The sequence below is a fragment of the Benincasa hispida genome, chromosome 3, assembly GCF_009727055.1.
Source record: "Benincasa hispida cultivar B227 chromosome 3, ASM972705v1, whole genome shotgun sequence".
Classification (NCBI taxonomy): domain Eukaryota; kingdom Viridiplantae; phylum Streptophyta; class Magnoliopsida; order Cucurbitales; family Cucurbitaceae; genus Benincasa; species Benincasa hispida.
Genome location: NC_052351.1, coordinates 13,902,857 through 13,974,945, shown reverse-complemented (window position 1 = coordinate 13,974,945; position 72,089 = coordinate 13,902,857). Strand labels below are relative to the sequence as shown.

The following is a 72,089-nucleotide window of genomic DNA, read 5'->3' as shown; positions in this document are numbered from 1 at the left end:
AGTCTTTAGCTACACAATCGCATGGTATGCGCTACTCAAAGCACGTTGCACGATCGCGTGGACTTTCATGCTCATCGCATAGTCCAAAGCTACAAGATCGTTTATACTCGATGCTTGTTGCTCGATGATCATGAGATTTGCTACATGGTCAAGCTGCAAGGCTTCAAGGCAAGCGGTTCAAAACCCGGTTCACTTGTTCCGAATAGGAGGACTCAACTTTTGTAATAGTTTAACCTTTTCTTTTCTGGTTTTGAGATTTACTATCTCGGTCCATCAACTTTAATTAAATATGCATGTGATGTATGTTTATAATATGCCATAATGTATGTCATATAGTTTTAAAACCCACTATAGGTTATGCATTTATTTTCATGCATCATGTTATATTATAAGTGTTATAATATATTAGTATGCATGATTAAATTACATAAAGCATGCTCACACATCATATAATTTAAGAGTTATCATATATGCATGCGTTATAGCATATCCATGCATCATTTATATTATAAATGTTATAATATAAGGTTGTATGTATCTATGAAATGTATGCTATATTTTAATTTATTACTTGTTTATATAAAAGTTATATATTATTAATGAATGAATATTGCATGAAACATGACACTACCTTAGGTTAATTTATAATTGTTATAAATAACTTATGTACGTCTAGCTTGCAATGTTCATTGGTTTTAATTGTTTCATTTCTTATAAATGTTATAATAGATGAAATTAGAATTAAAATCAATAATAAAAAGCATGAAAACCTTAGGCTTTAATCATTTTTTAAAAGTGTTTTAAAATTTGATTAAGATAGACCTAAGATCACATTTCTAATATGATTATAAATCTAAATTTAATCTTTTAAATCGGTTTAATAAGATTAAATCGATTCCTAATAAAAGATTAAATATGTAACAAATGTATCTATAAGGGACCTTTTGTCTAAGGCTAGTTCTGGCTAGGCTAGGGTACTTAAGTTGATGGAAATGTCACACTCCTACCTGGGTGAAGGAACTCTAATTAACAAAGACCGATGAGCGGTGAACCGTCCAAACTCCATTGTGAAAGAACTCATACATTTACAGTCATACTAAACAGATTATGCATTAAATCATAAATTACAACATGCTTTTGAATTAAATACAAAGGATAGAGAGACAATACCTTTGAAGAACACTTTCTTCAAGTATATCCCTCGATCAGTCATGAACGCGACGAGCAAGAACTCGATCTGCCTCGAACACCAGTAATGAGTATAAAATCGATCCTTGAAAGGATTCGGACACTACCACTAGATTACCTTGGTATTCTCGGTGTGAGAATCTGGGAACGGTGGGCTCTGGCTTATTTTGGTTAGAGGGAAGGAAAAAGACGATCGAGTAAAAGGCAACACTATCGTGTAGAAGATGAAGTCTATCGCATAGACTGGATACTCGATCGTTTAGATGAGAGCACTATCGTATAGTAAACTCGATGCTATCATGTATTCACTCGATAGTTAATCTGAGTCGTGTGAGATTTCTTGAAATCAAATTTCATTTTATCCCACAATTGCCATATAACCATGTAACCACCCACTAAGTTCGATTAATGAGAAAAAGAATTTTTAATTATCATATAATTAATAAATTATAAATAAATACAACAACTAACTTATCATATTATATTTATAACCTTAGTTTTAATATTGCATCATATACAATAGATAAACCATAGTTCTTTTTCTCTTTTATAGCATTTAATATAAATCATTTTTATATTAATTTAATAACTATGAATCTTATTCATAGAATTCATATTTGAATCATATTCAAATACTAGTTCCTTCAATCAAACAATAATGTATCAAATACATTATATCAATTATATCATATATAATTGAATTAATTTAATTATATCATATATAATTAAATTCCCTCTTGTTAATTTGAACATTTCAAACTAACCAAAAAACTGATTCTCAACTTGAACATTGAGCTATCAAGGGGATCTTATGGACCTGTGGCTTGAAGCTCCAATGGTATGTGAATAACTGATTAACTCTTTAATCACATTATCCACCATCCGTTAACTACTGGACAATCCACTAGAGACTGATAGCTACACTCTTCGTATTATAAATATATTTCTGTGTCTATTAGATATAACTAATTAACAAGTACAATGACCCTTCATAAATCGCTTGTAAGTACAATTGGGCCAAATTACCATTTTGCCCCTATAGTTCCATCTAACTCTTTAAGTACCACTGATTCCTCTAATGAACAATAGATCATAGTCCCACTATGACTAAACCCCTCTTGGGCCAAGAAGGGTGTGGCGCCACATTGTTCAAGTCCCAGAATCAGCCCTTAAGGGAGCAATTTATCTACTTACCCCTACTTCGGCGAAGGAGTGAATTCCATCTTGTGTAGTTGAGTTCCTAGCTCCCCAATTGGACGAATCCCCAAAATGCTAGGCTTGTTGAGTCGGCGATCTAGCCACTTTCATCCAAGCAAATTAAATGACCGCTCTCATAGACAAGAGTTCACAACTCACTCAAGATTAAGGTCGTGTTAACTATGGTTATCCTAGTGAAATGAAAGTCTCAATTATGAACGACGTTATATAACGAGACTAAACATTTCGTGGTCTGGTCTTATACAAACTCCTTTGTATAGAATATCCCCACTCGCATGCCTAATACACGAATGATCAGGATCAGATCATTTGTAGCACTTTACAATATTTGTAACACCTACAAAGCAGACTATACTCGTAGTGTCACCAGGATAAGGTATTCCTCCTTATCCATACACTACAGACCATTTAGGTTATCACTTAAAACACGATCCACTTGTATGTCTCCACATACATGTTTAAGTTACAACGACAACCATGGATCTTAGTTTATAGGTTTGTGGTTGATGCAACTAAAATATCAAATATTTCATAGATTGAAGTGAATAAAATATCATATATTATAAATCACAAAAAGTTTGTTCATACAAGTGTTTACAAACTACAGAACCCTAGGAGATTTAGGGCATCAACCCCAACAATCTCCCACTTGTTCTAAAGCTAGTGGGGTGTACAAGGTAATCATATTACAAGTACACAAAACAATAAACTAAGGCATAAATGCCCAATACAAGATCTCCCACTTGCCCTAGTCCATCAGTGGTCTGTCCCATAAACCCATACTCTGCAGGTGACCTTCAAACACTGTAGCCGTGAGGGCCTTCGTAAACGAATCAACAATTTTGTTCTTCGAAGCTATCTTCATGAGAATCACATCCCCTTGATGTACAATCTCTCGAATGAGATGGTATTCCGTTCTATGTGCTTGCCGTGCTTATGACTGAGGCTCACGAAAATTCGCCATAACACCACTATTATCACAATAAAGGGTGATGGGTCTAGACATGTCTAGAACAACTTCTAGATCCGTTGGGAACCAAACGGCCTCCTTAGAACTTCACAAGCTGCTACATACTCAGCCTCCATGGTGGAGTCCATGATGCACCCCTGCTTGGTGCTTCGCCATACTACAACCCCTTCATTAAGAGTGAACACTGATTCTGAAGTGAATTTTTGAGAATTCTCATCAATCTGAAAATCAGAGTCCGTGTATCCTGTAAGGATCAAATCCTTAGAACCATACACAAGCATGTAGTCCCTCGTTCTCTAAAGATACTTGAGGATGTTCTTGACGGCTATCCAATGACCAGATCCTAGATTAGACTGATATCTACTGACTATCCCCACTGCCTAGCAGATGTCAAGTCTAGTACATAACATCGCATACTCAAACTGCCAACAACAGACGCATAGGGGACCCGTCTAATTTCCTCAACCTACTGAGGTATCTTAGGACACTGTTCCCTAGACAATGTAACTCCGTGCCTGAAAGGCAATCTCTTAGAGTTTTGCATCGAGTACTTGATCAACATCTTGTCAATGTACAATGCTTGAAATAGTGCTAGCATTTTATTCTTTCGATCTCGAAAGATCTTGATCCAAACAAACTGAGCCTCTCCCAAATCTTTCATTTGAAATTAGGTCACTAGCCAATTGTTAACTGAAGTCAGCAAGCCTACGTCATTCTCAATGAGTGGGATATCGTCTACATATAACACAAGGAAAACTACTGAACTTTTGATGATTTTCTTGTAGACACAAGACTCATCAACGTTTTTCTAAAATCCATAAGATTTGATTGCAGTATCAAACCTTATGTTCCAAGATCGAGATGTCTATTTTCGTCCATAAATGGACCGATTCAGCTTGCAAACCTTTTGCTCTTGAACTTGGTCTATGAATCCCTTGGGTTGCACCATTTCCTCAAGATTGCCATTCAGAAAAGCAGTCTTGATGTCCATTTGTCATATCTCATAGTCATAATATGAGGCAATGGATAGGATGATGCGGATAGACTTCAGCATAGCAACAGGCGAGAAAGTCTACTCATACTCGACACTGTCTACTTGGGTATAACCCTTTGCCACAAGTCTAGCCTTGAAGGTTTGCACCTTCCCATCAGCACCCCGTTTCCTCTTATGATCCATTTACAACGTATAGGTTTAATCCTATCAGGTTGATATACAAGATCCCAAATCGAGTTAAAGTACATAGATTCCATCTCGAGATCCATGACTTTGACCCATTCATCTCTATCAACATCCTCCATTGACTTCTTGTAAGACAACAAATTCTCAACCTCGCCATCAGCTACCATAACCAGGATTTCAGTTAAACCTATATAGCAAATAGGTGGGTTCGTAACCCTCCCACTACATCGAAGTTCCCTTAACACTTGAGATGGATTTGACCTACTAGATGAACCCACATCAACAACTCTCGTTGAGATAGTAAGCTCTTTAACAACTCTTGTTGAAGTTTTCAGTAGTTTCTTTGGAAAGCTCATTCAACACGAATTTTCTTCTAGGACTGTCTCCCTTATATTATCCTCCTCAAGAAAAGTAGTGTTTGTTGATACAAACACTTTGTTTTCCTTAGGATCATAAAAATAACCCCCTCGTGTGCCTTTGAGGTAGCCTACAAATAGGCACAACCTCAAACATGGTTCCAATTTCTTAGGATTAGCCTCAAACACATATGTTGAGCAACCGTAGATGCAACAATGACGTAAAATAGCTTTATGACCATTCCACAACTCCAAAGGTGTTCTGACAACACTCTTGGAGGGAACGTAGTTCAAGATATAAGCTACAGTCTCTACTGCAAAACCCTAAAACAAGTCAGGTGAAGAAGCGTAACTCATCATCGATCGAACCATGTTCAATAGTGTTCGATTTCTCCTCTTCGACAAACCATTCTACTGAGGTGTACCACGTGCTGAGAGTTGGAAAACAACTCCATATTCTATTATATAGTTATGGAACTCAGAATCCAAATACTCTCTACCTCGATCAGATCAAAGCATTTTAATCGTTTTACTTAAAGCATTTTCAACTTCAGCCTTGAACTCTTTGAACTTTTCAAAGGACTCAGACTTATTTTTCATTAAATAAATGTACCCATACCTTGAATAATCATCAGTAAAAATGATGAAGTATTCATAACCTCCCCTGGCTCGCATATTCATTGAACCACAAAGGTTTAAATGCACTAACTCTAGAGGCTCTTTGGCCCTATAACCTTTTCCAATAAAAGGTCTTTTTAGTCATTGTGTCTTCAAGGCATGACTCGGACACAAATAAAGAATTTTCTTCAAACTGGTTTAAAAGTCCATTCTTCACCAACCTCTCAATCCTATTGAGATTAATGTGCCCCAAACGTAGGTGCCAAAGTTGGACATTTTCTTGAGGAGAAACTTTAAGTCGTTTGTTTTAAGTTACGACAGTTTTAAACATCGCTATGTTATGGAAGGATTTTTTTGCTAACGGCCTTAGCACATACAAATTATTTTCCAGTTGAGCCAAACATATAACACATTTTTCATAATAAACACTTTATTAATAGAAAAATTAAGTGTATAATTACATTCGAGCAAAGAATTTACAGAAATTAAGTTCCTTTTTAACTCGGGAGCTACATAAACATCATTCAAAATGATAAACCTATTATGTAAAGTCAACCCGAGACCTCCCACTGCCACAGTTGAGACGACGTGCCCGATTTTAACTCGCATCGTTATCTCACTAGCACTAAGCAGCCGCCAGGAACTAATTTCCTAAAATGAAGAACAAACATGGTTAGTGGCCCCAAAGTCAATAATCCAGGAGAAATCATCATTCTCCACTAAACAAGTCCCAAAAACTAGTAAATCGTATTTACCTTATTTGGCCTTCTTCTTCTTAGCCAAATAACGAGGAAAGTTTCGCTTCTAGTGCCCATCCTGGTTGCAACGGAAACATTTTCCCTTATCAACCTGCACTGGTTGCCTACCCCATGCAACAGGTTGTGGGTTGCTAGGCGCCTTCCCGTTACGACCCTTCTTTTTCTTCCACTTGCTGGTGCCGGAAGAAGAAGGCGTAAACTTAGTTCCAGAGGTCGAACCTTTATGGAACTTTCTAGATGATGAAGTAACATTTGCTTCACCTGAAGGAAATCGGATGCGTGATTTCCATGAGCAGCAGAAGAACAATTATTCCAAATTACAATCATGAATAAACAATGCATTTACAGTCGACTTTAAAGAAATGATTATACAATTCATACAGAAATTATAGCATGAACAACAAATGAACAAGGAAAGCTCTACGAACATTTTTCACCTCATCTCCACTCTCCTTGCTCATGAACGCTTGAACAATAGCAACCTCGAACGCTCGATCTACACAACCGCAACATAACAACGAACACTACATGAACACTTCGCGCTCATCCTTAGCAATCTCCTCGGTCACGAACTCCTCCGCAACAGCACGAATGACCTCCATAAAACCTCGACGATGTCGAGTTGAGTTTGACACCACCAACAAGGCTACCTTGGTATTTTCGGTGTGAGAATCCAAAGGGTGGGCTCTGTTTGGACTTGATATGAGGTAGACGAAGAAGGAAACACCGATCGTGTACACGACTAGGCAAGTGGGAGATGGCGGAGACCTATTGTATAGGTCGATGCCCAATCGTTTAGATAAAGCGAAACGATTGTCTAGCAAAAGCTATGCGATCTTTTAGCTCATCATTTAGCTCGGCCTGTCGCTTACAGACTCTACATGGTCGTTTACTTAGGCAAGCAATTGTCTAGCAAATTTATGTGATCTTTTAGTAAATATTATACGGTCCTTTAGCTCGCCACTGCACAATCGTTTAGCTCGCCCAACAGTCGTTTAGTAAATCCGTATTTAATTGACGACTACCGTGAGATCCCTTTTTTCCGAGAGAAATCTCAAAAACTTTTATCAACCTTTTGAAAAAAAAAACTTCTTTTCAAAATAGGAAAACTATTTTCCTTTTAAACTCACGGTTACTATGAATTCAATAACCACCCACTCACTTGGTTATTAAAGAAAAGGAATTAATTATCCAATAATTAATATTATTATAAATATAAATGATAACCAACTTATCATACTATATTTATAACCTATAGTTTTAATATTTCATCTCATGAAACATATAAACCATAGTTCTTTTTCTATTCCATGGTACTTAATGTAAATCTCATTTACATCAATCCTCTACTAGATGTATCTCATACATCATACCGATTATATCATATATAATCAAATTACCTGCTTCGAGAAAGGAGTGAATTCCATATAGTGGATTGAGTTCCCAGCTCCCAGATCAAACAAGTCCCCAAAAAGGTAGGCATGTTGAGTTGACAATCTGGCCACTCTCACCCATACTAATCAAAGGACCGCTCTCAAAGGTAGAAGTTCCCAAAACACTCAGGATTGAGGTCGTGTCACCTATGGTCATTTAGGTGAGATGTAAGTCTCTAGTATCAACGATGTTATATACAGAATCTAGTCATCTCATGGTTCAGATTTTATACAAACTCTTTGTATAGGACACCCCCACTCGCATGTCTCCACATGAATGGTTAGGATCTACCATCTGTAGTAGTTTACAACACTTGCAAACTTCTACAAAGTAGGCCATATTCGTAGTGTCACCAAGATCAAGTATCCCATCTTAATCCTTATACTACGGACCTATTTAGGTTATCACTTAAGGCATGATCCACTTGTATATCATATATATATGCTTAAGTTCACATAAGATAACCAATGAGCTTTGTTTATTGGATATGAGTAAATGCCAGAATTAAATAACACTTATTTTATTCAACAAACAATGTGTATCTCTACAAAACAACGAGATTCCGAGAGAATTAGGACACCAATCCCAACATCACCAACCTTCTTTTCCTTGCTTTTCAACAAAGATTGGAAAGTCTGCAACTCATTGAGTAGAGTTGTCAGGTTGTAATCAACCCTGTTTAGAACCGCGTTGCTTACGAAGTGAAGGAAGCTTTCTGATAACAACTCCAGAATAATGCTAACCTGGCTGGCCTCATCGATGCTCGACCCTTTCATCTCTGCCACTTGGAAGTGGACCATCATGTTCACGAACAGATATTCCCTCCTTCATCTTGAAGTTGAAGATGAACTTAAGAGCGTCATGCCTGAGCTGTGTAGATGGTTATCCGAACATTCCCCTTAAGGACTCCATGATCTTGCATGCAGTGATCATGGGCTCATGCTTCTTTGCCAAAACATCATTAAGGCTGGCTAAGATGTACGCTCTGGCCTTTTTTTTTGCCCGTTTCCAACATTCGTACGCCTCTTAAAGATTTTAAGTAGTGTTGGAAGGTGGAATAGGAGGACACTCCTTCATAAGGACGAACCTCAAGTCATCGATGATAAGTATCGTGTTAATGGTATTCTTCCAACTGGCGTAATTCTTGTCAGCCAGTTTATCGACGACTAAAAGCGATAAAGTTTTTTATGCCATAATTATAAAACTTCTGAAAAAAAAATCAAACTTAATAAGTCTACTTGCAGTAAACCACTTTTAACACCAATTAAGTTTTAGCAAAATAGTTCTATTGTACCCTAAGTGACATCTATTTTGCAATGAGGCTCTAGCGAGGTAAGACAAAAGTCACCGTAGGGTGATCAAGTGCCCCTTCACTGGAATGAGACAATCTCAACCATTAGAAAGAAACAACTCATTATAACTGAATCTAACAATCACCATTGTGAAGGAACTCTTATTCAAGAGCACTTACTTATGGAAGCGAATCTTTCCAATTCATTGTGACAGAATTACCACATATACATTCAAACATATTTTCATAATGCTAAAGAGATCAAGAAATCATACCAGATGAAGATTTCTCCTTCACAGCGAGTCTGAAACCCAACCGTCTACCTAAAAAAATCACAATTCGGATAGAAGGAAACGGATAAGACAACATCACTTAGAGCCCTTAGTATTCTTAGAGTGAGAATCCAAAGTATGGTCTTTATTCAGATTTGGTAGAGTGAAGAAGGAAGAGAGATCGTACACAACGATCAAGTAGTGGGAGAAGAGGTCGTTTATCACATAGAAAAGATGCTTGATCATTTAGGTGAAGTATACGATTATGTAGGAAAAGTAAGTGATCGTCTAAATGATCGTGTAGGAAAAGGTAAACAATCGTTTAAATGATCGTGTAAGAAAAAGGTGAGCGATCGTCCAAACGATCGCATAGAAAAAACTAAGCAATCGTCTATACGATCGTTTAGTAAATATCGGGAGCTAAATGATCGCTTAGGAAAAAGGTAAACGATCGTTTAGATAATAGCACACGACAGTGTATTCGATATGCGATCGCTTAGCAATATCATATATGTAAGTGATCGTGTAGTCACTATCGTATGGGCACTGATTTTCTAAATGATGACACTATCTTTTTCACAATGTTTGAGCACACTGTTCTCAACACACCATCAGTTATTTATAATGCACTCATCTGTTATTTAGAACAGAAGAGGCACCTTTCCATTTCCTTTATAACCGTTCAATGAATGAGATTTTATCATATTCATAACATATAATTAATATCATACATTAATTATAATATTTTCCTCTACTAGATATAAATCATATTTATATCCAATTTCCTCTAAATTAATGTATCTCATACATAAAGTTAACTATATCATATTTAATTAACTCATTCAATTATATATAATTGAACTCCCTCTTGTCAATTTGAACATTTTAAATTGACCCAAAAACTGATTCTCAACTGGTATCTAAACTACCAAGGGGACCTTATGAACCTATGGCTCGAAGCTCCAACGGTATGTGAATAGCTGACTAAACTCTTTAGTCACGATATCCACCATCCACGAACTGCCAGGCACTCCATTAAAGACTAACAATTGAACTCTTCTTGCCATAGATATATTTCTATGTCCATTGGATATAACCAATCATTAGTACGATGACCCTTTACAGATGCTCGTAATTATAGTAGGCCAATTTATCGTTTTGCCCTTATAATTACATCTTCCTCCTTAAGTACCACTGATCCCTCTAATGAACAATACAACATAGTCCTACTATGTGTGAACACCTCTCAGGCCATGAGAAGGTGTGTGGCACCACATCGTTCAAGCCCCGGAATCAGCCCTTAAGAGAGCAATCTATCTACTTACCCCTGCCTCGAAGAAGGAGTGAATTCCATCATGTGTAGCTGAGTTCCTAGCTCCCAAATCAGACAATCCCCAAAATGGTAGGTTTGAGTCAGTGTTCTGGCCACTCACACCCATGCAAATCAAAAGACCGCCCTCAATGGCAGGAGTTCCCAACTCACTCAGGATTGAGGTCATGTTACCTATGGTCATCTTAGTGATGTGAAGTCTTAGTTATGAACGGTGTTATATAATGAGACGGTAACACTTTGTGGTCAGGTATTATACAAACTCTTTGTATAGGACGCCCCTGCTCGCATGTCCCCTACACGAATGATTAGGATCAGACCATCTGTGATAAGTCACAACACTTGTGACCATTCCACAAAGCGGGCCACATCTGTAGCGTTACCAGGAGGTTTCCCTCCTATATCCATATACTACAAACTATTTTGATTATCACTCAAGACATGATCCACTTGTATGTCACCACATACATGCTTAAGTTACATATAGATAACCATCGATATTAAGCTTATTGCTTTGTGGTAAAATAGAAAACATTTAAATGTGCAAAGTCAAATAGTGAAGTAAATATCATTTATATTATACATCACAAGTGTTCGTACAAACTACTAGACACGAGACTTTAGGGCACAAACCCCAACACATTGTTCGATGAATTTGTTAACATCCTTAACAACTCTGTGTAAGTGTAACCCCTCATTTTAGGCCCTAGAGTCCCGCTCTAATGCACCAACCGTATGTAAAAAGAAGACTAGGACAAATGACTAAAGTAACCCTATCCATTTCTGAAGATCAGATAAAGAGTCATGCAAATACAACCATTCTTTAGGAGGACACTTCCAGGGTGCCTCGAGGTGATGCACTAAAACTTTATCTAACCTAATGAGAGAGACCGAGGGATATGTTGTCACACGTCCCGCTCCCACTTACTATGAACTTTCTCTCCATTCACCTTAGTTTTGACCTACCCAAATGTCGTCCTTTAGGGGGTTTCGCCCAGGGTGCCTTGAGGCCGAGGATAAATCTTACGGTGTGAACTTTTTAGGGAGAAACATGTAGAGGTAAAGTGAAGTATCATATACCCCAATCTCCCACTGAATGTTCTACCTAGGGATTCATTAACTTAGAAAATCCGGCTACTGATTTTAAGTAATTGGTTGTTTAATTTGTTAAAAAACTAACACTTTATTTTGATGATTAAACAAGTTTGATTCAAGTCTTATTAAACACTTTAACAGACTTTCATCAAATTTGCATGCATGTAACAAATTTATCTAATTCACCTTTCCAGGTAGGTTCCCAGGTAGGGGTGCGATGTTTCCATCGACTTAAGTACCCTAGCCTAGCCAGAACTAGCCTTAGCTGAAAGGTCCCTTATAGATACATTTGGTACATATTTAATCTTTTATTAGTCAATTTAATCCTATTAAACTGAATTAAAAGATTAAACTTAGGTTTCTAATCTATCTCAACCAAATTTTAAAACTCTTTAAAACATATTAAAGCTTAAGTTTGTATGTAACTCTTTCTTATTGATTTTATTTCTAATTTCATTAGTTGTAACTCTTATAAAGAATGAAAGAAGTAAAACCATCCAGATTGCTAAGCTAGACATTCACAAGGTATTTATAACTTTTATAAGTAAACTTAAGTGTCATGCTTCATGCAATGTTCATTCATTACTAATTTATATAACTTTTATATAACAAGTAATGAACTAAGCATACATGCTAACATACATCTTTATATTATAACATTTATAATAAAGGTGATGCATGGATATGATTTGATGCATGCATATATTATAACTCTTATATTATATGATGCATGGCCATGCTTTAAGTAATTTAATCATGCAAACTACTACATTATAACAATTATAATATAAAGATGATGCATGAAAAAAATACATAACCTATGGTGGATTTTAAAAACTATATGACATACATTATGGGATATAAACTAAATATACATCACATGTACATTCAATAAAAGTTGATGGATAGGATAATATGCCTCAAAATTGGAAATAAAAGCTAAACTATTACAAAAGAATTCGAGTCAACCGGTTCGAATAGGTGAACTGGGTCTTGAACCGCCCTCTTCGAACACTTAATCGTGTAGCAAATCCTTCTGATCATCGAGTAACACACATCGAGTATAAATGATTGTGTAGGGATGATCGTGTGACTAAGAACTATACGATGAGCATGATAGTCATGATCGAGTAGCAGGTGTTGAGTTCGTATACCAAGTGATCGTGAAGCTACTAACTATGCGATGAGAATGATAGCCTACACGATTGTTTAGCGTGCATGCCATGTGTCGAGTATCAAATACTCTGCGATCATTTATCCCGAGCGTCTACGCAATTATGTAGTCAATGAAACATGATGGAGTAAACTCTTTACTCGATCGCGTAGCATTAGCTATGCGATCATTTAGCAAATACTACACGATCGAGTAAAACATTTATACACGATCACATAGCCAAATCTAAACGATCGTTTTGCTTAAGCTACACGATGCGACCATCGATTCATCTTCTCCCTTGAAGCAAACAAAAACTCCTTGCGTTTGAGGCTTCTTCACAAACGACTCAAAAAACTTAAAGGAATACAGACTCGATTGCAAGTTAATATGCTAAAAACGTAGGGACCCTTACAAATTAACTTTTGTAAAAGTAAAGAAAGCTTTAAACAGAGACAATTATCCCATAAACATCCATAAACATCCATCAGCAACATCTACAAACACACTTAACATTTAAATGTTGAAGTTGATGCTCTAAAGTCTCATGTCCTATAGTTTGTAAAAACTTTGTACGAACGCTTGTGATGTATAATATATGATATTTACTTCACTTCTTGATTTTGCTCATCTGGATGTTTTATTTTCTTTACCATAAACCAATAAACTAAAATCCTTGGTTGTCTTTATGTAACTTAAGCATGTATGTGGTGACATACAAGTGGATCATGTCTTAAGTGATAACCAAAGTGGTTTGTAGTATATGGATATAGGAGGGAAACCTTATCCTGGTAACGCTACGGATGCGGTCCACTTTGTGGAATGGTTACAAGTGTTATGACTTGTCACAGATGGTCTGATACTAATCATTCGTGTAGGGGACATGCAAGTGGGGACGTCCTATACAAAGAGTTTGAATAAGACCTGACCACGAAGTGTTAATGTCTCATTATATAACACTGTTCATGATTGAGACTTCACTACACTAGGATGACCATAGGTAACATGACCTCAATCCTGAGTGAGTTGAGAACTCCTACCATTGAGGGCGGTCCTTTGATTTGCATGGGTGCGAGTGGCCAGGCTGCCGATTTAAACCTACCACTTTGGGATTCGTCTAATCTGGGAGTTGGGAACTCAGCTACACAAGATGGAATTCACTCCTTCCATGAAGTAGGGGTAAATAGATAGATAGCTTCCTTAAGGGCTAATTCCAGGGCTTGAACGATGTGGCGCCACACACATTCTCATGGCCCGAGAGGTGTTCACACATAGTTGGACTATGTTGTATTGTTCATTAAAGGGATCAGTGTTACTTAAGGAGTGAGATGTAACTATAGGGGCAAAACGGTAAATTGGTCCAACTATAATTACGAGCATCTATGAAGGGTTATCATACTCATGATTGGTTATATCCGATGGACAAAAATATATATCTGTGTTTAGAAGAGTTCAGCTGTCAGCCATTAGTGAAATGCCTAGCAGTTAATGGATGGTGGATCTCGTGGCTAAAGAGTTTAGTCAGCTATTCACGTACGGTTGGAGCTTCGAGCCATAGGTCCATAAGGTCCCCTTGGTCTGTCTCTTATACACATCTAGATGTGTATAAGAGACAGGTTAATGGATGGTGGATCTCGTGGCTAAAGAGTTTAGTCAGCTATTCACGTACGGTTGGAGCTTCGAGCCATAGGTCCATAAGGTCCCCTTGGTAGCTTGAATACAAGTTGAGAATTAGTTTTTGGGTTAGTTTGAAATGTTCAAATTGACAAGAGAGAGTTTGATTATATATGATATAATTGAAGTGGTTAATTACATATGATATGATTGACTAAATGTATGAGATATATTATTTTAGAGGAAATAGGATATAAATATGATTTATACCAAGTAGAGGAGAAAACACTATAGTTGATATATCATACCAAACTATAAGTTAATAATATAATATGATTATATTCGTTATTTTATTAATTGGGCAATTATGAGATAATTGGCCGAAGTTTTCTCCAAATTCGTGCGATAGTAGGAAGTTCAATTCAGTTCTAGTAACTGAAGAATAAAATGAAAATAGTTTTCATTTTGTAAAAGGCACACAAAATCACTCACGGTGTGATAAGTATTGTATCACTTATCGTTGAGAGCCTATTCGATAGCGCCTGCCTACTAAACGATCGCGCACCCGCGCATTCCTAAACGACCGCCCACGATTTATTAAACGATCGTTTACCTTTACTAGACAATCACTTAGCGCTTGAGCGTTTCTAAATGATTGCTTACCTTTTCATAAACGATCGCTTAGCTTTTATTAAACGATCATGTACCTCACACTAATTGATCAAGCACCTGACTATACGATAGTCTTGCTATTCTCCCCTCTACCAATTCCATCAAAGTCCACCCTTTGGATTCTCACTCCGAGAATACTGAGGGCTTCGAGTGGTCGTGTCGTCCCTTTTGCCTGTTGTTTGTGCACTGCTAGTCGTGTAGATGACTGTGGTGTTGCTGGGCGATTGCTTGTTGGACGAGAAGAAGCGAGTGGAGTTCATTCACGATGAGACCGAGTTTTCTGAAGAAAGTCTTCAACTGGTAAGTCTCTCAGTCTCTTGTATTTTATCTTTTAATACATGCCAGTAATTAGTGTTTTCAATGCATATCTGTATGTTAGAATGTATATTGTTAAATTCTATCACCATGAATTGGAAAGATCCACTTCCGCTCATAGGTCCTCTTGTATAAGAGTTCCTTCATTAAATGCGTTGTAGAATATTTAAAACCTACCAAGACCGTATGAAATTCAATACAACAATGGAATTTGGAAATCAGAACAACTTGGCTCCAGTACCAATTGAAGGAACTCTAATTAAAGAGGACCGATGAGCGAAAGCGGATTGTCCAAACTCCATTGTGAAAGAACTCATACATTTACAATCATACTAAACATATTATGCATTAAATAATAAATTACAGCATGCTTCTTGAATTAAATACAAAGGATAGAGAGACAATACCTATGAAGAACACTTTCTTTAAGTATATCTCTCGATCAGTCATGAATGCGACGAGCAAGAACTGAAGGAACTCTTTTCAAATAGAACCAGTGAGCGGAAGCAAAATCGTTCCAAACCCCATTGTGATAGAACCTACATATTTACAATCAAACAACAATAGTTATTCATAACTTTTAAATTACAACATGCTTCATAAAATTGATCACTGAAGATCGAGTGAAAATACCCTTGAAGAACTTTTCTTCTTATTCCCCCCGTTCTCACAGCATGAACGTCACGCCTCAGCATTCTCCTCGAACAACAACAAAAAACACTCGACCCTTGAACAGCAAGCAGACACTGCCACGAGGCTACCTTGGTATTTTTGGTGCGAGAACCCAGAAGTTATGGGCTCTGTATGGATTTGGTAGAGGGAAGGGGGAATTGAATGATCATGTAAACGATCGAGTAAGTGGGAGAAGTCTGGAGTCTATCGGATAGACTGGGTACTCGATCGTTTAGAAGCGAGTGTTTATCGTATAGCAAAACTCAATACACGATCATTTATGCTCTCAAGCTATTGTATAACTATTTGGTTAATATGCATACAATTATCAATCGCTTATGAAAAATGAAAACGATTTTCATTTTATCCGTCAGTTATCATAACTGATCATAACTTTCCACTAAGTTGGTTATTAGGAGAAAAAAAATCCCATAATTGATTTAATTATAAATAAATGATATATTCATAACATATAATTTTAATACCACATCTCATGCAATATATAAACCATAGTTCTTTTTCTCCTTTATGGCATTTAATATTAATTCTTCTAATTAATGTATCTAATACATCAAGTCAATTATATCACATATAATTGAAGCAATTTAATTATATCATATATAATCAAATTTCCTCTTGTTAATTTAAACACTTCAAACTAACCTAAAAACAGGTTCTCAACATGAATTCATTGAGCTACCAAGGGGACCTTATGGAGCGGTAACTTGAAGCTCTAACGGTAGGTGAGTAACCGATTAAATTTTTTAGTCACAATATCCACCATCTGTTAACTGTCGGGCACTCCACTAAAGACTAACAGCTGCACTATTTGCACTACAGATATATATCTATGCCCATTGGATATAACCAATCAACAGTATGATGACCCTTCACAAATCGCTCGTAAGTATAGCCGAGCCAATTTACCATTTTGCCTCTGTAATTACATCTAACTCCTTAAGTACCACTAATTCCTCTAATGAACAATACATCATAGTTCTACTATGAGTAAACCCTTCTCGGGCCAAGAGAAGGTGTGACGCCACATTGTTCAAGCCCTAAAATCAGCCCTTAAGGGAACAATTTATCTACTTACCCCTGGATTGGGAAAGAAGCGAATTTCATCTTGTGTAACTAAGTTCCCAGCTCCTCAATCAGATGAATCCCCAAAGTGGTAGGTTTGAGTCGGCGATCTGGCCACTCGCACCCATGCAAATCAAAGGGCCGCCCTCATAGGCAGGAGTTTCCAACTCACTCAGGATTAAGGTCATGTTACCTATGGTCATTCTAGAGAAATGAAAGTCTCTATCATGAATGGCATTATGTAACGAGACTAAACATTTCGTGGTCCGGTCTTATACAAACTCCTTTGTATAGAATATCCCCGCTCACATGTTTAATAGACGAATGATCAGGATCGGATCATTTGTATCACTTTACAACATTTGTAACACCTACAAAGCGAGCCATACTCGTAGTGTCACTAGGATATGGAGGATAAGGTATCCCTCCTTATCCATATACTACAGACTATTTAGGTTATCACTTAAAACATGATCCACTTGTATGTCTCCACATACATGTTTAAGTTACAACGATAACCATGGATGTTAGTTTATTGGTTCATCGTTAATGCAACTAAAATATCAAATATTTCATGGACTGAAGTGGATAAAATATCATATATTATAAAATCACAAAAAGTTTGTTCATACAAGTGTTTACAAACTAAAGGACCCTACAAGATTTAAGGCATCAACCCCAACACTGGGAACCTACCTGAAAGGTGAATTAGATAGATTTGTTACATGCATGCAAATTTGATGAAAGTCTGTTAAAGAGTTTAGTAAGACTTGAATCAAAGTTATTTAATCATCAAAAGCAAGTTTTATTTTTTAGAAAATTAAACGATCACTTAGATAAAATCGGTAGCCGGATTTTCTAAGTTAATGAACCCTAGATAAAACATTCAATGGGAGGTAAATGGAGTATATGATACTTCATTTTAACCTCTACATGTTTCTCCCTAAAATTCATACTGTGAGATCTATCCTCGGCCTCGAGGCACCATGTGTATTCCCCTACGGGTGGCACTTGGGTAGGTCAATACCAAGGTGAATGGAAAAAGTGTTCATAGTAAGTGGAAGTAGAACGTGTGACAATATATCCCTCGGTCTCTCTCATTAGGTTGGATAAAGTTTTTATGCATCGCCTCGTGGCATCATGGGTGTCCCCTTAAAGGATGTCAGTTCTGCAAAACTCTTTATTTAATCTCCATAAATGAATAGGTTGCTTTAGTCTCTTGTCCTAATCGGCTTTTCCCTAGGGTTGGCTCATTAGGGCAGGACTCTAGGACCTAAAATGAGAAGTTACACTTACACAGAATTGTTAAGTATGTTAACAAATTCTGGACCGAACAATAGTGACTATTAGATTCAACTATAAGGAGTTGTTTTCGTCTAATGGTTGAGAATGTCTCATTTCAGTGAAGAGGCACTTGATCACCCTACAGTGAATTTTGTCCTGCCTCACTGAAGCATCATTGCAAAATAGATGTCACTTAGGGTACACTAGACTATTTTGCTAAAACTTGATTGGTTTTATAAAACTGGTTTAATTCAAGTAAACTTAATTAAGTTTGTTCTTTTTTCAACAATTTAATTTTGGCTACTGATGACATGCAGAAATGCATGTCATCTTAGGCCTTTTACTTAGAATTGTGAGGGCTGTTAAGCAGAATATGCGGCAATTATGTTAAGAATTCACGAGAAATTGAGCTTGCGGCGTTCAACATTAAGAATCTCAGCTAACCCAATATTATGCGTTATTATGCGTTCAATGTTCTATTTTTGTAGCTAACACAGGAAGTAGACGCAAATGCGGAAACCGAACCACCGCATAGACGACCGCATGCGGAGAAACTCTTCATCGCAAAGGCAAACACGTTCAATCAATGCATGGATGTTACGATAATCAGTCGCATGCGTCCATCACATGGGAATTGCCCTCGTCAAGCGATTGCAACCATCGTGTAGAGTTGCAGCATTAAGTGAATGTGGTCACTACATGATTGCGGCTACACAATAACGCATGGTAAACGGGTCAACACAAGGCTAATGGAATAAACGCATCAACGCATCTACCTCGAGAAAATAAAAAAAATGATGTTGATTTCACCTACCACGCCGTTGGCAGCAGAGGTTCAGAAAAGACTAAACACACCGAATTTCAGAATCAGAGCATTCCATTAATGTTGTCAGTGATCTAGGCTCTATATAAAGAAGCCGATGAGCAGAAATTCAAGTATCCAAGGTTTTCGCCTGAGGTTTACCTAGGGCGGATCCTTACGATCTACACAACTTCATGAGAAGACGCTTGAGAGTTCTTCACCTCCTTCATCCATTTCGAGTGACGACCGAAGCCTTCGATCGGAGCTAGATCTCGAGAGAGTTAGCTCCACCGCCCATCCATGGCACCACCGGCAGCCTTGACGCACATTCGCTGGAAGCAAGTCTTTGTTTCAAGAAGATCATTTCATTTTCACTTATTTTTCTTATATTGTATTGTACTACATTTTGGGATTAAGGAATTAATACATTTTGTGTCCAATACATTCCTATATTTCCTTCGACTCCATCTCCATCTTCTTTACTTAGCATCTTTAACCTTCTTTGCATTACTTAGTGAGATTGCCTGAGTATCGCATACTTAATCATGTGGATTAGAGATATGAAGCATGTAGCAATCCACCGAGAGGTGTGCGTTGCGTGAGTGTGTGAGTAAACCTTATTTGCTTAGTGTGAAGCTGTAGTAATGTCTGTCTATAGGCCAACGCAATGTTTGTCTAGGAGTAAAGCCAACAACAACCTACTGCCCGGGAGGGTAAGTGGTTGGTCGCATTAAGCAATGTATGCATTGTTCACTAGAGATAGGAATAATCTTATGTCAGCAAAGTTCATGCAATTACCTTGTCCTATAAGTGCATCACTCATCATTTAGGCATATTTGAGAGAGTAGTCTAAAATCCAAATCTAAGATTCGAGCGAGCGGATTGGAACGCATAGACAAGAATGGGGAACTTAGAGATAAAGCTTCGTTTGCTGTCACACAGCGTATGCACCCTACGGATAGGATATTGCATGCGTCCAGGAAGTAGGATATGGTGGTTGCATGCGGTCATCTCAACACTTATGCATATCCACCGCATACGTCCTAGAGTTAGGCTCAAGTGTGTGTAGCATGATCGCATGGCTTGCATTTACTAAGGTTGCCCTTGCGGTCACTTTTAAATATTGCAACGAAAGCATCTCCGCATTTTATCTATCTTTCCCATTCATTTGTTTCATATCAAGAGTTGTCGTGTCTCTACCTCTCATTCATATTCACATTGCGTTGTCTGTTAGCTAGGAGTAGGAGTAGTGTTAGTGTAGAAACCCCTCCATCGTTCTTTTATTCAAACCGTCGCATGCACATTACTGCATTCATTTTGCTACAAGTCCCTGAGTTCGACATCGAATCACCCGAAAAACTTGCGTTCGCGTTATACTTGGCGTGAGCGTAAGAAAACTTGTGACAGGATGCATGGTCATTGTATACATTTATTAATGCATAGTCATTTCAACGCATGACCATCGACGCATGACTATCAATGCATACCTTAAGAACATGCATCGCATATTGCATCCAAGGGATTTTAGTTGTCGAGTAAATTGACATCTAATTTCCCGTCATTAAGTTTTTGACACCCACAAACTTAATATCATGTTTGTCCTTAAGCATGCGTTATACTCGAGAAATTCTAACTCACTGATGGCATGTAGAAATGCATGTCATCTTAGGCCTTTTTCTTAGAATTATGAAGGTTGTTAGGCAGAATATGTGTCGATCATGATAGAAATTCACAAGAACATGAGCTTGCATCCATCTTAGGCCTTTTTCTTAGAACTATGAAGGTTGTTAGGCAGAATATGTGTCGATCATGATAGAAATTCACAAGAATATGAGCTTGCATCGATCAACATGTTGAAACTCAGCTAACCCATTACTTTGCGTTAATTATGCGTTCAATGTTCTATCTTTGTAACTAATGCAGGAAATGAATGCAAATGCGGAAACCGAACCACCGCATAGACGACTGCATATGGAGAAACTCTCCATCGCAAGGCAAATGCATTAGAATAACGCATGGGTATTGCGGTGATCGGCCGTATGCGTTCATCGCATGGGAATTGCGCTCGTCAGGCAATTGCGGTCATCGTGTAGAGTTGCGGTATTAAGCGAATGCGGCCATTGAATGATTGCGGCTACGCCACAACACATTCTAATGGGATCAACGCAATGTAGGTGGAATGAACGCATCAACGCATCTACCTCGAGAAAATCCAAAGCTGATGTTAACATTTCACCTACCACGCCGTTAATGGCAGAAGTTCAGAAAAGAACTAACGCCCGAACGTTAGACTCAGAGCAATCCAATTAATGTTGTCGGTGACCCAAGCTCTATAAATTGAGGATGACGAGTTGAAATTCAAGTTATCTAGGGGAGGATCCTTGTAAACCGAGGACTTTCCCCGCGATCCAGACAAATATGAGAAGATGCTTGAGAGTTTTTCACCTCCTTCATCCATTTCGAGTGACGATCGGAGCCTTCGACCGGAGTTAGATCTCAAGAGAGTCAGCTCCTCCGCCCATCCATGGCACCACCGGCAGCCTTGACTCACATCCGCTAGAAGTAAGTCTTTGCTTCCAGCTGATCATTTCCTTTTCTTTTCTTTTCTCATATTGTATTGTATGAAATTTTGGAATTAAGGAATTAATACAATATGTTTTTCAATGTATTGCTCTGTTCCTTCGACTCCATCTCCATCTTTTTTACTTAGCATCATTACTTTCATTGCAACACTTAGTAGGATTTCTTGAGTATTGCATACTTAGTAATGTATATTAGGGACATGAAGCATGTAGCAAACCATCGAGAGGTATGCGTTGCATGAGTGTGTGAGAAAACCTTATTTGCTTAAGTGTGAAGCTGTTGCAACGCCTGTCTATAGGCTAACACATTTCTTGTCTATGAGTAAAGTCAGCAACAATCGACTACTCGGGAGGGTAAGTGGTTGGACGCATTAAGCAAGGTATGCATTGTTCATTAGGGATAGTAACAATCTTGCGTCAACCAAGTTCATGCATTTGTCTTGTATTATGTATGCTTCATTCGTCCATTAGGGATACTTGGGAGGGTAGTCTAAGGACAGGATCTAGGCTTAGGAAGGTCAGGTCAGAATCTAGGCTCGGGAGAGTCAGATTAGAACACATAATACAAGAGATAGGAGCTTAGGAATAAGCCCTGTTTGCTATTAACCCATCGCATGCATCCTAGAGATAAGATACGATTGAATACGGTCATCGCAGCATCGTGTGCATTTCGCATCATCGCATAGGAAAAGAGTAGAGAGTTAGGAATAAATTCTATGAACACTTTTGCATTCAACACATGCATCCTAGATTTAGAAGCACAACATCTCCATTGGAAAATGATTTTCTGTGCATGAGTGTAGCATGAACGCATTGGCTTGCGTTGACTAGGGTTGCCCTCGCAGTCACTCTTAAGTATTGCAATGAAAACATCTCCGCATTTTATCTATTTTCCCATACATTTATTTCATGTCAAGGTTTGTCCCATCTCTACCTTTCATGCATATTCTCTCTGCCCTTACTCTTATACAAGCGCTTCTTGTTAGCTTCGCGCTTCCTCCTCTTCTCAACCAAAAACAGCCTATCCTCTTCTTCCTTCTTCCTTCTCTCTTCTTCTTCTGCCTCTCTCTCTTCTCTCTCAAACTCTTCTTCAAACTGCTCAGAGGCCAGCAATATGTGTTGATCCTTCTCACGCTTCCATATCCCTTCAAGTCGGGAAAGCTTGTTATCGCTTCTCATCTTCTCAAATTCCAATCTTATTCTTCTATTCCCCTTTGCGATGATGAGCTTGCCCCGCTCCATCTTTTCTTGCTTCTCTTCTTCTTCTTTTCTTCTTCTCTCGTCCTCTTTCAATGCTAACATTAAACGTTGAGGGTCGATGTTGGACCCTTGCGGTGCATTCTCCCTGTGACACCGCATTAGGGGGTTCCCTCTGTTTCTTCTCTTTCGTCCATCGCAACCAATTGTGTTGCTTTAGGTTGCAGCAACTCCATCAATTGCGCCATTTCCCCCTATCCTCCCTTACGAAGGTCGATTCTCCATCCTTCTCAGGGCTACAAGCCCTCTGCCTTGCTTTTTCTTCTTCTCTCAGGCGCCACTTCTCCTTTCGGCATAATCTTTTCTCCTCTTTCTCCTTCTTTCTCTTCTTTTTGGCCTCTTCATCTTCGTCATCATCCTTTTTCTCTTTGTTCTTTCTTGACTTGCGATGATGCGAAGACTCTGCCTTTCCAGCCTTCTTTCCTTTACTCTTCTTCTTCTTTTTGTCTTCCTTCTCGGCCTCATCAACCTTCTTCTTATTTTCCTTCTTGGCCTCTGCTGCCTTCTTCAATCTGACCATCTCTTCCTTCTCTGCCTCAACTGCCTTCAACTCTTCCTTCTTGGCCTCTTCTGGCAGCACACCCCCTGCAACCTCCTCCATCGCAATGTCAGGGGTTATTAACGCTAGCTCCGCTTCTCTGGCCTCTTCAACTGCGATCTCATTTTCTTTTCTTTCAATGATCGCAATTTCCTCTTCTTCCATTTGTGGAGGCTCATAAAAAATCTCTGCAATAATGGTGGCCTCCGGGACTAGAACATCATTCCCTTTTTCTTCTTCTTCAACCACCACTTCTTCCACCACCACTACTCCATCCTTTATTGCTTCATCCGCCACAACCACCGTCTCCTCCTCCATAAGCAGTGGCTGGTTTACAACCACTGCCTCGGGCAGTCCACCTTCTTGCTCCAGAGTGATTAGGATGTTGTCAAACACCTCCGTATCGTCTCGCCTCTTCCGTTCACTTTCAGTTGGAGACGGACGATGTTGCGTAGGCATGCTCTCAGTGCTTTCTCCTCTCTTGAACTTCTGCAAAGGATTTCTCCAGGTTCTCTCCGGGGTCTAGGGACAGGTACGGGCTTGTCGGCAAGCCTACAACTAGCAGTCAGGAAAACGGATTGGACGGTCTGGTAAACTTCGAGCTTTTGGGAGAAGAAAAGGTTTTGAAAGAAAAACGTTTAGGGTTCTGATTTGTTGGTAAAGAATTTCCAAAGACGGGGGAGGGGTATTTATAGGTTGGGTCATGGTGGGGCCCAATGCGATTTGTGCGGCGACTAACCTTGAGCAGCTCAACAGGCGCGTCCACCTCCCGCATTTATGGATTTTTCAGAAAAAGTGTCCTTTCGTCTGCTAAGCCATAATTGCTAGGGATACGAATCGATTGGACTTCTTCTCGAATTACCAGATAAAATTTCTTTAATATTTTATTTGAATGGACACATGATAAGGTATAACGCATTGTGTTCACTTGTGCAACTGTATCTTTGCAGAGGACGGGCAATAACACATATATCCCCGCAACACACCCCTTAACCAACGCATTTCTGGAAGATACCTCAACATAGTGCATTTTGCTAAGGACGAGCAAAGACACATGCGAGCGCAACACACGCCTTAACTCAATACAGTTGAGTTAGGTGAATGCAAGGAATTCCTAGTTAGTTTGGGATGCGCCCATTGTTGTCTTGCTTTGTTAATTGTTTTCTTATCTTTATTTATATTTTGCTCACATTTTTTTTAGCGCAAGTGCTGTGACTTGCGGCATTACATTTTTTTCTTTATTACTCAATCATTCACAATTTAAAGCATACGCACTGATTACAAAAAAAGTCAAAGAATTAAAGGCGGGAACAAATTAAATGCACAGAAGTAAATGAAGAAATAAATTCAAAGAGTCAAAATTTGAATTAAATGAGTCATTAAAATAGGATTCAGAAATTAAAGAGATGGAATTCAATAAAGCAGATTAAACATAGTATTGAGATATGGACCGAAAATTGCATTGTCTTTGATGATTGCAATCCACATCTCCGCAGGCGGTCATGCTTGCCTGCTCAATGTCTTCACGGACATTTCTTCTTCCCTGTTGATCTTGGGGCTTCAGAATTGCTGGGCAGTGTTCCAGGTGTTTGACTTCTCAGCTCAAAGGCCAGCTGGCCTACTTGGATCTCCAAATTTCTTATAAAGGACGTCTGTGCTTGCATTACTGCATCATTCTTGTCCATGTACTATTTCAGCAGCGTCTCTAACGATCCTCTCGAGGCATTGGATGATGATGATGGTTGCTGGTTATACGGTCTTGATTGCCCCTCATTGTGTTGAAATAGAGGATTTCCTCTGCTGCCCGTTGATGGTTCATTGGCCCCCCTAGGTTGGGATTGCCGCCCTTCCAAAGTTATAATGGCTCATCTAGCCCAGATTGTAGGTGTTGCTGAAGGGGTTGTTCTAGATAGCACATACTTGCTGAAGATTCAATGGGCATCCTTCAGCTCCGTGAGCCCCTCCACAGTTGACGCAACCAATTGTGACCACTTGAGTCGGCGCAGCAGGTTGCATTGATTGTGGAGCAATGACTCCTTGATTAATTGCCATTGACTGGAGGATTGAGGTTACCGTGGCCATCTGGGCAGCCAATGTAGTCATTGTCTCCACAGGGACAACTGGCTATTTTCAGCTTTTCGTTCTATTCGGCAACCTCGACCTTCCCAATACCGTCCATCTATCCAGTCATCCATATTCTCAAGGATGACTTTGGCTTCCGTGTATATCTTGTCCATAAAACCTCCTGCTGCGGAGGCATCGGCAAAAGCCTACATTGCTCTGTTCAGGCCATTATAGAATGTTTCCATCAAGACGCAATTGGGAATCCGATATACGGGCAGTTTTTCACCAATCTTCTGAATCGCACCCAGGCGGTGCTCAGGGTCTCATTATCTTTTTGTTCAAAGTTCAACACATTCTTTTGTCTTCTTGCATTGATAGCGGCGGGAAGAACTTCTTCATAAATCGCTCAACCAATTGTTCCCATGAAGTGATTTCGTTGGGCTCCAGTGAATAAGCCCACTTCTTAGCCTCATCCCTCAAGATGTAAGGGAATAGATATAGCCTAATATTCTCCAGGGTCAGGCCAGGTAGGGAGAAATTTCCGCACATCTCGACGAAGCTGGTCAGGTGGGCATGTGGGTCTTCACCTTGCAGACCCCAAAACTGCCCTGCATTCTGAATCATCTGTAACATGACTAGCTTGATCTCAAAGCGCGCATTCTCCTCGACAGTTGGCCTTGAGATTCTAGGCGAAAAATCGTACAGGTTGGGTGCCGTATAATTTCGCATCGAGATGTTGCAATCGGCCACTAGGAATACGGGATCCTAGGCCGGTTGAACAACCCCTAGGTTTACCATTGGCACTGCATCATCGTGATTATCTGCCATGTTGGCTTCCTTTTTTTGCCGATTTCTGTTCTGGAGTATCCTCGCGCAGAAGGTTTGCTCGATCTCAGGGTCAGCTACGAATTCCGATTCAGCACCATGACTCATAACCGTCAAGTTGCTCTCCACGTTAAATAGCCAGTACAATGAGATCTGTCCTGCAAAATACCAAAAACCACTCAAACAATAAACTGTTAACCATCCCCGGAAATGGCGCCATAAACTTGTATTGCATTTGGGATGTATGATATTAAGTGCTCATAATGATGCGACACTACTTCTATTTATATGTTAATTGTGGATGTTTATATAGTATGCTCTGCGTTGTCACAAGTTTCCTTACGATGGAACCAAGTGTAATTCCACTGCAAGTTTTTCAGTGTGATCCAAGGTCGAACATGGGGAGATGGTTTTGGTTATTGTGGTATGTTCATGGTATATGCGACCAGGTTTTCAATCTTTTAAAAGGAGTTTGTATAAGTATGTAATTGCGATAAAGTAATGGAAAGCAGTAAAGATGCGATAAAACATAAAAATACAATAAACCTAAGCTAGATGTTACAAGATATAGACTTCATGTACAAGATGCTAGGATTAAGGCTAGCTGTGAAGGTTGTGCAAAGACGTGGAATGCGGCGACAAGTCATATGAACAGAATAGAAAGAGAAAGACAAATCAACGCAAGTTCTTAATTAGATTGAAGGTACAAATACTGTTCTGCTCTTCTCTTGGCGTACACCTCTCAGTGATCGGTCGCGTTCCCCACATATCTGTGGTGAAACAGAGTCTAACGTAATGAACCCAAGTTTGCTTCCATGTCTGGAAGTACTACTCACTTTAGTTAACACACTCTGCTGACCTTCTCTCAATAGATCAGAATGACATCTTCACTTCTGCTCTCATAGGTGAAGATGTCGTTTAGCATGCTTTAGCTAAACATATTTTATAACTTTAATATAGATTAAGTTCTTGGTGATTCATATTGCTCATCGGGAGATTAAGAAAACACCATGAAGAAAGTGACTAATGGGTGAACGGAAATAGATAGAAATTGGTAAATGGAATCTATCGAAACATTTAATATTTCGCGTTTGATACATGATGTGTGAATGAAGAGATAAAGAAAACATGAAATACAATGAAAGAGAGATAGAACAGATACAAACAAGTGTCAATGTCTTGGCATAGATTTGATGGAGATCTGCTTGTTGGATAGGATGGTTTCGATGGCAAGAAGAGCTTCCCTCTCAGGCTTGCTCCACCGATAGCAGAGATCTTTACACAAAGATTCGATCGAGTATATGGCAGGTCGGATCTGAGATTCACCTCTCGGCCTTATCTCGTTCTCTTCCCGGATTTTTTTCTCTTTAGCACTCAGCTCAGCCTTTTTTCTCTAAAATCTTACTCCGGCCTTGTGGTTCCCACTTGATTGTTATGGTAATTCCGGAGATGAAGGGATATGATTCCTTCTGTTATGCAATCAGACCATGAATTCTGCACAACCGTTAGTTGTACACGTGTCAATGTGCTTGTATTTCTACAAGTTATCAAGAATGCCCAGGAAATTCGCAGTCAGTGTGCTTCATAAAGAATAATTCCTATTCTGATACATATAACCCCCGGTGGAGAAACCACCAAAATTTTGCGTGGAAAATCAACAACAAAGCTTTCAACCAGTGGCGCATAAAGAAGGGCCACCCGGATTTTTCTCACAAAATGACGGTCAGACAAGCAATCATGCCAGTAGTTCACAACCACCGCAATCTTCGTCCTTACAGAGTTTGTTGAAGCAGTACATTGAGAAGAACGAATCAGTGCTTCAGAATCAAGCAATGTACATTCGAAATATTGAAATTCGGATGGGACAAATTGCGAGCGAGCTAAAAAATAGACCGCAAGAAGCGTTGTTGAGCTCAATTGAGCTTCCTCGCAATGTTGGGGGTACCGGGGAGGAACAATTCTTAGCAGTCTCCGTGCTAAGTGACAAAATGACTACGGAAGTAAGGGAAGAGCCCATCGCGACCAACTTGAATGCGGTGACAACCGAGGACCCGTTGACTTATAATTCGAAAAAGCCCGAGAAGATGAACCCCGAAGTTGCGCCCACCCTCAAGCCTTCAAAACATGAGACAAAAGAAGTCCAACTAGCACCAGCTCCGCAAAGATTGAAAGAGAAACAAAATGATGAAGACAAGATCACAACAGTGGCGGTAACACAAAATACTATGATCCCACAAAAAATGTGCAACCCAGGAATCTTCATGATACCATGCTCCATTGGAAGGGTCTACAGTGGCCCAGCGCTATGTGATCTTGAGGCGAATATAAACATAATGTCGCTATCAATCTTCAAATGGTTGAATATTAGCACACTCACGCCCACGACAGAGACTCTCCTACTTGTGGACAAATCCCAAATACATCCTGAAGGAAAGTTGAAAAATGTCGCAATCTCAATTGATAAATTCATCTTGTCGGCAGACTTTCTCATTTTGGATTATAAAGCGGGCGAAGATGCACCCATCATATTGGAACGACCATTCCTTTCGACCGGTCGCGCTCAAATTGACGTGTGCAAAGGGGAGATTGTGATGAACATTAATAGGCAAAAGCACCGGATTAAGGCAGTCAAGATCCCAGAGGACAAAGAAAAGAAGAAAAATCCATCGTGGACGTGAAAAGCCCAGCTTGGAATAAGCGGTCCCTGAGTTAACTTAACCTTATCAGGGACACAATCCTTTTGAATATCCTTTTTCCTGCATCAATACTTCATGAACTTTCATCATCTTGTTATTATCTATTATCGCATATCTACTTCTGTTCTTTATCTTAAAAAAAAAAACAGCGATCGTGCTAAACGATTGCAGTGAGCAATTTTGTTAACATTGTTTTTTTTTAATATTCAACCCTCTTGACGTTTTTCTTGCAATGATCGAGGTGAACGATTGCGGAGGCGCCATACGAAGATGAAACTACTTTATTCTGTCACCGCAATCTAAAAGAAGCAGATCGCCGCAAAGTAGGATGCGTCAACAAACAATGCGGGCGACAACGCAAATTTGGGGGTTGTATTCTTCCTTGACTTTATTCTAAATTTTTCACTATCACATCACATTTTAATTTTGAAAATTTTATCACCACATCCTCTTTGTTTACCAGAATCATTTAACATCGATAAATTTAGTAAGTCACTACATGTTGTCTCTTTGCCAATTATGATTTCAATGATGAAACACATACTTCTATTTTTTCGTATATACTAGAGTCAACTTAATTTTAGGACAAGTTACCTCATGAAATATTTCTAAAAGTTAGTGGTCTGCTAGCTTTCTTTCAAACTGATTCTTTATGTAGCTTCCTAAAAACATCACGCAATGAGGACATTGTTGCATTTTTAAATTTAGGGATGATGTATTTATTTTTTGACCTTGCTATTTTTAGCTTTACAAAATATATATATATATATATATATATATATATATATGTTTGAGAATAACAACTCCTGTCACCGCAATGGGGAACTATGTTGATAAGAGTTAAGTTGTGAAGGGCACTTACCCGTAGTTGGATGTCTGCATGACACACGTGGAGGCACGCAAAATGAAGTAAGTCGCCAGGATCAACGCATAAATAAATGAACCTGCAACTCCACTACCAAGTAGGTATGAGTTTAGTCTAAGAAATGGCGCCTTGCTCGTAGTTGGATGTCCACATGACACACATGGGGGCAAGCCAAAATGAACGCGAGGCACTTGGATCAACGCAAGGTCAGAGAAAAATAACAATGTCAATTAACACCCCAGGGAAAAAGTTTTTTTGAAATAAATCATGCGATTTCCTGGAATCTAGTAAAGTCCTTTTGAAGGTTAAACTTGCAGTCCCTAGATCTTAGAAATATTTTAAGAAGAGACGAATAAAAATTAAGGAAATTTTGGTGTATAGGATTTGAATGAAGTATCCTTGAGAAATCTAGGAAAAGATATTAGGGTCGACTTTCTAAAGGAAATCTTTAGCTTATGCTTGAGGACAAGCATTGTTTAAATTTGGGAAAATGATAACGGGCAGAAATGCACGTTATTATAGTGCTAATTATTAAACAATACAGATTTACGTTGATAAAATATGTTAGATTGCGTCCAAAAAGCATTAAGTTCATTACATTGCGGTCGCATGCGTTCATCGCATAAAAACAGTTAACTTTTGTATTTTTATGCGGAATATGCGTTGACGCAAGGTGGAAAGTGCGATCACAAGAAATCAACAGTCGAGCGCAGTGTTACCGCAAGACTTTGCGGTGATTTGTGCTCGCAAACAGCTGCTCAAAAAAGATTATCACATAGAGCCGGCGCAACTTGGTGGGCGCATCTGGGTGAAAAGCATAATTAATCACGATGGGACAGAAAGCTGATGACGGTCGAATCCAAATTAAGTTGACAAGCCACTAATAATAACAAGTACACTCAGCTTTTCGGTGACAAATATTCGGTGCATCAGTCAGAGAATTAAAGTCATCCCATCTGTGCAATCATAAGAGAGAAGCCGTCCTTCACCCCGGAGCTCTATAAATACCGAAGGCAACCTTCAGAAAAGGAGTTCAGCTAGTTCAGCAAGTTCGAAGAGTTAGAGAATTTTCCCTTAGATAGTTTAGCCTTGTTCTTATATTTTCTTTTATTTTAAGGCGGAAGCGAGAGAAGCGAGATTGGGCCGATAGATTGTTCCGGTGAACTTGGGAGAGTGTCGGAAGCTTCAAGATCAGAGAAAGAGCCAGCTTCTGCGGAAGTAGGAATATCTTTTGAACAGAATAGAGTTGACAGTGTAAAGGCCTTGGGAAGAAAAGAATTGCTACCATGCTCTCTATCCTTAACTTCCATTGTCATTTTGTACTCAAACTTATCTATAGAAATGGAATTTATTTCTTTATATTTGTTCACTCTCTGTTTATCACACATGAGTAGCTAAATCTATCGAATGAGTTGAGAAGTACTTAGCTAGCTTAACTGGGGATATTCACTCTATGCGATTATCTTGTATTATGTATGCTTCATTCGTCCATTAGAGATACTCGGGAGGGTAGTCTAAGGACAGGATCTAGGCTTGAAAAATTCAGGTTAGAATCTAGGCTCGGGAAAGTCAGATTAGAACGCATAATCAAGAAATAGGAGCTTAGGAATAAGTATTGTTTGCTACTAATGCATCGCATGCATCCTAAAGATAGGATATGATTGTGTGCAGTCACCTTATCTTACATCTTGTATCATCGCATAGGAAAAGAGTAGAGACTTAAGAATAAACTATATGGACATTGTTGGATTCAACACATGCGTCCTAGAACTAGGAGCATCGCATTTGCATTGGAAAATGATCTGTTGTCGCATGAGTGTAGCATGATCGCATAGTCTGATGCATTTCCAAGAAACACTAGCTAAAGACTTTCTCAACCCGTTCCTCCGCATACTCAATGTATCTACCGCATAATCAAACTTTTCTCAAATCCACCACATTTATTTATTTTATTACCGCAAACAACAAACCAAAACACTTATTTGATTTCTTTGTTACCACAAAGTCTTATGAGAAATTACCATCGCATATCGTTTTTCCAAGTCTCTAAGTTCGATCCTGGACTTACCAGGAAACTCAGTAGGGTTTATACTTGGATTCCACTGAGAAAACTTGTTGCTCAACGCATTTCCATCACCGCATCTCATTCCATAAATTCATCACATAAAGCAACGCATCAGTAAGCACTGAAGAGCAACCCCAATGACACTTCAATTGCATGAAGTTATTGAGCAATGTGTGTTAATTTTGGAGAAACATCTCCTCACTTCACCAAAATGTGGAAAAGTTCACTACCAGGTTTCAAAATTCCAATTTCCATTTTCAATCTTTAATTTTAATTAATTCAAAATTAATTAAAATCAAAACCAATATTTCAATTTCTGAATTGAAATAAAAATGAAAATTAATTTTGACTTTTAATTAATAAATAAATTTAATTAATTAAATAGTAATTTAATATCAAATATTAAATTAATCATATATCTAACTTTAAACATGAATCATATTCATGTAATTAATATTTAAATCTAATTAGATTATATATTCCCTCTCAACCTCTCCAAATTCTTGATTTTGAGTTTCATTTCTCTCTCCCCCACTCTCTCTCTCTATATATAACCCCAAATTTGTATATCTCTCTTCCACATATTCAATTCGTCCTCTCTCTCTTCCACATATTCAATTCGTCCTCTCTATCTTCCACATATTCATAAAAAAAATAAAAAAAATAAATTGAATGATCCATTATAAAAACATATTTTCCTTCCTTTATAGTTTGTTCATCTACAATCTTCATGCACGTAATTTTTAATAAACATATATAATTTTAAAAAAATAACAAGCCTCGCACACATTTAACAAGGGAGTTTTTTTTTTTTTTTTTTTTAAATATTGTGGTTAGGAAAAGAATTTAGGAAAATATTGTGGTTGTGAAACTATTTAGAGATTTAGGATTGTTTTGGTATTTTCGAGGGCTTTTATCGAGGGTTCAACCCTCGACCTCCTTTAAGCTGCGGAAGAATCAAAGAAGAGGTCGAGGGTGACCCTCGACCTCCTTTAACCTTTTCAAATCTCTACAGTGTCTCGTCCCATCAATTTAATATTCCCAATGCCCCTCTGCTGACCGTGGGTCGAGTTTTGAAAACTCAACCTTTAAGGTTTTAACCCCGACCTCCTTTAAACCTTTTCGAATATCTGCAGCATCTCATCCCATCAATTAATATTCTCAACACCCCTCTGCCGACCGTGGGTTGAGTTTTGAAAACTCGGCCTTTAAGGTTTTAATCCCCTCCTCCTTTCCTCTCATTTCTCACAGCTTCCTTCATTCTCTCATTTCTCACAGAAGTTCTGCCTTCTTCATTTCATCGTTTTTTCATTTCTTCGTTTCTTCACTTCTTCAAATCATTTTGCCTTCTTCTTCGAACCTAATTAAAACTCTTCAAATTTGCCTCTGCCTTCTTCATTTCTTCATTGGCAAATCTTCTTCTTCTTCCATATTCATCCATTAAATTGTGAGGTTTGTAACTTTACTATACAAAATTTCATTTTTTTTTAAATAACTATAAAATTTGTTTCTATTCTCATACTATTATATTTTTTTTTTATATAGTTTTTGTTGCTGTTTAGGAAACAAAGAACAAAAAAGGTAACGTTAGCAAAAAATCCTATATTCTCATAATATTTTTTTCATAGTTTTTGTTGTCGATCCATATTCTCATAATATTTTGTTTTTTTCATAGTTTTTGTTGTCGGATAACAAAGAAAAGAGAGATCATTGTCACTTTGGGGGGAAAAAGTAAAAAACCATTATTAAATTTGTGAGTTTACTATTTATTTATTATTTATTTATTACTAGTTTATATATAGTAGGTCTATCATATTAATTTTTTAGTAGTTGTTGAATTCACTAATTTTTACATATTGATGTTAGTAGTTCTTTCTCTATTAGTGTTAATCTTAGTAGCTATTATTAGTGTTAATCTCATTTATATTATGTTATACCAACATGTTAATCTTATTTATATTTTGTTTGTTTTTGTTTGTATTTAAGTATAGTTTATTGTTATGTTTAAAAAGTTGATGTTTATGCTTTAATATTTTTAGTTTAATACAAAATTATTATGATTTTTTGAAATATATTTCTTATGATATTTGATTTTTTTAGTATTAACTTTGAAAATATAGTTTATTTTATTTGTTTATATTAAATTTGAAAAAAAAATAGTTTAAAAAGGTTTACCTCATTGTAATGTTTAAAAAGTTGATGTTTATAGTTTAAAAACTTTAATATTTTTAGTTTAATACAAAATTTTGTGATTTTTTGTATAAATTTCTTATGATATTTAAAAAGTTTAATTTGTTGTTAGGTTTAAAAATAGTTATAAAAAGTTTAATTTATTGTTATGTTTAAATAATAGTTTTAAAAAGTTTACCTTATTGTGATTTTTTAAATATATTTCTTATATATTTTTCTTATTGTGATCTCTATTGTGGTTTGTTTTTGTTTAAGTTTGATAATTAGTAGAACAATTAGTAATGTATTATTTGTCTTTTTTTTTTTTAGAAAATGGCGGATAATGTTTGGGATTTATGTTACAAATGGTAATATGATTGATGGTATTGATGGAGTTGACTATGACTAATCACCAAGTGGAGGTTTTAACATAAATGTGAACAGTTAAATTGTATTTGAACAATTCATTGAAATGGTTGGGATGTCACTTAGTGTAGATATAGGAACAAATCAGTTAAAAATAATGTATAGACATCCTAACCTAGAACCATTAGGATTAATAAGGTATATGTCATTCCCTATTCCGAATGCACAAATTATGAACTTGATGTTCTCAATTGCGATGTCACTGCCGAATTTAGTGCATTTGTATGTAAATGTAGATAGGATAGGGTTGGATATAAGCTTGAATGCACCATTTAGTCAATTTAAAGATCCAACTGAATGTATTGATCCTATCCGGAGTCAGTTGTATCGTCATGTGATAATGAAGATATAGCGGCTAACAACCAGTATAGAGATTTCAGAACTTAAACGGACGATGAATTTGAAGAGTTGGATTTCGATGGTCGTGAACATGAGTTACCTTTAGATACATTCAACAATTTGGATATGAATGTACTAAATAACATTCGAGAACATAACCCAATTGTAGCCTCTGTGGACGTTGACAATACTCAAGTTGTATAAAGGGATGATTTGTCAAGAAAAATAAATGTTATAACAAGCGGTCAAATATTTTGCTATTAAATATCATGCACCATATGAGGTTGTAGAATCGCACCAAGTGAAGACTTCGTGCAATAAAGAAAAAATCGCATGACTTGTTCGAGATCACTAAGTACGAAGACCAACGTACATGTTTTTATTCAGAACTGAGTCAAAGTCATGTGCAAAATTGGATTCATCAATGATTGCACTAGAGTTCTGTGATGCCGTAAGAGAAAAACCATCTATCAGCATGGCACAGTTGCAATCTGATATCAAATCAAAGTTTGGATATCATGTTCCTGATCATAGTGTACGGGAGGGCAAAAGAAAAGCGTTACTAAAGTGTTCGGTGATTGGGATTGGTCTTACAAATTGTTACCCAAGTGGTTGTATATGGTTAAGTAGGCCAATCCTGAAACACGTGCAGAGTGGAGAGTGAAAGAAACGCTTACTGGAGGCCATGTTATCCTAACTTATGTATTTGGTTAGGGACACAATTTCGTGAGCTCGCAGATGATGCAGACGAGGAAACCGTCATAAGATTATATGCGAGCATATATACTACAAATGATGGGTGGAAGTCTGTTTTCCGACAAATCAAGTCATTTTGTTTATTTGATGTTCCTGCCACTATTAGCTAACCTCTATGATGTGGGGCGTATTCGTGGGGTGAAGCCTGTTTGGCATGATTGTATAGACAACTATGCAAAGCAACAAGACCTGAGGTTCGTGAGATAGCTGGGACTCTCATACTTTTGCAACTATGGGTTTGGGAGCGATTTCCAACAATGGCTCCATAGATACAACATGTCAATGACGCTCAGTTAGCTGGACGAGCCTACGGTTCTCGAAATGTTATTTTAATTCAATTTAATGTTTATATCACTGATTTAGTTAATTTAGAATCTAAATTATCAATTTAAAAATTTAGGTGGAGAGACAAATTTTGTGTGACTAGGACAGCTACACATGTAGTCAGCCAGTACAGATACATGTTTGATCTGCTTCAACCTGATCAAGTACATTAACACTGAACCAAATTGACTATTTTATACTCATTGTCTTGTAATACTAAACCCCTATTGCATGATATCGACTTAAGAACTGTAGATTGGTCCGAAAAAGTTGCACATTTGGTAGTGTGATGACAATCGTGCACTATCGTGCAAGGTTTATTGCAGTGGGGGTTTCTATTGAACAGTTTGACAAGGATGTCACTCAAGACTACATTCATTGGTATAATAATATCACAAGGCACTACGTCACTCGTCCGGGAGTAGCTGTGGATCATCTGGTAAATGAATGAATATTATCTAATTATTTTTAATTTAAATTTATTTTAAATATTATCTAATTGTTTTATAATTCAAAGAGATCGAACAATAGTAGACTCCGTGATGTTGCAAATGATCTGAATTAGGTTCTTGTTATATGCAGTGACAACCAAAGCTATATGAAGGAGATACATTATATGTACAATATACTTATTGTTCCTCTTGCCCCTGTGATGCAGACGTAGAGTCAAACTAATTATGTTAGTCTGATGATGATGATGCCAGCATTTAGTTCAAGACATTATGACTCAGAAGCTGGTCCTTCATCTTCATATGTGTATGGACATGGTCGATGTTGTGGAGAGCATAATAAATAATTATATTATGAAACGCCTGCAGAGGTACCAGAGCAATATCAGGAAGAACCAGAGCACCCTCAAGTTCGAAGTTGACGATGACAACCAGCTCGAAATTGATGATATGCGCCTTTTGTGACACATTGATTTTTGTAATTATTTTTATAAAAATGAGATATTTTAATTTACATTTTTTAATTTTTATGAGATATTATTTTCTTTTAATTTGTTCTTTTTAGAGTTAAGTTAAATAAAATAAGAAAATAAGAAAATGTCGAATTAATAGAAAATTAAAAAAAAATATATGAAGGTCGAATCTTTAAAATTTGACCTAGGTTGGTCGAATTTTGAAGACTTGACACATTAGAAAAAACCCATATTTTTATATATAGTTTGAAAATAACCATATTTTTATAAATAGTTTTATAACAATTTTATTTCAATTTTCCCTTTTAACAAGCCTCACACACATTCCTGTTTTCTAGTAAATTTATTAGATCCCTAGAGTTATTTATTTATTTTTATTGATGTGAGCTTTGATAATATTTAGCAGGCAACTCAAATACTATTTTATATTTTCGAATTCATTAAGTTCAATAAACATACATTTAATTGACAATCTGAATTCTATTTTTGAAAACTGTTTTACGATGATGTGATTCAAATAATGCGAATTTTGAAAGCTAACTTTTTATATTTTAATGCATCCAACTCTTGAATTCAACATCTTAAAATACAAGATTATATTTAAAATAATAAAAACAATAACAAAATATAGCATTTCATGTTATGAACTCAATTATTTTTGTTAAATTAAAATATGTATAATATATATGTTAATGATATTACAAAAAATTATAAAAAAAATTAACATGAACGAGTTCATAAACTAATTGGTAATAGTTTATATTTAACCCAGTATTTAGTAAGTAACTAAATATATTTTTAAATATATTTTGAAAAATGGTTCAAATTGGAATTTAATTTCTGAATCTGCTACCAAACATATATCTGAAAACATGAAATATAACTCTATTATGTTTTTCTAGATTGTCTACTAAACAACACCTTCAATACCATATAAATCAAATCCATCAAAAGAACCATTAAGGATTGTACCTATGAAATAATACTTAAATGGGGTTTAGTGTTTGAATTATTGAGGATCCATTAATGCAAAAATCTCAGCTACATGATCAAAATTTAGAGTTTACTCTTTTCAGAAGCAATCTCTTGCAGGTAATGTTCTGCATCCAAAGCAGCCATGCAACCTGCATCATTTCAACATCTTGAATCAGCCCCAAACAATAACCATAGCCAATGCACTAGACATTACTTCCAATGAGAAACTGACTACAAAGACAAATGAGAATACGAATCCGAAGGAAGACGACAAAATCCAAACGTAGAAAGACTTGTAGAAGAAAACACAGACCGTGAAATCTAAGACACCATTGGATAACTATTTAATTTTTAAGTATTTGTTTTCTTACCACTTTTTCCAATGGTTGGATCATCCTTTCGTATTGAACTCTTAACCATTTTTTTTAGTTTTCAAAATTTGGTTTGAATTTTAAAAAATCCTTAAAAATCAGTTGACAGCAAAATATTCATAGATAGAAATAGTGTTTAAAAGCTTATTTATAAAAAGCAAAGGCTTATTTGATAATCATTTGATTTTTCACTCAGATTTATTTTGAAAATTAGGCTTATGAAAACTACTTCCAGCTATAAATTTCTTTGTTTTATTATCTACTTTCCACTCAACTTTAAAAGTTTGCTTTTGTTTTTAAAATTTGACCAAGAATTCAAATATTTCTTCAATAAATGTGAAAAATCATATAATAGAATTTAGAGAAACAAGCATAAATTAAAAAAACGTGAAAACTAAAAACAAAATTGTTACAAAACGAGACTCAAATGATTATCAAATAGGACCGAAACCGAATTTTAGTTCAATTTGAAAGTAAGTAATTGGCCTAGTAAGAATAATAGACCAAAGCCAAGTCATTAAACACAAAATGCAAAACCCTAAAGAATAGAGTTAAAGAACGCAATAAACCAGTTCATCCGGAGCACTTTATAACATAAAACTGCTATCAGATAGGGCCATCCTAATCAAGTCTATTCATACATGCCAAATTTATGTCAAGATATGGCCCCTGTTTTGCAAATATCATTTTCAAGATTAGAGGTTGTGTTCTCTCTAAAATATCTGAACTCTAAAGTACCAAATAAGTATAACTTCACTCTCGTTCGATATTGATTACAATCTTTTTTCCTAATATTCGCGAGTGTCTAGGTCAGCAACTTATACACATCCCGATTACAATCTTTCTTCCTGATATTCGTGAGTGTCTAGGTCAACTTAAGTATACATCTTGATTACAATCTTTTTTCCTGATATTCGTGAGTGTCTAGGTCAACTTATACACATCCTGATTACAATCTTTGTTCTTGGTATTCGTGAGTGTCTAGGTAAACTTATACACATCCTGATTACAATCTTTTTTTCTAATATTTGTGGGTGTCTAAGTCAACTTATACACATCCTTATTGTTCTCAAGAAAAATCACCAAACACTACTATATTTGATTGCATGCCTTAAACTCATTTTCTCCTTAAAAGCCCTTCCTTACTTCCATGAACCTCATTGATCACCGAGCCTAACCTCAACGACTCCTCACGACAAGTACATGATTGTCCTAGAAATTAAGGAACGGGCAAAGTTCTAAAGAGAAAAAAGCAAAGAGACTTTCTTTACTTGTCCTTATATCCATACCGTACCAATAACCTTTTTATCAACACCAAACTAGATTTGAGAAGTTTTGGATATTCAAATGCAAGAATAGGGAACAACAAGCAAGTCATAGGAAAAAGGGAGAGTGAAACCACTAACCAGTTCCAGCAGCAGTAACGGCCTGTCTATATCTCTTGTCCTGTACATCCCCGGCTGCAAAAACTCCACGAACGCTGGTCCGAGTCGACCCCGGATCCGTCACGATGTACCCATCAGAATCCAGTTGAAGCTGCCCATCCAAGAACTTGGTTGCTGGTTCATGCCCAATTGCAAAGAATAACCCAGAAACCTTCAAATCGGATACCTCTCCACTAACAACGTTTTTCACTTTCAGACCTCCCAAAACTCCCTTGTCTCCGTCGCCATAGGCCTCAACCACCACAGAGTTCCAAACCACCTCGATTTTCGGATTGCTCAGGGCTCGCTGCTGCATGATTTTTGAAGCTCTAAATGCGTCTCGTCTATGGATGATATGCACTTTAGAGCCGTATTTGGTGAGGAAAATCGCTTCCTCCATGGCTGAATCGCCACCTCCGACCACCGCCAACGGCTTATCCCTGAAAATGGGGGCGGCGCCGTCGCAAACTGCACAAGCCGATATGCCCCGATTCCAAAATCCTCCCGGTGCATCGCCGGAGCCTGGGAACGACAAACGCTTCGCAACAGCTCCTGTGGCGACAACTACAGAGTCGGCGAGTACGGCTTTTGAATCAGTGAAAATCTTGAAAGGATTAGTGGAGAAATCGACTTTGCTAACAGTCTCGGTGAAAATCTGCGTTCCGAAACGGATAGATTGATTGCGGCACCGGTCCATGAGATCCATTCCGAGGATGCCGTTTGAGAAGCCGGGGAAATTCTCAACTTCGGTAGTGGTAGTGAGCTGTCCGCCCGGCGCAATATCGTTGGCCATCCATCCTTCGAAAAGGATTGGCCTCAGCTCCGCCCGGGCGGCGTATATGGCGGCGGTGTGGGCGGCTGGGCCACTTCCGATGATGCAGAGCTTGGTCCTCAGGTTTTGAAGACCAAGATCGTCCATAGCCGCGATTTTGGAACCGGAACTCGCAGAGCTGGAAGAAAGCAACGCCGCCGCAACTGTGGTGGACGCTACGCCGATTAAATTTCGGGCTCTTCCGAGAAAACCCAAGAGCCTCTTTCCATTATTATAAGAGTTACCAAATTTCATCATGCTATGCTTTTCTTCTCCACTCGTTTTCAACCTATCTATCATAAGACTGAGAGTTTATTCGTTTCCTCAGACTCTCTTCTTGCTGCAGACTTAAAAAGGCACAAAATAGAAAAACTACCACATATCTTATAAAAATTAACCCATTTAATCATGAAACTTAAGATTACAGAAATGGCATTTTCAGAAGGGGGAGGAAAAATTATATTAAAGGAGCTTCCTTTCTTGTCTTGTTAACCTCCAGCCTACAATGGCTTAAAAGGTTAAACAGTCTTTCTTATATCCATAGCAGCTCCTAACAAAACTATACATGTTTTTCCAGCTCTACTTATCACAAAAGGTAGAAAATTAGCAACAAGGGAGCTAAAGTTGTGGTAAATTTGACTGGGCAAGCTGCAATTCTGAACGATCGATTAGTCCTTCTAAAACAAGAAGTTCATCCAACAGACTAAGCTTTTCTTCTTCAAGGGTCTTCACTTCATCTTCAACTTCTTTCAATTCTGTTCCCAGAGTAAAGCTCTCTTCCTCCAGGAGTAAATATTTTCTTCTTAAAGCACGGTACTCATTCCCAGATGCAGATGAATCAGGCAAAGAATCTGAATTCGACCTTTCGGGCTGCTGAAATGTTAGGGATGGTTCATTCTTCAAACTTCTTTTGGAGGCCTTCTGTGCTGTTTGTGCTGAAAAAGACCCCTTAATTCGATCGTTGGGATCTTTCGCTTGTAAATGAGATGCTGCGGAAGCTTTTTGGTGCAAAGCTTTCTGTTTTGGTGGCTTAGAATATGGTAAATCGTCAATCCGAGACATGGCTGTGCGGTTGTGCAGCAGATGCTATGTTAAAAGATTAAAAGTACACAATAACAGATAATTAGTCATTGTTTATTGTAGGGGTTGAGGGCCGCACATAAGTATAGCAATAAAGTTCATCACAGTGAGGTGCAAGGTGCGAGAGAACGTTCATCATAAACAACAAATATCATAGCAGGCCATGCACCTTCTCTTGAAAATTACTTCAGAGCATTAACTTTTAACATTAAGAAAAATAAATTCGCAATAAAATATCACAACGCTTTTGAAATTAAATGCGCAACAACAAAAAGTACCAACAGTCAATAAAGAACACGTTGAAGATACAATCATGAACATTCTGAATTTCATCATCACTAAGAATCATCTGGATCACTTTCACATAAAAGACAGTTTACAAATACTTAAGCTTAAAAGTTGTATCGAAGTCATTACCACTTGGTATAGGTCAACTTAGACTGTTTTAACTATATGTCCAGCTGATAAATAAGAAAGTACTCCACTTGTTCAAGTGATCGGAAAAAGATAGCAATACTAAAACTTCTAGAATAAGCTAACCAGGGTATCACTCAACTAGTTAAAGCATATATGATTACCCCAATCAAGAAGTTGGAGTTTTGAAACCACCACCCCACATGTTGAACTCCCAGAAAAAATCAAGAATAAAAACTAGAAGGAAATAAATAATGTTAACCATCAAGATGGGCAATGAAATAAACAAGACCAACAACTACAAGAAAAAATAGATAGAAAAAGGAAAACAGAAACCAAAATTAGCATTAGACAAGCTCATGCTGATTATGAAGTAGAGGAGTAAATTGAAAGGAACAAACAAAGAATAGCAATCAAACCATCACCAGAATGGTCTTCTCTAAAAAACCAATGACCAGAATGGATAGTGGCTGCCACCAAGAGGGTGAAACTTCTTAGAACTCAAAGACAGTTGTACAACCTTCAGAACATATCCTATTCAAGTAAGGTTATACCAAAGGGTGAAACTTCTGTATTGATCTTTGCCTTTTTACTCTGATCCTGTTTTGTGTTATATCTTACATCATTCATAGCCACACAATCAATTACTGTATTTTCACTCTTGTGCTACATATATCTCTCATTCAAGATACAATTCTGGTAGGCAATACACACCCATCAAACTCTCCTACCATACAATTCTTTCCAACTGATCCATCTTCTCTTCTTCTAGCCACAGAATCCTCAACAAGCATTATCTTCTCTTTGACCTCATTTGGATTGTGAAGAAAGGAAAATCAACTAAGATGAAAATGTGGCAGAATCCTAAGAAAAGGATATGTCTAGACGGGAGGCACAGTAGTTTGTCAATTTTGAAAGGCATATACACAAACAAAAACGCAGGTCACAACCATATTATCTAGGTCAATTACATAAAACAAAACAATAGAGTATCGCCGATGGAAGAAATCAAAATAGAAAATTATGCCTTAAATATCCAGTATTTAATTTTCAAAATGGAAACCTTAGTTTTCCATCCCCCCCCCCCCCCCCCCCCCCCCCCCCCCCCCCCCCCCCCCCCCCCCCCCCCCCCAAAAAAAAAGCTCTTAACATACAAAGGCTCAACCTCAAAAAAATCAGGATCCACCCCAAAATCAATGAATAATCCTATGAGATAACCATACATACTACATCAGACTGCAGTCCTGAATCCAAGAGCCCCCGCAACTATACAGAGAATTAGAAACAGTGCAAACGGTCAATTCCACTTTTCACACTGATCTTTTGAACGAACTTGAGACTTCTAATGGGGAAGGGAGGGAATTATAATATGGATGAAAAATACACTATCATACCAAATAATGGAAGTACAGAACAAAAAAAGAGAGACCACCAAAAATTACATATACAGCTGAACAGGGTTAATTTCCGATCAAAACACAGATGAAAATTATAATCATCAAAGATCAAACTATCAGTGTAGAATGTCCAATTACAGGATATTATTAAAACAATCTCCAAAATTTAGAAGAGAAAGAGAATCGAGACCATGTACAAGTAATTACTCAGTTAGATTAGATTCTAATTCAACAAAGCTCATAGTAAAAATTTATAAGAATTAACTACTCGTTCACCCTAAATACCAAAGGCTGATAAAGAAAACGTAATGGTTAAAAGATCCACAACCAAGAAAACTTTCGTCCATAAACTAGATACTCTCCAAAGTCAGAAAACCGTAAGAAATCAAAACCGACAATGCCATAAGAACAGGAAGTACATTAGACGTTTAACCCTGAATCCCAAGCTAAGCATAGGGATTGGATTGAAGGGAAATCCCACCATAAAGTCAAAATACATCAAACAACGAACATTAAACCTAGAATATAAAATCGTTGCTTCTAATAAAATTCGAAATCAAAGGTAAGACGGACAGACCAATCACTAAATCCTACTTAAATTGAAGAGTATACCCTGCTGGAGAAAATAACAAACAATAACAGAGATAGCCATAAAGAAATCCAATCTTACCTCAAAGAAATAGCGATTAGCCCCTTCCGGATTGAGGGACCCACAAAGGGTAATAGACGAGTGAGATTGAAAAGGGGCAAGTTAGATCTTTTCAAGGGAGAGAAAATGGATAGTAGCAAACTTGTGGTTAGGGATGAAATTGGGCGACGGTTGCTGTCGCTCTTGCCCGCCGGAAAAGCGCTGTAGACGACCGTCAAGCGTCAACGATGAACTGGAACAAACTTCTCGACCGCTGTTGCAGATTAGAGAATGAGAAGCGGAAAGGGAAAGAATTGCACGTCTCTTTCTTCCTACGAACAATGACGGAAGAAATTATTCATTGCTGCCACATACTGGCGGGCACTTCTTCGGTATGAGAGAGAAACGCATCATATATTGGGTAGTTATCAAGGGAGGGTGTATTGGGAAATTTGTATGGATGACTCAATTGTTTTTTCCAAAATATCAAATGACATATTTTTAAAAAATAATGTTAATTGATCCTCTGCTTACGTCATCACGAGATGAGATTACAAAATCTCCCTTTAGTCTATACGAGTGTGCTTAAACTCAACGGTCGTCCCACTCCGCTCAAAATTATCGTGCAAGTGTCGTTCAATCTCGTTCTACAAAACCATCATCCATCTACTGTCGTAATTGAAGTTCTCTACTGCCGTAATCGAAGTTCTCTATTGGATTAGTGAATTTAATTCTTGTTTTCCATGTTGTGTTGCGTCTGTTTAGGTTTGTTTCCTTTGATCGGTCGTCACGTTCATAACTGGTTTCGGGGTTTAATTGGTCGCGTCTGTTTTTTATTTTGGGTTTCGATGTGTTCTACATTGGTTGAGGACGAAGAAGATATAGTTAGAGTCAGACAAGATAGTGGACGAGTTTTGCGAGAGCGAGATTAACGAGATTAGCAAGACTTTAACAGTATGTTTTGTTAGTGATTTTTTAGTACGAACCTGTTAACTGATAAATTGAATGTTCATACAATGCAGAAGTAATTTAAGATGTCAAAATCTTTGAAAATTCGTGAAATTGATAGGTTTCCCGGGCAAGTAACTTGCCTGGCCCACGTTGCCAATGCCAACAAGACTGTAAAGCAGAAGCATACCGGAAGGCAGTTAGAGATATTCAAGAAAACAGTTTTTGGTCGCTTTCTAGATATTGAACTTGTATTCAACATCCCACTAATCTACCATATGTTATTGAAGGAAGTGAAGAAATCAAGAATGGACTCAATTAGTTTCTTTGTCCGAGGAAAGATCGTCACATTTTCGAAGGACGACTTTTTATTGATCATTGGTTTGTGGCGGTCTCCTATGCGAGTTGGACGGAGTGATGAGTCCTCACAAGAACTTCTTACGAGGTACTTTGGCAGTCAGTCGACCTCAGACGCATTCCACTTGAGTTTGCTTGAAGAAGAATACAAAAAATTGATATTTGAAAATGACGATGATGCTGTGAAAATTACCCTAGTATATTACACAGATGTTGCAATGATGGATAAAAACAAGCAAAAACATGTTGTAGATCATACTCTATTTAACGATGTTGAAGACATAGACTACTAAAGCAATCTTGATTGGGGTACAATTATTTGGCAGAGGACACTCGACGCCCTAAAGACTGCACTTAACGACAAGGTTGGTTTATACAAGGAGAGGGTGAGGGGAAATAAAAATTATGTTGTGAAGTACTCGCTCCGTGGATTTCCCCAAGCATTCCAGGTAGATGTTCCTTAACTTAACTTTATCTTTGGTTTAACATTAACATAGTTATAAATTTGAGTTGTTTGGATTTAGGTGTGGACGTACGAGATCCTTTCGTCAATAGTAGGGAACATTGCCACTCAAAAGAGTAAGGTACCCATTCCTCATATATTACAGTGGTCATGCTCCCACTCGGTGTCATTCAAAGCACTCGAAAGAGACATCTTTGAGTCTCAAAATGTAAGTGTAATCTATGTAGCCACAGTATGTTTATTCGGTAGTTAAATGTACACTAACCACCTTATTAGGTTCCTTAATGCAGACAAAAGTCAAAGAAGGTCTTGTTATGTCCGATGTTGAGAAAGAGTTTCGGGACACCCCAATTGATAGACAGGTCGTAAGACAAGCACACTCCGACACCGAGAGTTCAGGGAGCTCTAGTAGTTCAAATAGTGGCAGTAGTTCAGATAATGATAGTTCAGAAGGTGGGGAAGGTGAACAGCAGTGTAATTCAAAAGGTGGAGTGAGGGATGACGAATCTAATGGGGACCAAAACATCCACCAGCCTACTTACACCCCTAACGAGGATACTTTCATGATGTGTTGGTGGGTGACGTATGTCCTGAGCCTGAGGAAAAGTGTTCTGTCCCGGAGGTTTCAGGCCACAGGGAGGGAGGCAATGTTGATCCTGGTGTATATGCATACTTACGAAGCATTGACAGCTCAATATCGAGCTTGGATGCCCGTGTATCGAACCTAGAGACGGACACGAGAGACAAGAAAGCATTATTGTCAATCATTTTGTCTCTATTACAGTCTATGAAGGGTTCCATGGTGTTTAAGGCGACGAGGACTCCCACTCCACAAACAGGCCATGATGCCACTATATCCCTCATCCCGACTGTACGTAGGTCACCTACCCCACTTGTACATAGGTCACCTACCCCACCTCCATCTAAGTCACCTACACCACCTCCATCTAAGTCACCTAACCCACCTCCACCTAAGTCACCTAACCCACCTCCACCTAAGTCACCTACACCACCTCCACCTACGTCACCTACCCCACCTCCACTTAAGTCACCTACCCCACCTCCATCTCTCAATTCATCTGTACAGCTTGATATCACGACCTCCTCTACCACCTTACATCTCGATTCACAGGTATGATCATTATGTGATTCGAAATTTCTTTCTTCATATTTGTTATTCAACATGTTCAACATTTTGTTATATTTCTGTAGGTTATGGTCAAGAGTAGAAAAATAATACGTAAGAGGAAGGCCGTTGATAAGTACACACCTCCCGTTGAACCAAAAATGAAAATAAAAAAAGAGAAGAAAATTAAGGTTCAACTTCCTTTGGATCATCCAAATATTAAGTACCCTCTCCCTGAGGTACCTACGATACAGTTTAAAGCGACGATCCAATACTTCTTAGAGCATGAGATTCCAACGGCTATATTGAAGGAAATGGAGAATTGGATTGCCATAAGAATACGGACAATGAGTTCGAGAAAATGTAATTCGGCCATTATCCAAAACCTTTTTCCAGGAGTTGACTGAACCGAGTTCATGAGTTGAGTGTGACGTAAGTTTACGATCCTTGTCCTTTTTACCAAGTACATATAGTTATAAACCTCTCTTAACATATATCTTCTTCTGGATGCAGACCCTAAATATCCTATTTGAGTTCATGAAAGATAAACTCTATAGGCGATCAGACATGTGTATGGCTCGCTTCACCATCCTACAAATTGGAATAATGGTAACCATTTACTACATTTTTTAATAGGAATACATTGGTTGACTATTATGTGTTGTAATGTTCTTTTCGCCGTGTGGAGTCACCTAAATTCTCGAGATGGGGTCTACAAACATATTAAGAACAAGTCGACCTTGGATGTTGCCATAGCATGGGCGGATGAGACGTTACCAGATTATGTCATGGGTAAATTTGTTGTCAAGTGGTCAGATGTGGACTTCGTATACACGAAAACAAATATTAATCAGTATTGGATGTTGATAACATTCGATCTAAATAGAGGTCGGTTGTTCGTATTTGATTCATTACCATCCATGACATCGAAGAAGAAGCTGGAGTCTTTCCTTGAACCGTTGACTTACACCCTACCATCGCTTCTCCACTATTGTGACTTGAAATGTTGGAAGTCGGATATCGAAATGTCTCATTGGAAGATATCCCGACCTACCTCTACAAATACACAGCACGGGTCGTTAGATTGTGGAATATTTATTGTAAAATTCTTAGAACATTTAGTTACTGGTAGTGCCCCATATATAATAACTCAAGATAAGATGAAAGACTATAGGATGCAATTGGCATGTCAATTGTGGACGAACACACCATATTATTGACGTACATGTATATTATGTATATTATTGATGTAATTTTACCAACATGTTATTTAAATTGTTAGTGTAGAACTACCATGAATATAGAAGATTCATTCATGAATAGCTAACAAGTTAAATTAAACTTATAAAAGGGAGAGCGAGATATCTGAAGGGATTCATGTATAGACAAACTAGACGATCGTTTATAGTCTCTATAAAAGAGAGAGCGAGATACGGGAGATGGGCTTACAAAATACTCCGCAATCGCTTACAAACCCCTACACGATCGCTTATAATTTATTACATGATCGCTTATAGATTACAACACGATCACTTACAGATTACAACATGAATGCTTACCAACTACTACACGATCACAAGGCTCTGCTACACGATCGCTTAGAAGAACTAAACGATAATCATTAATTACACTTATAAAAGGGAGAGTGAGATACGTGAGATGGCCTTTTTTATCCAAATAAAAATGCTAATTTTATTTTATTAATTTTTTTTTTTACAACCATTCAATTTTGATTCGGAAACTTCTTTTTAAAAATCTATTTTAGGCTCTAAAGTTTAAACATGAACATGAAAATTATAATTTAAGTCAATTAACTTTCAAAAATATTTATTTTAAATTTTAAATTCTTAATTTTTTTTAAAGAAAATAGCAAAAACCACCCCTCATGTATGGTAGTTGCAATTATACCCTTGAACTTTTAATAAAATTGAATCCTCAAAATTATATAAATGTTAAAATTGGGTCAAATTAGACCTTCAAACTTACATAATTTTATAAATTTTAACGTTTATATAAGTATAAGAGTTCAATTTTTAACATGTTTGGTTAATTTTCTACGCTTACAAATTATAACACGATCGCTTATCAACTACTACACAATCATAGGGCTCCGCTACACGATCACTTAAAAGAAGTAAAGGATAATCATTAATTACACTTATAAAAGGGAGAGCGAGATACGCGAGATGGGCTTACAAAATATTTCGCGATCGCTTACAATCCCCTACACGATCGCTTACAGATTACAACACGATCGCTTACAAATTACAACACGATTGCTTAGCAACTACTACACGATCACTTAGAAGAAGTAAATGATAATCATTAATTACACTTATAAAAGGGAGAGCGAGATGGGCGATAGCGAGATACGCTAGAGCGAGATATTTCCAGAATGGTTCACGAATAGCCAACAATTTAATTACACTTATAAAAGGGAGAGCGAGATATCTGAAGAGATTCATGAATAGACAAACTCTAGTAATCAAACTTATAAGCGAGAAATTTTAAAAGGGATTATAAGTGATAGCGAGATTAGCGATGGCAAGATTAGTAAGAACGAGATTCGCGAGAGTGAGACGTTTCCCGAATGGTTCGCGAATAACCAACAATTTAATAAACATTTGAAGAGATTTATGAATAGACAAGTGACACATAGAAAATTACAGTTTTGAGGATTAAAGTGGCACATAGAATGTTACAATTTTGAGGATTCGTGAATAGACAAGTGACATATAGACAATTACAAAGACAAATGGCACATAGACAATTACAATCGACCGACATTTGAATCATTTGTATTAGAATCAATAGGTCGCCCAAACGTCAGTGGTCCACTGTAATTTTGTCGATTATGCCCCTAGTTCCCACACCTGCCATATTTTATTTGTTTATGTTGTTCTCCTCTTGATGGTTTTCTTTGTACTATTTGTCGCCCGACCTGTACCACTATTCTAGGAGGTGCAATATGCTTTTCCACATATCTCGGAGGTCTCTTCCATTCAGATATGTGACCAAGTGGATTTACAGGCTTTGCATAAGCAACCATGAGGGAGTCAATGCTATAGAATGGACTGCACAAACCATGGATGGGGATGTTTGGTTCTCGCGCAGCCACAATCGCATACGAACATGGGATACCGAGTGAGTTAAATTCCTTGCATGTGGATTCCTTCGTATGGAGGTTCACAATACCGTTCAATCGATTATCCCGCACATGGATCCTATAACAATCAATCACTCAACTCGATATCGTCTTCCTTTGTCACAATTAGTTGCTAATCGATTTTCACAGTAGTCCAAGTGTGACGTCGTTCGAGATGCCCAATAATTTCTCCATTCATAAAACCATGACTGAATGAGGCCTCGAACGTGTTCCAACAATCACATTATGGGACAGTTGTCTATATTCTTTGGTCAATGAATTGAAACACTCTGCACTATTGGACGTCATGTTATCGTATTTTCGTTCTGTTTGGTAAACACGCGCCCACCTTTCAAGACCAATATCCTCCAAATATTTCGATATTGCACCGTTCGAAAAGTACATAGTTGGTCCCAGTGTGCTTGGAACTCTGACATGCGAAATGCCCTAGCTGCATCCTTGAACATCCCAACAATCGTGTTGTCCTTAAAATTGGAAGAATATTATTTTCAAGGTGGTAGGTGCACAATCCATGAAATGTTGTGGAAAAAACTGTACGAATGGGATTGTCAATAGATACCACTCAATCGAACACAAACATCAAGTTAGGGGGTTCTCCAATGGCACACTTCAAGTTCGACATAAACCACTTCCAAGCTCGATTAGTTTCATTGTCCACTATGACACATGCTGGTGGGTAAACTTAGTTGTTACCATCCGTGGAGACGCCGACCAACATGGTCTCTTTGTATTTTCCTTTCAGATGCGATCCATCAACAATTATCACATGCCGACAACTTGAAAAACCTCTAATACAAGGTCCTAATGCCATAAACATGTACTTGAAATGGACATCATTTTCAAGTTCGATTTCAAACTTGTACCTGGATTCTCCATCTTTAACGCTTCACCATATGCATGTAAAACAGTGTACGACTTTTCTGGAGTACCCCTGGCGAGAGCATAAGTGGTTTCCCTTGCATACCATGCCTTATCGTAATTTATGTTTACGTCGTATTCTTTCCTCATATCCTCGACGATGTGACGAGGTTTATAAACACATCATATGCCTGTAAACTTGTCTTTGATTAGTTCACCAACTACCGCAGTCGTTGCTTGTCTATGGTCATGATTTAAAATTCCAATAAAACATGTGTGCGACCGCATATACTTCGTGATCTTAAATATATCACACCCTAGAATTTTAACTGCATGAAGGCTCCACTTACAATTATCCTCTATACATTTAATAGTAAACAAAGACTTAGTTGACTTCCTTACCTTATATTCAAAATTATTGTTTATGCACAGAATAGACAATCTCATTTTTAAATCACTCTTACTAAAAAAAAATCTGACCAACTTCAACATCTGTCTCGGATGAAGAGGTGCCAAGCACAATCAATTCCCCTCTACGACATGAAGACATGGAATTCAATCTTGTTGATCTCTCAGTAACAACCATGCAGGTTTATGCACCTCAGGACCACAGTCCATAGAATTTAATCCTACTGATCCTTCATTATTGACTACGAAAGGATTACGCTCTTCTGAAGGACCACAATCCATAAAATTCAAACCTGTTGATCTCTTATTACCAGACAAGGCCTGTTACATTGAGTTTCTCTTTCCAAGTTCACTGCATGAATGTTGTCATTGTCTATTGATAATGTTGATGATTGAGTATTCATAGACAATGGAATATCACCCTCTTCTCGATTAAGCTCATATGATGCCTCGTATTGTCTGTCTACACCTATACCATCATCACTCATATTCACATCTTCATCGTGGTATGATTTTAGTGTTACATATAGTTGAATTGTAGAAATATCGTCCTGGAAAAGAAGGAAGTAAACATCACCGTCATTCCGTATGTACTGTGGAGGGGCTTCAAAATCAAGCTTATATTTAACTCTCATAACAACATCAAACTCTGAGCAACTTACATTTGCAATCCTGTAAATGTGAGCTTTAAGTTCTTCGTACTTCAAAGTAATAGACACAACGATTTCTGTTAGCTCGCCTTCAACATACAAATTTTGGTTCTCATCCCAATGGCCTCCGTATCAAATTAGTACACACTTTTGTGTCATCCTACAAAGCAAGAGAACATTTTTTATTAAGCAGATAGTAATACACATGGATCTCTCTCGCTGTCACTCCCACGTGTTCTCGCTCTCGCGGCTCTCACTCCCAATTTCTCTCACGTCTCTCGCTCTCGTGCTTCTCGCTGTCGCTCAATCTCACTCTCTCATTGTCGCTCAATGTCGCTCTCTCCACCTTTCTCTTTGTCCCTCTTTCTCACACCTCTTTCGTTATGNTCATTGTCGCTCAATGTCGCTCTCTCCACCTTTCTCTTTGTCCCTCTTTCTCACACCTCTTTCGTTATGCTATTTAAATGTCCATTTACATACCTGTTTTGAGACCATGTTTCTACAAACATCAATGAGACCAAGTTTAAGAAAAGTCTGTTCCGTTCTGAAAACTCTGTTTGGTTTCGAAAAACTCCGCTATGGAAAACCTCGTTCAATAAATCTCCGTTCAACAAAATGACAGTTCAAATGAAGTTTAGATTTTAAAGAATACACAATTTTGCTATGTGTTGACGATTTTAAGTTGTAGACAAATTTCGTGAAAATTGTCAAATCAATTGTACATTGACAAACAATCACATCACGATGGCAAGATTAGTGAAGCGAGAGCGAGACGGTTATCAGGGGCAATTTTTGTAATCTCATCCAGTGATGACGTAAGCAGCGGGTCAATTGACATTATTTTTTTAAAAATGGGTCATTTGATATTTTGGACCAAAAAATTGGATCATCCATACAAAATTTCCGGTGTATTTCTTAGTAAATTAAAAATTTAAAGAAAGTAAGAATTTTATGTCGAGACGAGAATACGGATATGGATAAAATTATATAACTAAAATTATATAAATAGGATAATATGAAAATTCAAAGTGAAAATTTTGTGTTTTCAATATCCACTAAATGCTGACAAAGTGACAAGTAGGATGAGGTCTTACGTGCACACCAAACATGAATAACTACAAGCCATATGGACAACATGAAGATTGAAACATGGGTATTAGGACACTAAGCATTGGACATCTATTATTATAATAGTTATAATATTCTCTCTTAAATGCCCATATATATATAAAACATGTCTCATTAAAATCTTACTGTGACGTCAAAGAGTTTCAAAGTAATTTCAATTTGTTAATTTGAAATATTATTGTTGGATATTAAAGAAAAAAATAGAATTAGATTTTTGGGAATTAATTAAAAATATATATTTAAAGATTTGGAGTGGTTTTTTGTTTTATTGTGGGGGTTATTAGGGAGTTTTAGAATATATATAGTTATATATATTTATTTAAGGAAAACAAAAGGGAGTTAGTGTTTGTTTGGGAGAGTAATTATTTATAAATTAGGATTAAAGTGGCTTCGTTTTGCGTGTAAATAAAAATAAGAGAATTTTTTTCCTTCTTCTCTCTTCTTCCTTTCGTGACCGTCGACAGACCTCTCTGTCTCTTTTTCATCTCCTCACGTGAGCATCGATCGGGCTTCTCCTCCCAGATGCCAGTTGTCGTTGCCGCCCTCGCGTCGTCGGAGAGCTGCGCCCGACGCCAAGCATTCGATTGGTTTCACGTTCGACAGCTTTAGTCTATCGCCCCAGCCATGCAAGTTGCGCCTTTGCCCAGCGCCGTCTTCAGCCACTTTTCCAGCCAGTCGCGTTGCACGAGTCTAGCGACACGTTCCCCTAGTCGTGCGACTCTTTGACCACCGTTCACCACTGTGATTCGTCAGCCTTGCAGGTCCGTGCGCGAATCATTGTGAAGCTGCCACTGCCATTTGTTCAGTGGCTCCGTTAGCCGGAATCTTAGATTTCTGGGGTGAGATTTAAGATTTATTTGGTTTTTCTTGAATGGATTTTGAATGCTCATTGGATTGCTCTGATTTAAGTTATACTCATGATGTGTTGATGTTCAGATCGGAGTTTCGAGGCATTTTGTGGCACTGTCTAGCAACTTCGATGGTGAAATCGGGGCATTTTCGGTGCACTTTGTGGGTAAGATTGTGATTTTTGGGTTGTTGGAAATTATGTTTTAACCCTTGGAATTAAGTGTCACGCATAAGGTTGAGTTTATTGTTTGACAATTGGAAGTACTTGGGGGTCACTACATACTGGGTAGTTGAATTGAGGATTTTTGGATATTTCTTTTGTAGGGGTTTTAGCCTGAAAATTTAAATTGATTTTGGTTCAAATAGTAGTTCTTGTCTCGAGGTCTTTCAAAGCAAAGAGGGGATATCAAATTATTTACGCTAAATTTTGAGGTAAGTTACTTACTACCGGTTCGTCTCCGAACTCAAGTTGGAGTAAAGTATGAAATTGTATTTTGTATGTTAGATTGAAATATTATGCTACGCCTATTAGGATGTTGGTGGAATTATGAAAGCCTATGTTTATGCCATGGAAATTTAGGTATCGTGTTGTGGTGATGTTTGATTGGTAGATGGATTTTGAGACTTTTTTTGAAACCTTTAAAGCATGATTTAGGACAATGACGGTATGTTTATGATTATGTTAGACTGATAGTGATTGTTAGCTTTTTTTTCGGGCTATGCACATCGCATGTTGTGAACGTTCGAGTTTACACCTTATGTCTACGTTGTAGTGCTCCCTTGGGATCAACACTTATACTTATGACTGTGTCCCTCCATGGTCACTACCTATAAAAGCATGCCTTTGGGTTCTCCGCTTATGCTTATGCCTATGCCTACGCCTACGATGTGTAATGTGCACTTGGGTCTCGATAGGAAGGTCAACACTTCAAATAGTGGGTCGTTTACTGAGTATATTTCATACTCATTCTTTTCTTTTCATGTTTTTTAGGCAAAGGTAAGGACCAGATGAAGAATGATAAGAAGAATCGTACTCGGTCGTTGGGACATGACGTCGCTTTCGCATTAGTTCATCTCTTTAATTTGACATGATTTGGTTTAGGAGTCTGTTTTTTTTTTTTTTAAACTCTTGGTTCTTTCATTTGTTCATTTATTTAATTGTTTATTTGATTGATTTAATCTTAATAAGAGACAGTGGTACCTCGAATAGTATTTTATGATTTTATTAGAGCTTCCTTTATTAAAATAAAAGTTTAGTTTTTTTCCCTTTAAGAACTATCTCGTCAAAATTTATGCATGTGTGTAGTAGTGTCCTGAAAGTATAGTAGAAAACCGGGTCGTTACAATTGGTATCAGAACCTAAGTTTTAAGTTCTATAGATTGACTTACTAGTGAGTCCAAATTGTCCCATTGGCCATAAGTGGATTCTTCGTCATTGCTAGGTATGTCCCTCGAGGGAAGTTCTTTAAGATTTTATTTACAAAAATTTACCTGAATTATAGCTGTTATTGACAAGATTTCTTGCAAGGGTTTTGTTAAAGTTGATTATGTGTAGTTATCAGGAGATGACACCATGGATAAGGAGGGGCGGTCGAGGTAAGAATGTTAGTAGGGAGCAGGACCCTGATGTACAGGACCCTGGGGTGCAAAACCCAAAAATGTAGCACTTTCCGCCTCTTGACCCTTCTGGGTCAACTTGGCAAAGGGTCAGAACAAGAAGCGGGCCTCAAAATCCAATCGTACCCCCACAAGTTCAGACACCCCCAAAGATCCCGACCAAGTATACCACCATGGTTGTAGCAATTGGAGAAGTTGTTACGAAGGTTGTAGTGGGACAACTAAAGGACATTAAGGCGGAATAGATATCCTGGGCATGTTTAGTTGCAATAGGTATCTCCTCTGCAGGTTTCAATGTTGCAACTGTAGAATCAAGACTAGGCTTTGGACAAAATTGTGGCAAGCATTTCAAAGGTGGCTAGGCACTTGCGAGACTTTAAAAAGTATGACCACCTGACATTCGATGGGTCGCTGAAGGACCAGGCAGAGTTGTGGTTGTCTTCCATAGAAGGTATCTTCCAGTACATGAGGTTCTTAGAAGAATAGAAATTACAGTGTGTCATATTTGTGCTCGTTGATAATGCCAAGCGTTGGTGGCACTTAGCAGAGTGAACGATAGATGCCAGTGGAGGGCAAACAATGTAGGACCAATTCAAAGAACGATTCTACGAAAAATACTTCTCTGCCCACGTGAGGTACAACAAACAGACTGAGTTTATGAACCTAAAGTAGGGGACCATGAAGTTGGAAGAGTATGAGGAGAAGCTTGACAGGTTGTTTTGTTTCGCCCCCGACTTTGTGTCCACTTAAGCAAAAAGAGTTGAAAGATTTGTTCAGAGACTTCGAGATAGGGTAAAAGGCATTGTGCAAGCATTTGAGCCTACCACCTATGCAACAGCATTTCGTGTGGCAACACGAGTAGGCTGTCCAGGGCTAGAGTTTCTAAAATCCTTGGTAGTAGAACTCAAATCGGCCAAAAGAGAAAAGCATACCAAAGAGCTTCAGAGCCTCCACCAAAAAGCTAGAACACAAACAGACTTCTAGGGCACATCATGCCCCTGTAATATTTGACTATGGTTTAACGCATTCATTCATATCGTTTGTGTTTGTGAAGCATGCTAGTATAGAAGTAGAGTCATTCTGTTATGTATTGTCAGTTTCTACTCCATCCGAAGATATCATTCATGAGATACAGAGGGTAAAAGCATGTCAGTTTGTGACAGCAGAGCAACATCAAATGTGACCTTGTTAGTCATAGATATGGCAGATTTTGATGTGATTTTAGGCACGTATAGGTTGGCTACCAACCATGCCATCACAGGTTGTTTTCGTAAAGAGGTTGTCTTTAGCCCGCTTGCGAGAGCTAGCTTCAAGTTCAGATGGGCTAAGACTAAGGCTTTGCCTAGGGTAGTTTCAACTATAAGGGTTAGGAGGATGGTTAGCCAGGGTGCTTGGGGCCTATTGGCCAGTGTAGTTGATACCGGAGATCCTGAAGTCACCTTGTCGCTTGAGTCAATTGTGAGGGATTATCCAGAAGTTTTTTAGAGGATCTCCTAGGGTTTCCACCATATAGAGAGAGAGATTTCACCATTGAATTGGAACCAGGCACTACCTCGATCTCTAAAGCCCCTTATAGAATGGCTCCAGCAAACTAAAGAAGCTTAAGGCCCAGTTACAAGAGCTGGTTGACAAGGCTTTCATACGTCCAAGTGTGTCATCCTAGGGTGCGCCAGTGTTGTTTTTGAAGAAAACAGATGGTTCATTGCATATACTACAGGGAGTTGAATAAGGTAACCATAAAAAACAAGTATCCACTCCCTAGAATTGAAGATTTGTTTGATCAACTGCAGAGAGCTACAATATTCTCCAAAATTGACCTCAGGTTAGGTTACCACCAACTGAGGATAAGAGACAATAACATCCCTAAGACTATGTTTCGTTCTAGATATGGACATTACGAGTTCATTATAATGTTGTTTGGTTTCACTAATGCTCCTACGGTATTTATGGACTTGATGAACAGAGTGTACAAGGATTTTCTTGACACTTTTATGGAAGTTTTTATTGACAATATTTTGGTCTATTCTAAGACAGAGGCAGAGCATGAGGAACATCTTAGGAAGGCCTTGGGAACCTAAAGGAGAATGAGTTGTATGCCAAAATCTCCAAGCATGAATTCTGGTTACGTAAAGTGACCTTCTTGGGCATGTGATGTCGAAGGATGGCATATCTGTGGACCCAGCTAAGATTGAGGCGATTAGGACTTGGCCTCACCCCACGAAAGTTAGAGAGGTGCATAGTTTCATGGGGTTGGCAAGTTAATACCATCAATTTGTAGGGAATTTCTCTTGCATAGCCACTCTTTTGACTCAGTTGACCAGAAAGGGAGCATCATTTGTTTGAGCAGGGCTTATGAGGACAATTTTCAGAACCTCAGGTAGAAGCTAGTCTTTGCACTGGTTCTTACAGTACTAGATGGTTCTGAAAGTTTTGTGATTTACAGTGATGCTTTTGAGAAGGGGCTAGGTTGCATGTTTATGCAACACGGTAAAGTGGTTGTCCATGCCTCCCGCTAGTTGAAGAACCATGAGCGGAACTATCCTACGTATGACTTAGACCTGATGGCAATAGTTTTTGCCTTGAAGATTTGGAGACACTATCTTAAGGGGAAAATATACAGATTTTCATCGATTATAAGAGTTTGACATATTTCTTCACTTAGAAGGAGTTGAATATGAGGCTATGTCGGTGGCTCGAGTTGGTTAAAGATTATGATTGTGAGATTCTGTATCACCCTAGCAAAGTAATTATGGTGGTCGACGCTTTCAGTAGGAAGATGACTCACTCAGCAACCTTAGTCACCACACAGGCTCAATTATGTAAGGATTTTGAGTAAGTTGGGATCACAATAGCAGTAGGGGAAGTCATCTTACAACTAGCACACTTGAGAGTGCAACCGACATTGAGGTAGAGAATTATAAATGCACAACAGGGAGATTTATACCTTGTGCAGAAGCTCCATCAGGTGGACTTAGGACAGGACAACGAATTTTTGGTGTCCTTGGATCATGCTCTTCTTTATCAGGGACGTTTGTATGCACTTACAGATAGTGTTCTTAAGACCTAATTGTTGGCAGAAGCTCATAGCTTCCCATTCTCGATATACCTAGTAGTACCAAGATGTATCAAGACTTGAAATAGTACTATTGGTGGTTTGATATGAAAATGGAGATAGTTGATTATGTCAGTAAATGTTTGGTCTATCAGCAGGTGAAGACCTTGAGATAGAAGCTAACATGTTTGTTACAGCCTTTGAACGTACCAAAATGGAAGTGGGACAGTGTTTCCATGGATTTCATTGTGGGTTTATCAAAAACAACGAAAGGTTATACAGTAATTTGGGTGTTAATAACAGGCTCACTAAAGTGACACATTTCATTTCGAGGAAGCCCATGTATCCAGTGAGTAGAGGGCGCACCTGTATATGAAAGAGATAGTGAGGTTACATGGGGTGTCAGTGTCAATTATGTTCAACAAAGATCCTCGCTTTACTTCCAACTTTTGGAAGAGCCTTTAGGAAGCGTTGGGACTCAATTGAATTTCAGTACAGCCCCCACCCTTAGACTCACGGGCAAATGGAGCACTTGAATAAGATCTTGGAAGACATGTTATGCACCTGTGCTTTGGAGTTTTCAAGGAGTTGGGATACTCATCTGCATTTGTAGAGTTTGCATATAATAATAGTTATTATTAGGCTACTATTGGCATGTCACCATTTGAGGCTCTGTATGGCAAGGGTTGCAGGTCTCTTGCTTTATGGGGTGAGGTTAGTGAGCGGAAGTTGATGGGAACTAAGCTCGTAGGGTCAGATGACAAATGAAGCCATGCATAAGATTAGGGCCTGAATGCTAACAGTGCAGAGCAGACAGGAGAGTTACACTGATGTTAGGCGTAGTGATGTTGAGTTCAAGGCGGGGGATAAAATGTTCTTGAAGGTAGCACTTATGAAAAGTGTTCTAAGGTTTGGAAGGAAGGGAAAGCTAAGTCAGTGTTTTATTGAGTCATTCAAGGTCTTGAAGCGAATTGACCCTATGGCTTACCGGTTGGCTTTGCCACTGTCTCTCTGCAGTCCATAACATTTTCCATGTCTCCATCATGAGGAAGTATATGACAGATCCATCCCACATGGTGAACTTCAAGCCTTTGCAACTGAAGGAGAACCTGAGTTATCAGGAGAAACCTATCCAAATCCTAGCTAGAGAAGTGAAGACTCTGCGTAACCATGAAATGGCATTGGTGAAAGTTTTATGGCGGAATCATCAGTTTAAGTAAGCAACTTGGAAACGGGAGGACGAGATGAGGACTTAGTGCCAATAGCTCTTCTAGGATTAAAAAGGGAAGAATGTGACGTCAATAAGTTTCAAGGTAAATTTCAATTTGTTAATTTGGAATGTTATTGTTGGATATTAAAGAAAAAAATGGAATTTATTTTTGGGATTTAATTAAAAATATATATTTGGAGATTTGGGCTTATTTTTAATTGTTTCATTATGGGGGTTAGAATATATATACATATATATATATAAAGTTATATATATTTGTTTAAGGAAAAAAGGGAGTTACAGTTTGTTTGGTAGAGTAATTGTTTATAAATTAGGGTTAAAGTGGTCTCATTTTACGTGCAAAGAAAAAATAAAAGAAATTTTTTTTTCCTTCTCTATTCTTCCCTTCGTGGCTGCTGGCAGACCCCCCTGTCTCTTTTTCTTCTCCTCGCGTGAGCATCAATTGTGCTTCTTCTCCCAGTCTCCAGTTGTTGTCATCGCCTTCGTATCGTAGAAAAGCCACATCTGTGCCAAGCGTTCAATTGGTTCCACGTTCGACAGCTTCAGTCAATGGCTCAAGTTGTGCAAGTCGCGCCTCGCTCGACACTGTCTCCAACCACTCTTCCAACCAACCGTGTCGCATGAGTTTACTAGTGGCATGCTTCTTTAGCCACGTGAATCCTTCGAGCGCCTTCACTGCTGCGGTTTGTCAGCTATATAGGTCCATGTATGAATCATTGTGAAACCGCCACTACCATTTGTCAATGTCGCCGTTCGCCAAAATCTTGGATTTTTGGGGTGAGATTTAAGGGTTATTTAGCTTTTCTTGAATCGATTTTGAATGCCCATTGGGTTAGTCTGATTTAAGTTATACCCATGATGTGTTGATGTCTAGATCGGAGTTTTGAGAATTTTTTCAGCAATGTCCAGTAGCTTTGATGGTGAAATCAGGGCATTTTTGGTGCACTTTGTGGGTAAGATTGTGATTTTTTTAGTTGCTGAAAATTATGTTTTAACCCCTAGAATTAAGTATCACACATAAGGTCAGGTTTATTGTTTGATAATTGAAAGTACTTGGGGTTCACTACATATTGGGTAGTTGATTTGAGGATTTTTTTAATATTTCTTTTGTAGAGGTTTTAGCCTCAAAATTTAAATTGATTTTGGTTCAGGGTAGTGTTTGTCTTGAGGTCTCTTAAAGCAAGGAAGGAAGATTAAATTACTTAGTAAGCTACTTACTACCGGTTCCCCCTCGAACCCAAGTTGGAGTTAAATATGAAATTGCATTTTGTATGTTAGATTGAAATGTTATGCCATGCTTGTTGAGCTCTTGGTGGAATTATGGAAACCAGTGCATATGCCATGGAAATTTAGATATTGTGTTGTGGCGATGTTTGATTGATGGATGGATTTTGAGACTTTTTTTCTTTTGAAACCTCAAAAGGATGATTATATTTTATACTCATTCTTTTCTTTCTAGGTGAGGGTAAGGACCAGGCGGTGAATGACAAGAAGAATTCGTGATTCAGTCGTTGGGACATGGTGTCACTTCCGCATTCGTTCACCTCTTTAATTTGATATGATTTGGTCTGGGAGTCTAGTTTCTTTAAAACTTTTGGTACCTTTTCATTTGTTAAATTGTTTATTTGATTGATTCAATCTCGATAAGAGACAAGAGTACCCCAAATAGTATTTTATAATTTTTGTTGGAAAATGTCCTAGAACTCGCAATTCATAATCATGAAAACATATTCTATTTATCAATAAAAATATTGTTTAAACATTTATTTAATAAAAGTGTTATTTAAATTTCATTATGTAATAAAAATCCAATAAACGATTCCATGGCTATAATATGAATATTGTAACTTTATGTAGAGACATAAAAGATGATCAAGTTATAGTATATAACCAAAAAGGTCTATAAGTATATGGATGAGATTAGATACCTCGTCCTGGGACATTATGGATGCGGCCTACTTTGTATAATGATACAAATAACATGATCTTGAAATCGTTCATGTAGAGACATGCGAGTAGGGGCATCCTATGCAAAAGAGTTTTGCATAAGACTGGATCACAAAATAGTCACTTTTTCTTTATAATGACTGTTTACTGTTAAAACTTACTATTTCAATTCGATGACCTGGGGTAACTCGATCTTAATCCTGAGCTAACTATGGACTTCTGTTTATTCGGGATTATCCTTTGATCTGCATAGGTGAGAGTAGTTCAACAACAATGCTTAACAAACCTCCCATTTTGAGGATAAGACCGGATAGATAGTTGGGGACATAGTCTTGCAAGATGGAATTCACTCTTACTCGTTTTAGAGTTAGTAGATAGGTTGTTCCTTTAAGCACTTATTCTTGGTCTTGAACAAATGGGCCCATATAAAACCTGAACCCTATTTACTTAAAAAGTATATGTAACTTATGTGATGTCTTCCAATGAGTTATAATGAGATTATGTTTTGATTAGGAGTGATGGAGGAAGGAAGCAAACTAAAGAACAAGAGAGCTCTCGGGTGGCTACGTAAGAAAGGATGGTCAAATTTTGGCTAGGTATGGGAAACCAAGAGGAGGCATTGGCGATGAGAAGTGTGGGCGGTAGTGTGCAATTAGATAGCAAGCCAAGCATAAGGTGGAATGCTGAATTAACACTATGAGTGGAGTTAGGAAAGGAAAATTGGTTAATCCTAGCCCTTCATCACATTAGTGGGCAAGGTGGCACAAGGAGTTTTCATGCAGGATTTTGGGCGGTGATATAAGCAGGAAGGTTGACTTCATTTGGTTGGTTTGCATGACCACTCATGTTATTCATGTAATTTCAATGGCATTCGAAATCCTTCTGTGTCTACTTTATGTGGTCGGGCTTTTGGAGGAAAAACTCATCGGAATAAAGCTGGAGGAGCAAGATATGGACGAAGGGTTTGTTTTTCGGGTGAATCAGGGCCATCGGTGAAGATTTGAAGCTCCAGGACGTCACAAAGATTTTTTAGCTGAAAATTTGTGGTAATATTGTTAACTCAATTATAAACAATTTTGTAGAAGGAAATTTCTTAAGATGAGTCTCGAATTCGATTTAAATATTTTTGAAGTTTAAACAAGAAATTATTGAATAAGCAGGCAGCTGCTTGAATTGGGGCCAATGATGAAGGTTTGAATCTCCAAATCAAATGACGAGCAATTTTGAGCAGAAATTTTAAGGTAATATTGTTAATACAATTATAAACGACTTTGGAGAAGAAAGTTTCTTGAGATAAGTTCTGAAAATTTAAGTATGAATTTTTGAAGTTGAATATGAAATTTGATGAACAAGTAGGCAATGCTTGGTATGAGTAAGCAAGTAGCTTGATGGGAATGAGCTTGGTGAGCAGGCTGAGCAAGGACCACGTGAGCGAAGTAGCAATCGCCAAGTCTAGGCGAGAGGGTCGGTTGATTACGTGAGGGAGGCTGTTGAGCGAGGCAAGCTGAGCGATTAGCATTGTACGAGAACAGTCGTGCGATTAAGAATCATGTCGGGGCTAAGGGACACTTTGCAAATTGCCTAAGTGCTTGAAAATTGGCGATGAAATGCGATCGCCTAGGAGCCAATCCTCTAAATTTTGGCAAAGTGTCCGAATCTCAAGGTGAGGGTAGGATGCACCATGCAATGGTTTGGCATAAGGGCTTGATTTATATAATGAGTCTCAAAAGGAAGGCTAATGAGAAAGCTAAAAGGTACCTTTATATGTGTAGGTGCAACCCCAATTCACCAAACCCTAAAAAAGCAAACTTGAAGGACCTGTGAGTGACTAAATATTCTCAAATGTTTTCAATGTTTTTAAAAATGATAAACCATGTGATTTCAATGCTATTTGATGATAAGTTCATATGTTTTCAAGCAACTAAGTTTCATGAGATTGCTTAGCATTTTCCTCAAGTATATACTTGTTTTATCGCATGCCAAGATGATATGTTAGTTTTATTTCAAATTAAGTATTTTATGTTGAAGCATGTGTTTTAAAAACTATAGCTAAGTTTCTATAAAATGCTAAGCTAAAAGCTATGTTAAGAAAGATTCTTAATGTGTATGATTTAAAGCATGATATGTTTTTAGTAAGTCGGATTACTGAAGGTATGGAAGGTATCCAGGAAGTACCTAAGGTGTTGACGGTATTTAGTAACTCCACGTGCACGTAGGTAGTTCTGAATGAAAGGCCCAAATAAGGGTCTCTTCGTGGTATTGAGCATTCATTCATAACAATAGCATATAATTCAACATATGCTACTCACCGCGATTTGTTGGGACTGTTCTCTCCTCCCAAGTTCACCTGCTTTCCTCTGGCCTCCTATCGAACCCTATTTCAGATTCATTTTGAAGCTCAGATTTCTCATTATTCTAGACCTTATTGCAAGACACTTCATTCTACAATTTTGTTTAAAAATGCCTTAACTTGCTTACCTTAAAATTTAGCCTTGAAACTCCCACTCGAGACTTCTGAATCTCAAGTTTTCTTCACTGGCCCAACTGTCACTTAGAATTTCCTTATAGTAGCTCTCATATAGAAACTACATTCAATTTAAGAGGTTTTAGTCCAAGAATCATCTGATTTGCACGAGTTGTTTGAGAGAACTCTTCGTTTGAACTTGGTGTTGTTGTCTGCCCGCACAACCCTTGCATCTTCTGCCTTGATTAACACAAAGATTCCTACTATCAACGCAACCTCCCTTCTAATTAATGCAAGGTTTCTTCCAATTTGCTCTCAAACTCTCTTTTTAAGTGACTCTTGAAGTGGATGTGTTGTTAATTGAACTGAAGTCCTCAGGCGTTATTTATAAGCACTTCAATTCCTCCTGGTGTCGACACCTCTTGCTGTCTGCATGCGCAAGTGTTCCCTACCTAGGCTGCCAATGCAAAACTTAGCCACGTCCAGCCTGAAGTGTCTGCACCTCCTTCATCCAATGCAACACCTTCAGCTTGCATGTTCTCTCATGCGCCCACCTCAAATTGCATGAACTCTAAGACATCCCTTTGGTCGCCATATGTCCGGATAAGTTCTCAGCTCCATCTTACTCTCTTATCATCATATACCCTTCATAGACCATAACAAAGCACCTTCAATGCATGGTCCTTCAAGCCTTGCCATCGCATGAACATTGCACAACCTTGTCACGCTCATCACATAGCTTCAGCGCCCATCGTCTTGCTTCATTGTGTAATCCTAGTGCACATCGCATGCCCATCGTCGCATGCCTCATCGCCTACTCCCTCGCTCCATCGCATAGCTCTAGCGCATATTGAGTACCCAACGCCTTGCGCTCATTGCCCCACACTGGTCCGCACATATGCCTAGCCTTAGTCGCTCAGCTTTGCGCTTATCACTTATCGTCTAGCGTTATTGTGCAATCCCACAAGTAGCTATGTGGTCACCCACGCGCAACGCCCCAACGCCTAGTGCTCACGCCTTGCGCCAATCGTCCTACTCGCGCGTGTCTACCGTGCCTTCCCTATACTTGTTGTTCGATGGTCTTTCCTCGCTGCTCGATCGCGTTAGCCTCTTGCTAACGCATGGCCATTTGACATGTCCCTCGCCTATGCTTGGGCAACCCCTTCATGCATCACTCGACTAACATGCGTCCTTCACTTAGTGAACAAGACATTAATGTCTGCCTAACCTCTAAATCCAAGACCAACGCCTAATAATGCCACACATTAACGTTCCCATGTCTTAGCCTCACATCATGCATCATGGAAGTTTAACCTATATGTCAAAGCCTGCATTTTAACGCCTAGTCTGTCCTTCGATTCAATACAACCTTATACATCCTTTACAAGTCTTAGTCGCTCCATACATTAAGCCCCATGCGTCCAAGCTTCCTAACACCAATGCATGTCTACTTTGTGTTGGATTTTATGTCCTAAAACTCATGGTATGTAAACAATAGAACTTATTCTGATAATTCAATAAAGGTGTTATTGAATAAATCTATTGCTTGAATAGAAATCCAATAAACCTAAAAGTCCCTTGACTATTGGATGAGTACTCAAACTTTATGTAGAGATATAAAGGTGGATCAGGTTCGAGTAAATAGTCAAAATGATCTATAATATATGGATAAGGTTAGGTACCTTATTCTGATAACACTATTGGATGCGACCTGCTCTGTAGTTGTTACAAGGAGTTGTAAAGTGCTACAAACGAAGTGATCCTAATTCGTTCACGTTGGACATGAGGAGTGGGGGTTTCCTTGTGCAAAAGAGTTTGTACAAGATCGGACCACGAAATGAATCATTCATACTTTATAACTATCACACCCCCTCCCTGATCTTAATCCCTAAGACTGGGAAGGGAGCGTGAGGGTAAACCAGTAGTATTCCAAGACAACATTTATATTTAACATTCCCCTCATATCCATTAAAGACTTTGGTATGTTTACAACACTCTATCTATCTTTCATACATATGGTTTAATTTTCTCTTATTCTTTGTTACATAGTCTGAGCCATGCCCTGAGAATTTACCAAATCCTGGTGTGATAATGGGTAGTGGACTCCTCCTTGACCGTTCCGCTTTGCTACCTAGGGGGGAGGGGGGGATATAAGAAAACATTTGGAAGAGTGTGAGCTACTAAGCCCAGTGAGTTGTTCTTTTTAAAATAGAAATCACTTCGCAAATCATAATTTTTGGGAAATCAATCACATAATAATTTCAGTATAACTTATGCATGATCATGTATATGTTCATTCAATCAACATCCTTTATCTCATGCTACACGTGGCATGCTCATATCATTATCAATCATCACAACCACTTATGGAAACCTCCTATAACCCACTTTCCGCCAATGTGCACATCGACTATTTCTTTATCTCGTTATGCTTAGGTACTTGACTATATTTCCCGCCGGTCGTCACCGACTATTATTTTTCGTTGACCGAGGTCAACTATATTTTCCCGCCAAGCACCTTTTGTTAAGCATGCTAACTATGTAATCAGATATAATCTCAGTTTTCATAGCAATTCTATAAATAATATCATGGCAATCATCATAACATCATAAGCATGTATTTTGCACCTACATATGCATATATTCACATATCAAAGCATAAAGCTAAGTAAACACTCACTATCAGCACGTTTTCCACTAAAATCACCTTTGGACTACTTTCCTGTGAATTTCTCCATATTAATGGAAATTCCTTAGTTAATATTTGTTATATAAATATGTAATGTTAAACTTAGCCAAAATATCATCATTTATTGAAAATGCCAACTTACCCTACTCAAAATCTGCCAAAATACCAAAGTTGGCCATTTTAGAGGTTATTTGATCCAAAATGGGCAGTTGGGTGTTGAGTAGTAAGCAGGATGGGCGTGGGGTGCTGCACAGGCGTGTGCTGTGCGTTGAGTGTGCACGCTGGGCGTGCTGCACGCTGAGCGTGCGCGTTGGGGATGCGTTTTCACGCTGGGCGTGCCCACTGGGGCTGGGCGCTGCGCGCTGGGGATGCGTTGCACGGGGAGGCAGAGGCGCCAGCTGGCGCACGAGAATGGGCGATACGTGTGTACAGACGAGCTGCTGGTTGGACACAGCGTTGCGTGTGTGCAAGGTTGTGCGTTCGGCTCTTAGGCTGGCTTATGCGTCTAGCTGCCTCACTCTCTCACCAACACAACCCTATTTCTTTTGCTCTCAATTTAGCCTAATAACTCAACTTCACTTTCTAAAATGCTCTCAACACACGACTTTGAGGTTGGTATGAACGAATTTCCCTTGCCTAACTCCCCTATTTATAGCCATTTCAAACTCACCCCATGTTGACAACACAACCTCCATTTGTCTAACTTTGAATCTCTTAACATGAAATCTACCCAGCCTACCCCTAGACTAGCCTTGAGTTGTTTTCCCTTTAGCTTGCCAGCCAAAACCCCTTAGTTGCATGAAATCTCCTTCACCCATTTCATGCTTGGTGAACCGCATGAAATTTCCCTTAGCCACCTTCTACTTGAGTTTTATGTGATCCACCTTTTGCCACCTAAATCCTTTAAATACCTCACATATTTTCCTACTAAAAAATATTTAAGTATTTTATTCGTAACCCTTGGCATTCTCCCTTGTAGTTTTCCATCAATTAGCCTAACTTTGGATCCTTAACGCCTAGCAACTCACCTTTCTTCAAGCTTCATCTTAGCCAACGCATGAGTTGGTCTTTACCAATGCATAGGGTGGCCCTTCACCTTCAACGCATGGGCTTGTTAGGTGTGCTTGCTCGGCCTACTAGGCATGAACGCATGTGCTTGACCATCAACGCGTGGTGTGCTGCTTAGGTGCTTGCATTGGTTGGTCGCATGGCATGCTTGGCCGCATAGGCACTCTTGGCCGCATGGGCGTACGTTTGGCCTGGTGCATCGACGCATGGTCGCTCGGCAGTGCATAGGATGGCTCGCTCGCTCGACGCATAGACAGGCGCTCATCAACGCATAGGCTGTGCGTCCTCTGTCAACGCATGGGCGTGCGCTATTGGCGCATAGGCACGCATTTTGCATACCCATCGACGCATAGGCGCGCGCTTGGCGCACGACCTACACTTTTCCTCGTCGCATGGCCTATGCGTTGGGCCTTGACGCATGGCCGGTGCACGGCTTGTGCGCTTGGCCTCAACGCATGGCTGACGCGCCTAGCATGCTCCTTCGACGCATGCTTGCTGCCTTGTCCACATGGCTCTTATATTCGTTTGCTTGGTGGTTTGCAACCCTTAGCTAATTTTTTCCAAGTTTTCTTGCCTTATTTCTCCTTGCGTCCACATATGTGTTAAGTTTTTCCTAGGCGTTTGGACCCTTAGCCACTTTTCTTTGGAAAAATTTGGATGTTTTCCTCCTACTTGATATTTTTTTTCTCTATTTAACTTTAGTTTTGGTGTTAGGGTCTTACAATAACGTTGTTTACTGTTTAAGACTGGCTATTTCAAAGCAATGACTTAGGTAACTTGACCTTAATCCTGAACTAATTATGAACCCCTGTTTATTCCTTAATCCTGAACTAATTATGAACCCCTGTTTATTTGGGATTGCCCTTAGATTTGCATAGGTGAGGGTTGACTCAACAGTGCCAGTTCAATAAGACTGCCATTTCAAGGGTAAGATCAGATAGATAGCTGGGGACATAGGGTGCAAGAGGAAATTCACTCCTACCCGCTTTAGGGATAGTAGAGAGGTTGTTCCTTTAAGTGCTGATTCTGGGGCTTGAACAAGGGATCCCGCCCTATCATTTGGCATGAGAAAGACTCGGTCTTATGATTGGATCACAAAACAATTTTTCATCAGGGGATCAATGGGGATTTAAGAAACAATAGGTAATTTCGGGGGTAAAACAGAGATTTGACCCAGCCATTATTGCGTACAACCTGTGAAAAGTTAACTTACTAATCATGGTTATATTGAGTGGACATAATATATCTATAGTGAGGGGAGTTCAACTATGAGCTTTAGTGGAGTGACCCATTAGTTAACGAATGGGGGTTAGATCGATCTAATGAGTTTAGCCGATTAATCTCGGATCGTTGAAGCCCATGATCTGTAGGTCCATGAGGTCCCCCTACTAGCTCGGAAATGGATTAGTTCTAGAGTAACATGATAAGTTAATTTGAAACGTTCAATTTAAAATCAAACGGAATTGGAGAAAATATGATTTAAATATATGAAGATGAATTTGTGTAAAATAAATTTAATATTGGATATTAAATTAATTATGATTATTTAAATTGTTTAAATAATTATTTATTAATTTTATTAGAAAATTAATTTATGAAATTAATTTGTAAAATTATTAAATTTTGATTTAAAAATAAAATATGATTTTAAAATCAATTTTAGATTTTTGGAAATTGAAAAATTACACAAACTTGAAAAATGGGTTTTTCAAGTTCATCTTCAACTAGCTTACAATGAACCCACCTCTTCCTTGATTTACTCTAAGCATGAGCTACATCCTATGCAGTACATCTCTTTATATGATAGCTTGCAATATATTGAAGAGATTGGAATGAAGAAATGATTGATGAACCGATTGAATTTTTGCTGAAAAATTTGAATGAAGAATGTGTTATTCATTGGGTTGGTTCAGTGATCTTTCTCCATATTCCCTTTGATTCCAACTTATTTTGAGTCCTATCTAGAGCATCAAGAGGATAGTAGGGAAGATCTTGTGGTGGTCTACACAAGGATTTGGAGGATTTTGCAGCGGGAAATAGAGATTTCAACGGTTCGACCAAGGTATGTTCTTGAAACCTATTAAACGCTCTTTTAACATGTTTCTTGTCAGCTAAAATTAATCAATTAGAGTGTTTATGGATCCTGATGTCTTCTGATGTGTGCTGGTGTTGATCCAACACTTTGTACTTAGCCAATTTTACTATTATACTTAATCATCCTTTCCAATGCATATCTTAACAAATTTTCCCCCTTTACGTGTACTCTAAGCTACTTCCTATATCTTAAGTATCATTAATAAGGGGAGGGTGTCACATTAGCAGAACAAATATCGATACCATTTTTGTGAATAAAACACTTTATTTACATTAAACGACAAAGTATAATTTTGTTCAAGTAAACACTTTACAGAAATTAAGTTCTTCTTTAATTCAGGAACGCCATATATATTTTCCAATAAAACATAACTATTATGCAAATTAATATGGAATCCTTCCACTATTGAAGCTAAGACAACGTGCTCAGTTCTAACACACATCGTCATCTCCCCAACCTCTAATTGTCGTCAGGAGCTAATTCCCTTAAATGAAGAATAAAAATGATTAATGACGTCTGAATCTATTATCCAGGTTGAATCATCATTCTCCACTAAACAAGTCTCCAAAACAAGTAATTATTTACATTACTTGGTCTTCTTCTTTTCTGCCAAGTACTTAGGACATTTCTTCTTCCAATGTCCCTCTTGGTTGCAATGGAAATAGACCCCTTTGCAACTTGGCCTTCTTGCTCTTCTAGGCAGTAGTTGGTGGGTTAGCTTTCTCCTTTCCACCTTTCTTCTTCTTCTTCCACTTTTTGGTATCGGAAGAGGAAGGAACAAACTTAGTTTTAGAGGTCGAACCTATGAAGAACTTCTTAGAGGATGAGGTAACATTTGCCTCTCCTTTCTATTCCTTGATTTTCATCAAGGACTGGAAAGTCTGCAGCTCGTTGAGCAAGGTGGTCAAGTTGTAGTCAATTCTGTTCATAACATCATTACGACAGAATTGCAGGACACTTTCAAGTAAAGTTTACATGAGGAAGCTAACCTAACTGGCCGCATCGATGACAGACTCATTCATCTCCACCACGTTAAAGTAGACCATCATATTGAGAACGTCTTCTCGAACAGATGCCCCTTCTTGCATACAAGCATTGAAAATATATTTTAGAGCGTCATGCATAAGCTGAGCAGATGGTTGTCCGAAAATTCCCCGCCGAGACTCCATGATCTCACAGGCAGTGAGCATGGGCTCGTGCTTCTTGGCTAAGACTTCAGAAAAACTTGTCAAGATATACGCTCAGGCCTTTTCATTTACCCATACCCAACGCTCTTATGGCTTTCAAATGTTTCGAGCGACATTTGGAGCTGGGACTAGAGGACATTCCTCCACCAAGACAAATCTCATCAATGATTAGAATTATGTTGATCGTATTTTTCCAGGTGATGTAATTATCGTCTGTTAACTTATCAGCGACGAGCAGGTTTAAAATAGCGAAAGTCATATTGAAATTTGCTGAAACATACAATTTATTATTAGTATTCAAGCATTACCATTTGGAAAGACCAACCAAATTGAGCATATCTATTTTACAATGATGTTTAAGTGAGGTAGGGTAAAAGCTACCATAGAATGATTAGGTATCCCTTCACTAAAATGAGACGATCTCAACCAATATACAAAACAATTCCTTATTACTATAAATATTAGTCACCATTGTTTGATAGAAACTGTTAACTAGCTTAACATTGTCTTGTAAGTGTAACTCCTTACTTTAGATTCTAGAGTTCTACCCTAA

General features: G+C 38.2%; 2 protein-coding genes and 1 long non-coding RNA gene across 6 annotated transcripts; 1 reads left to right on the top strand and 2 right to left on the bottom strand.

The window, feature by feature from the left end:
* Positions 1–37,996: 37,996 nt before the first annotated feature.
* Positions 37,997–41,047, bottom strand: LOC120073025 (thioredoxin reductase 1, mitochondrial-like). Its single transcript, XM_039025592.1, has 2 exons — positions 39,886–41,047; positions 37,997–38,257 (listed from the first exon to the last, which is right to left on the bottom strand). The coding sequence occupies exons 1-2, from the start codon at positions 41,012–41,014 to the stop codon at positions 38,190–38,192; spliced, it is 1,197 nt and encodes a 398-aa protein (XP_038881520.1). The 5' UTR covers positions 41,015–41,047; the 3' UTR covers positions 37,997–38,189.
* Positions 41,048–41,098: 51 nt separating this feature from the next.
* LOC120073026 lies at positions 41,099–44,258 on the bottom strand. The gene is made up of 2 exons (XM_039025593.1): positions 44,218–44,258; positions 41,099–41,800 (listed from the first exon to the last, which is right to left on the bottom strand). Exon 2 carries the CDS (start codon positions 41,774–41,776, stop codon positions 41,333–41,335), a length of 444 nt encoding a protein of 147 aa, XP_038881521.1. The 5' UTR covers positions 41,777–41,800; positions 44,218–44,258; the 3' UTR covers positions 41,099–41,332.
* A 9,495-nt stretch (positions 44,259–53,753) lies between these two features.
* LOC120072937 lies at positions 53,754–61,806 on the top strand. Of its 4 annotated transcripts, XR_005480637.1 has the most exons (5): positions 53,754–54,176; positions 54,274–54,352; positions 54,511–54,618; positions 55,178–61,039; positions 61,546–61,806. It is a non-coding gene; the product is annotated as an uncharacterized LOC120072937 (long non-coding RNA). The 4 variants fall into 4 exon arrangements; XR_005480635.1 differs by lacking the exon at positions 61,546–61,806 and having other exon boundaries at positions 55,178–61,538; XR_005480634.1 differs by lacking the exons at positions 54,511–54,618; positions 55,178–61,039.
* Positions 61,807–72,089: the final 10,283 nt, after the last annotated feature.

Coding starts and splice junctions, on each gene's coding strand:
- LOC120073025 (XM_039025592.1), bottom strand. CDS start 41,014: ATGATAGATAGGTTGAAAACGAGTGGAGAAGAAAAGCATAGCATGATG. Junction 38,258..39,885: donor CGTTACTGCTGCTGGAACTG/GTTAGTGGTTTC, acceptor GAAATGATGCAG/GTTGCATGGCTGCTTTGGAT.
- LOC120073026 (XM_039025593.1), bottom strand. CDS start 41,776: ATGTCTCGGATTGACGATTTACCATATTCTAAGCCACCAAAACAGAAA.